The following is a 71152-nucleotide window of genomic DNA, read 5'->3' as shown; positions in this document are numbered from 1 at the left end:
CTGAATGGATTGAAAAATAAGACCCAGTGATCTGCTAGGTAAAGGAAACACACTTCTCCTATAAAGACACACAGAGGCTGAAAATAAAGGGATGGAAAAAGATATTCCATGCCAATGGAAACCAGAAAAGAATAAGAGTAGCTATATTTATATTGGACAAAATAAATTTCAAGACAAAAACTATAAAAAGAAACAAAGAAGGTCATTATAAAATGATAAAAGAGTCAATTCAGCAAGAAGATATAACAATTGTAAGTATACATGCACCCAATACTGGAGCATTCAGATATATAAAGTAAATATTATTAAAAGTAAAGAGAGAGATAGACCCCAATACAATAAGAGATGGAGACTTCAACACTCCACTTTCAGCATTGGACAGATCCTCCAAACAGAAAATCAACAAAGAAACATCAGGCTTAATCTGCTCTATAGACCAAATGGTCCTAATAGATAGTTACAGAACATTTCATACAATGGCTGCAGAATACACATTTTTCTCCCCAGTACATGGCTCATTCTCAAGGATAGACCATATGTTAGGCCACAAAACAAATCTTTAAAAATCTGAAACATTGAAATCATATCAAGTATCTTCTCTGACCACAGTTGAATCAAACTAAAAAATCAATAACAAGAGGAACTTTGAGAACTATATAAACACATGGAAATTAAACAACATGCTCCTGAATGACCAGTGAATCAATGAAGAAATTAAGAAGAAAATTTAAAAATTTATTGAAACAAATAAAAATGGAAACACAACATACCAAAATCTATGGGACACAGCCAAAGCAGTACTAAGAAGAAAGTTTATAACAATAAGCATCTATATCAAAAAAGTAGAAAAACTTCAAATAAAGAACCTAATAATACATGTTAAAGAACTAGAAAAGTAAGAGCACACCAAACCCAAAATTAGTTGAAAAAAAGAAATTATAAAGATCAGAGCAGACACAAATGTAGTTAAAACAAAAATAAAATATAAAAGATAACTGAAATGAATAGTTGGTTTTTTGAAAAGATAAAATTGACAAATCTTTAGTGATTCTAACTAAGAAGAAAAGAGAGAAGACCCAAATAAATATAATAAGAGATGAAAATGATACATTACAACTGATACTGCAGAAATTCAGAGGATCATTACAGACTACTATGAGCAACTATATGCCAATAAATTGGGAAAGCTAGAATAAATGAATACATTCCTAGACCTGTACAACCTACCAAGATTGAACCATGAAGAAATCCAAAACCTGAATAGACCAGTAAGAAGTAATGAGATTGAAATCATAATAAAAAGTCTCTCAGCAAAGAAAAGCCCAGGACCTAATGGCTTCATTGCTAAATTTTATCAAACATTTAAACAAGAACTAATATCAACCCTACTTAAACTATTCCAAAAAATAGAAGACAAGGAAACACTTCCAAACTCATTCTACCAGGCCAGTATTACTGTGATACCAAAACCAGACAAAGACACATCAAAAAAAGAAAACTACAGAACAACATCCCTGATAAACATTAATGTAAAAATCCTCAACAAAATACTAGCAAACCAAATTCAACAACACATTAAAGAAATCATTCATCATGACCAAGTGGGATTTCCTCCAGGAATGCAAGGATGGTTCAGCATATGCAAATCAATCAATGTGATACATTGTATCAACAGAATGAAGAATGAAAACCAGATGATAATTTCACCTGATGCTGAAAAAAACATTTGATTAAATTCAATATCCCTTTGTGATAAAAACTCAAAAAACTGAGGATAGTAGGAATATATCTTCACACAATAAAAGCCATGTGTGGTATACAACTAGTATCATACTGAATGGGGAAAAACTGAAAGCCTTTCCCCTAAGACCTGGAACACAACAAGGATGCCCACTTTCACCACTGTTATTCACTACAATACTGGAACTTCTAGCTAGAGCAAACAGACGAACAAAAGAAAGAAAGGGGATCCAAATTAAAGAAGAAAAAGTCCAATTTTTCTTGTTTGCAGATGATATGATTTTATATTTGGAAAAACCTAAAGACTCTACCAAAAAAACTATTTGAATTGATAAACAAAATTCAGTAAAGTTGCAGGATACAAAATCAACACACAAAACTCAGCATTTCTATATACCAAGAGAAAGCAATCTGTAAAAGAAATTTTTAAAAATTCCATTTATAATAGCTACAAATATTAATAAAATAAGATACCTATGAGTAAACTTATAGTGAAAGATCTCTACAATAAAAACAATAAGACATTGATGCAAGAAATTGAAGAGAACAGGAAAAAATGAACAGATATTCCATGTTCATGAGTTGGAAGAACCAATCTTGCTAAAATGTCCATACTACCCAAGCAATCTACAGACCAAATGCAATCCCTATTGAAATATCAATTGCATTCTTCACAGAAATAGAAAAATAAATTATAAAATCTATTTGGGACCACAGAAGACCCAGAATAGCCAAAGCCATCCTGAGCAAAAAGAACAAACCTGGAGGAATCACATTACTTGACTTCAAATTATACTACAGGGTCAAAGCACCCAAATAGCATGGTACTAGCATAAAAACAGACACGTAGACCAATGGAACAGAATAGGGAACCCAGAAATAGATCCATACATCTATAGTGAACTCATTTTCAACAAAGATGCCAAGAATATACACGGGGGAAAAGACAGCCATCTCAATAAATGGTGCTGGGAAAACTGGATACCATATGCAGAAGAACGAAATTAGACTCCTGTCTCTCACCATATACAAAAATCAAATTAAAATGGATTAAAGACTTAAATCTAAGACTCAAACTATGATACTACTAAAAGAAAACATTGGGGAAAATCTCCAGGACGTTGGTCTGGGCAAAGATTTATTGAGTGATACCCCAAAAGTACAGGCAACCAAGGCAAAAATGAACAAATGAGATCACATCAAGTTAAAAAGCTCTGCACAGCAAAGGGAACAATCAACAAAGCAAAGAGACACCCCACAGAATGAGAGAAAATACGTGCAAACTATCCATCAGACAAGAGATTAATAACAAGACTATATAAGGAGCTCAAAAATTCAATAGGAAAAAATACAATAATCCTATTTTAAAAAGGGCAAAGATCTGAGTAGACATTTCTCAAAAGAAGACCTACACTTTGAGAGGCCAAGGTGGGTGGATCACGAGGTCAGGAGTTCAAGACTAGCCTGACCAACATAGCGAAACCCTGTCTCTAACAAAAATACAAAAATTAACCTGGTGTGGTGGTGCTCACCTGTAATCCCAGCTACTCAGGAGGCTGAGGCAGGAGAATCACTTGAACTTGGGAGGCAGAGGTTGCAGTGAGCCAAGATCGTACCACTGCACTCCAGCCTGGGTGACAGAGTGAGACTCCATCTCAAAAAAAAAAAAAAAAAAACTAAGAAGACCTACAAATGGCAAACAGGTATAGGAAAAGGTGGTCAACATAACATCATCAGAGAAAAGCAAATCAAAATACAATAAGATATCATCTCACCCTAGTTAAAATGCTTTTATCCAAAAGACAGGCAATAACAAATGCTGGTGAAAATATGGAGAAAAGGGAACCCTCATATGCTGTTGGTGGGAATATAAATTAGTACAACCACTATGTAGAACAATCTGGAGGTTCCTCAAAAAAACTAAAAATTGAATTACCATATTATTCAGCAATCCCACTGTTAGATATATACCTAAAAGAAAGGAAATCAATATATCAAAGAGATATCTGCACTCCCATGTTTGTTGTAGCACTATTCACAATAGCCAAGATTTGGAAGCAACCTAAGTGTCCATCAACAGATAAATATATAAAGAAAATGTGGTACATATACACAATGGAGTACTATTCAACCATACAAAAGAGTAAGATCCAGTCATTTGCAACAACATGGATGGAACTGGATGACATCATGTTAAGTGAAATAAGCCAGGCACAGAAAGACAAACCTCACACCTTCTCACTCATTTGTAGGAGCTAAAAATTAAAACAGTTGAACTCATGGAGGTAGAGAATAGAACGATGCTGGGAAGGGTATGGGGTAGAGGGATGAATTGGAGATGGTTAATGGAAATAAAAATATAATTAGATAGAATGAGTAAGAGCAAGGGTTTGATAGCACAAGATGACTACAGTCGACAATAACTTATTGTACATTTTATAATAACTGAAAGAGTATAATTGAAATGTTTATAATGCAGAGAAAGGATAAATGCTTAAGGTGATAGATACCCAATTTACCCTGATGTGATTATTACACATTGCATGTCTATATTAAAATACCTCATGTACCCCATAAATGTATACACCTATGTACCCATAAAAATAAATAAATAAAATTATTTTTAAAAATACACATTCCTAGAGCAACCAAAGGTAAATCTCTTGATATCTGTTAAGATGTCCAAATTCACAACATCATAATGACACACAATTTTCCTTCTTAAAAAATATGACCATCCCTGGGCACGGTGGCTCATGCCTGTAATCCCAGCCACTCAGGAGGTTGAGGCAGGAGAATAGCTTGAACCCAGAGTTGGAGGTTGCAGTGAGCTGAGATTGCACCACTGCACTCCAGCCTGGGTGACAGAGTGAGTGAGACTCCATCTCAGGAAAAAAAAAAAAAAAAAGGTGACCTATGCATGAGCTTGTTCAGGAATATTCCATGAGTTTAAGAATTTTTATAAATACCATGAAACAGGCCAGGTGCAGTGGTTCCTACCTGTAATCCCAGCACTTTGGGAAGCCAAGGCAGGTGGATCACCTGAGGTCAGGAGTTCAAGACCAGCCTGGCTAACATGGCGAAACCCTGTCTCTACTGAAAATGCAAAAATTAGCCAGGCATAGTGGCCGGTAATCCCAGCTACTCAGGAGGCTGAGGCAGGAGAATTGCTTGAACCAGGGAGGCAGAGGTTTCAATGAGCCGAGGTCGCACCATTGCACTTCAGCCTGGGCAACAAGACCAAAACTCATCTCAAAAAAATAATAATAATAAATAAATACCACAAAACAATAGAAAAAAATTATGTTTATATGTTTTTTTCCCTGGAAGAAGTTCCATAACTTTTAAAATATTCCCGAAAGGGTCCATTTTCCATCAAAAGGTTATGAACAATTGAATTTAGTGGTGACTCAGATATATAATAGGAACAAGCCCAGAATATACGCACAAGGAAAAAAAACGTGGAGCCGGATTCATGAAAACTTGCCAGTGAGTGAAACAGTGTGACACTCCAAAACCTCCATTTTCTTATTTTCTTATGAAGAACTAGACATTTCTTAGACCTGTCTTAGATAAAAATGGGGCAGCAGCTCAGCAGACAATTATTTTTCCAGAAATCATGTCTGTAGGCTTCTCCCCTTCTTCCATAAAAGACTCCTCCCCATTGACATTTGATGTAAGGTGAACAAGTCAAAATAGTTCCCCGAGACTTTTCAGGCTGAAGCTGAGAGAAATGATACGCTTTTTTCTATTCGATCACTCTCCCAAGTAGCTAGGAATACAGGCGCGTGCCACCACGCCCAGTTAATTTTTGTATTTTTAGTAGAGATGGAGTTTCACCATGTTGGCCAGGCTGGTCTTGAACTCCTGACCTCAGGTGATCCACCTGCATTGGTCTCCCAAAGTGCTGGGATTACAGGCATGAGCCACCATGCCTGGCCTTTTAATGTTGTTTTGTTTTGTTTTTTAATTATCAAAGGAAAGCCTATGAGAATGGCAATACCATGGTTGGAAAGAATGTACATAACAATGTACATAAGTCAGAATTTTGGCCTAAAAATACAGAAGGCACATATGACTCATCATTTGTATTTGGCACTAGGAGACATGACTTCAAATATGCTGATAATGACAATGTTCTTTAGAAAAATTCAAAGATTACACACAATATTTTATGAATCTGCCAACAGATAGAAATCTTGATGAAAGATTCAAATTTGACCTTACAATTGCTTTTGAAAACATGACTGTTACAGACCACATGTTTGTGTCCCACAGAATTCATATGTTGAAACCCTAACCCCCAATGGAGTGCTATTAGGAGGTGAGGACTTTAGGAGGTAGGTAGGTCATTTGGGTGAGGCTCTCATGATGAAATTAGTGCTCTTCTAAGAAGAGACTCAAAAGAGCTTGCTTCCTCTCTCTATTTCATACCCTATAATGGTACCACAAGATGACCATCTGCAAACCAGGAAGCAGGCCCTCACTAGACACTGAATCTTGGACTTCCCAGCCTCCAGAACTGTGAGAAATAAATCTCTGTTGTTTAAGCAACTAGCTTATGGTAATTTGTTATGGCAGTCCAGACTGACTAAGATAGATGGGAATGCCAACAAACACTATTAAAGCAATTAAGATTTAACTTAAATAAGCTATAGAATGCATTAGCAAAGATAAGTAAAACAACAGAAGATCCTCAAAGAACAAATTGTAGTCTTTGTCAGAAAATGAAATGACTTCTGTATTAGTTCTAGCTCTAGTTATTTGATATGAATTGTTACCATTTACTATTACAAAAAGAAACAAATCTAAATGTGAATATTTTATTTTAAAAAGAAATTTAATTTTTATTTTAGAGCGAATGAGTTTTCTGCATAAAAAATACATGTTAAAAACTGAAACTAAAGTAGCATTTCAACAAAACATAAAGAAATTAGAACAAAACACAAAACCATTTGCAAGGATATGAAGGAAAAGATTCACCTATAAATAATCCTGAAACTAATTTCTCTAGAGACTATTTTCTGGTTGTTTGAGATAAAGGCACAATCTCAATTGAGACTAACAACTACAACGAAAAAAGAAAACTTGTTTAATTTATAATAGTATTAAGTCAATAATGCACAAATTATATGGAAAAATCCTGATTAGACTGTGTTATTTATACTGAAATAAAGGCAAGAAAAATAAATTTTATGGGCCAGGCACAGTGGCTCATGCCTGTAATCTCAGCACTTTGGGAGGCCGAGGCGGGCAGGTGGATCACCTGAGGTCAGGAGTTCAAGACCAGCCTGGTCAACACAGCAAAACCCTGTCTTTACTAAAAAAATACAAAACTAGATGGGCATGGTGGCAAGTGCCTGTAATCCTAGCTATTCCGGAGGCTGAGGCAGGATAATTGCTAGAACCTGAAAGGCAGAGATTGCAGGGACCCGAGATCATGCCACTGCACTCCAGCCTGGTCAACAAGAGTGAAATTCTGTCTCAAGGCTGAGTGTGGTGGCTCACACTTGTAATCTCAGCACTTTGGGAGGCCGAGGCAGGTGGATCACGAGGTCAGGAGATCGAGATCATCCTAGCTAACATGGTGAAACCTTGTTTCTACTGAAAATACAAAAAAATTAGCCACGCATGGTAGCGGGCACCTATAGTCCCAGCTACTCGGGAGGCTGAGGCAGGAGAATGGCATGAACCCGGGAGACGGAGCTTGCAGTGAGCCGAGATCACGCCACTGCACTCCAGGCTGGGCAACAGAGCGAGACTCCATCTCAAAAAAAAAAAAAAAAAAAGAAAGAAAGAAATTCTGTCTCAAAAAAATAGATAAATAAATAAGTAAATGTTATGACATAAATATTTGATAAATCCTTTAAATCTTCTGCTATGAAATAGTAAATACAGAAAAGTACACAAGTCATACATATACAGCTCAGAAAATTTGCAGAGTGAATAGTAATCAGCACCCAGTTCAAGAAACTGAATATTGTATCTGTCTTAATTTTATTGCTCATACAATCATCTCAACCCATTAACAGAAGACCCGGACGTGTGTGATAATAACTATGTGTGATAATAACTAAATTCAATTGTCATTGATATTTTGCCAACTTTCAGTTTTACTTTACGTGTAGTTTTTTATTTGTCATCATAAAGACATATTTGTCAAAATAGGGGGATAGAACATATGGAATCACACTTAGCTCTCTTGATTGATGATGTCTAGATATTTAGTGGGTCTCCGTTGATTGGACTTTATCCTAAGCTCCACAAAGATTATGGCTGGTCCTGACCATGACCTCCACTTCAAAATGTCCTCTGCACATGGCTTCTTTAACCCTTCTGCACCTGGCAGATCTAGGTATAAAGAAACTTTGCCTGCCCATCTATTTCCCTCCCAGGCCCCAGTCTAAATTTGGTGCATGCTGTTATTCTTTCACATAAGCCTATATTCTTTTTTGTAGCACCTACCACAGTCCATAATTGCATATGTATTTGTGAGTTTCTGTGTTAATGTCTGTCTCCTCTGCCAGCTTAAAAGCTCCATGAGGTGAGGAAATTTATTTCTTCTCTCATCATTTTATACCCAGCATGTAGCTCATAGATGGTATTCAATAAATATTTATTAAATGAATGAGAAAATGAATAAACTATACATTGAGGACTGGCTCATAGATCTATCTCTCTAGCCTCTGCTCACTCCTGAGTGCCACAACTCTATTAGTTGTACAGCTGCATCATAAGGCATCTCCACCTGGATTCTCACAAACATGTCAAATTCAACGTGTCCAAAGTGAAATTCACCATCATGCCCCCTACTAAAATTAATTTCTCCTCCTGCATCTCTAGCTTAGAGAGTGTAAGTACCACCTGCACCAGTCTAAAACCAGGGAGTGGCTGGCTACAGTGGTTCACGCCTGTTATCCCAGCACTTTGGGAGGCTGAGGCAGGTGGATCACCTGAGGTCAGGAGTTCAAGACCAGCCCAGCCAACATGGTGAAACCCATCTTTACTAAAAATACAAAAATTAGCTGGACATGGTGACATCCACCTGTAATCCCAGTTACTTAGGAGGCTGAGGCAGGAGAATTGCTTTAACCCAGGAGGTGGAGGTTGCAGTGAGCTGAGATTGTGCCACTGCACTCCAGCCTGGGTGACAGAGCAAGATTCCATCTCCAAAAAATAAATAAATAAATAAAACCAAGGAGTGACCTTCTCCTTCCCCCTATCTTCTAGTCTGCCAGTGGTCCTCACCTTTCTGTCCTCTAAGTACCTTCCACTAATGCATCCCTCCAACTCATGTTCTTCTTTGATTTACTGCAACAGCTGTTGAACCACTCCTCACATTGCTAGCAAAATAATCTTTCCAAAATGCAAATTTAATCAGGTCCCTCTTGTGCTTAAAACCTTCCAAAAAATTGGAAGGGTAGAAGTTAGTAGAAGTGAGCTGAATTCTTCATCTTCATAGTGGAGAGTCTGTAAATACTGTTCGGTTTGACAAATCAAGAAACAGGGATATAAACATATTGAGAGTTATGGAGGTAAATGGAAACTGTTAAAAATGGTAACCTCTGAAAAATAGAAATGTGGGACAGGGGACAAAGAGGAGGAAGACATTTAGTTTTCATTTTGTAGCTTTCTGCAATGTAAAATTATTGGTTATATATTACAAATAATAATTTTAAAGCAAATTTTTAAAATTATATATTGTATTAGCTTCCCCTTGCCCTTGGGATAAGCCCCAACTTCTTCGGAATAAAGAGTTTGTCTTAATACAGGTGGTCTCATCTCTTATATTCTCTTGTACTTAACCTACTCTCCAGCCATCCGGAATTCACACATTGAACTCCTCAAAGGCATCGTGCTTGTGCTTTTGCACAAGTTAGTCTCTCTACCTGAAACGTAATTCCCTTCTTCATCACTTGCCTAAGACTCCCTTGTTCTTTAAGATTCAGCTGCTCTCATCTACAAATACTTTCCTGAGCCTCCCCAACTCCTTGCACAGTTAGGTGATGCCCCCACCTTTGAGCCACAATAATTCACTATGTAGAGCTCTATCATAGACCTGAAAACCATGTGAAAAGCTTTGTCTCCCATAGCCTGGGAGCTTAGCTTCTTGAGGACAGGATCTATATCTAACTCCTGTGACAAGTGCAGTGCCTGGCATGGAATGGATACTTAATAAATGCTGATGAATAAACAAAGAAACAATAAGCTTACATCTTACATCTATTCATCTCTAAAATGAAGGAGTTACAAGCAAAGGAATAGTTTCTTTGAAGTGATTCTACATTAAAAAGCTGACAATACAACTGGAAAAAAACAGATAGAGGATATGAGTAGACAGTTCACAGAAAAAAATAAAAATGACTCTTATGAGAAATGAAAATATGATGAATTTGATTCATAAAAATGAAATGCAAATCAACTCAATGATAAAATATCATTTCAAACTATCAAATTGGCAAAGATCAAACACGTTGATTACACTGTGTTAATGAGAATAAATAGGGTAAAAGGCTGTCTCATACGTGACTGGTGGGAGTGTGTATCATTGTAACCTCTGTGCAAAGCAAATTGGCAGTATTTCTAAAAATTAAAAATGCAAGTACTTGTTCTCAAAGCTATTCTATTTCCCACAAGTTTGAAAAGCTGTGTATTGCTTTTCAGGGCCAGATTGGAATTCCAGTCCACAATAGTCTTTCACCTCTGAACTGGAATTGTGTATCACTTAGTTAGATCTTCGTATATACTACCTTTACGATCAGTTATTTCCCCAACCACGTAGTAAATCGCTAAGGTCAAAACTATGTCAAATCTCCTTCTGTCCTTCTCAGTGCCCATTACTAGACTGAACACATGTGTGGCCAATTTGTGTCCTTTTTATAGGACACAAGCAGGAAATCCCCAAGCCATTCTAGAAGCTAATGTGTTATCCCAGGACCCCCAGAGAAGATCAATGTTGCCTGAGGTGCCACTGCCAAAATCAAGGAGAGACTGAAAGGATGAAGATCCAGGTCCAGTACATCTACTTTGGTCTTATGATAACATTTCATTAGAAGAAAATTTTAAATATAAGTATACTTTGAATTTTTTTTTTTTCTTTTTTTTTTTTTGAGACGGAGTCTCGCTCTGTCGCCCAGGCTGGAGTGCGGTGGCGCGATCTCGGCTCACTGCAAGCTCCGCCTCCCGGGTTCACGCCATTCTCCTGCCTCAGCCTCCCGAGTAGCTGGGACTACAGGTGCCCGCCACCATGCCCGGCTAATATTTTTGTATTTTTAGTAGAGACGGGGCTTCACTGTGTTATCCAGGATGGTCTCGATCTCCTGACGTCGTGATCTGCCCGCCTTGGCCTCCCAAAGTGCTGGGATTACAAACGTGAGCCACCACACCCGGCCTAAACATGACATATTTAAAAAAAAAAAAAAATTTTTTTTTTGAAACAGAGCCTCCCTTTGTCTCCAGATTGGAGTGCAGTGGTGCGATCTCGGCTCACTGCAATCTCCGCCTCTGCCTGCCTGCCTCAGCCTCCCAAGTAGCTGGGTTTACAGGCATGTACCACCACGCCTAGCTAATTTTTGTATTTTTAGTAGAGAAGGGGTTTCACCGTTTTGGCCTCCATCTCCTGACCTCGTGATCTGCCCACCTCGGCCCCCCAAAGTGCTGGGATTACAGGCATGAGCCACCACACCAGGCCTAAAATATTATTTTACATCTACAAAAACCAGTCTCCTCCACAGGCCCCTGGAGTTTAGGCCAGCATTAGGTAACGCAGGGGTAGAAAGAGATCACTGAACTAGGAGAATCATGGAAGATTTTACTAATATGTTGTATTTTATATTATCAGGAAGTAAGCCAGTGTTTTCATTTTTCACATACATACTTTAATTCAAAATACAAATATTGACCAGGCTTGGTGGCTCATGCCTGTAAACTCAACACTTTGGAAGGCTGAGGTGGGCAGATCACTTGAGGTCAGGAGTTCAAGGCCAGCCTGGCCACATGGTGAAACCCCGTCTCTACTGAAAACATAAAAAAATTAGCTGGGCATGGTGGCGGGCACCTGCAATCCCAGCTACTCAGGAGGCTAACACAGAAGAATTGCTTGAACCTGGGAGGCAGAGGTTGCAGTGAGCTGCTGTACCACTGCACTCTAGCCTGGGTGACAGAGTGAGACCGGGTCTCAAAACTAAAAACAAACAAACAAAAAATACAAATAATTTGGTTCCTTCCTGGAGGTGCTCCTTCTCAGCAATGCCGATGACAAAAAGAAGGGAAGGAGAAAATCTTAATGATCTCTTGTGGGGGTCTTTGTGTCCTCTGCTGTTCTGTGACTTATAATGCTTCCCAAGGAAGCAACTTGCCCAAATTTCGTATGTCAGTGGACGTGGATATTGTCCTAAATGTGGTAATAACATTTAGTTATTCAGGGCTATCAGTGATTAAAAATTGAACATGTCAATAGAACAAGATACTATTGAGTCAAGTTCCTTGTATTCCCAAATAATAGAATCTATTAGTATTTATACACATCAATAAACATGAAGTTATCAGAATGCTTTAAACTTCACGCAATAGAAAATCCAACCCAAAAGGGCTTAAACAATAAAGTTATTTATTGTCTCGCATGACAAGAACTGGAAGGAAGGATAGTTTCAAGTCGGATCAATCTGCAGCTCAGTAATGTCACCAAGATCCAGGTTCCTCCCCTCTTTCTGCTCTACCTGCCTCAGCATGTTCTCAGGTCAGTTCCTCTCCTGGTCCCAAAGAGGCTATATCAGATGCTGCTTGCAGACACAACATTCTATAGCAGAAAGGAAACTGTTTATTTCCAAACATCTCTTTTTAAAGAGCAAGGAGAGGGTGAGCACGGTGGCTCACACCTGTAATCCCAGCACTTTGGGAGGCCGAGGCAAGTGGATCACTTGAGGTCAGGAGTTAGGGACCAGCCTGACCAACATGGTGAAACCCTGTCTCTACTAAAAATACAAAAATTAGCCAGGCATGGTGGTGCATGCCTGTAGTCCCAGCTACTCAAGAGGCTGAGGCAGAAGGATTGCTTGAACCCAGGAAGCTGGAGGTTGCAGTGAGCCAAGATGGCACCACTGCACTCCAGCCTGGGTAACAGAGTGAGACTGTCTCAAAAAAAAAAAAAAAAAAAAAGCCAAAAGAAACTTTGTCAAAGGCCCATTAGGCTACTGGTCAGAATTTAATCATGTGTCCATGCCTAAACCAATCACTGATGAGAAGGCTAGGACTACCATTCTGGCTTAAACTAATCCTTATCCTCTCCCTGGAACTCCCCAGAAGCACACGGAGGGTAGATAACTGAATACTATTAGAGTTCTGTTTGTTGCCAAGGAAGGATAAATAGTTTTTGCTTCTGAATGTCTAAACAATGTCTTAAAATGCATATTAATGAATACATTTCAACAATTTTAAAAAATACGAATTTCCCAAGTCTTTTCATAGTATCTAAACTAATTTGTCCTCAATTTTCCCAAGTCTTTTCATAATACCTGTTTCATCTAATTTGCAAAAACCAAAATAGCTTGCAGATATTTATCAAAGAAAGATAGTCATTCATTTATCCATCCATCCATTGATTCACTCATTAAGATATTCTGAGCACCCATCACATCCAAGATGTAGTTTACTATGAAGACTTCAATAATGTATAAAAAATTTATTTGAAAACTGTCAAGCTTTAAAAAATGATGTAATAATTTAAAATTCATTATTTTAACTTTAAACTAAACTTTAGAATTCATTATTTTCTCAAGAAAAAGTGATGGAAACAATTTTGGTAAATTAGTAAACTTAACAGTTGTAGAGAATTATAGATTTATTCAAATAATCCTGATTGACAAATCTCAAACATAAAATGTTTATACGTGTAAGACTTAGAAATGTGATAGTGGAGAAACCCAAAACAATGGTATTCATGATGGGAAGATAATTCTAGGAGAGTTATAATAAGGAGTATAAAAACAATTATAGGAATGAGCTCTGAGGTTCTTTAGTCTGGCCCCCTCATGTACTGATAACTAGGAAATAAGAGTAGACTACATTAACTGAAGGGTTCTAGGTACATCCCCAAAATTAACCCCAAGCCCAGTGTCTTAGTCCATTTGCATTGCTATAAAGGAATACCTGAGACTGGGTAATTTATAACAAAAAGAGGTTTATTTGGAACATAGTTCTGCAGGCTGTACAAGAAGTATAGCACTCTATTCTGCTTCTGTCACGGACTTCAGGAAGCTTCCAGTCATGGCAGAAGGGGGAGGGGGAGCTGGTGTGTAAAGATCACATGGCAGGAAGTGAGACAGAGAAAGAGAGAGTGAGAAAGGGAGAGAATAGTCAGGGGAGAAGGGAGGCACTGAATAAGATGCCAGACTCTTTTTGACAACCAGATCTCCCGGAAACTAACAGCAAGAACTCACTGAATCCCATAAGAATGGCACCAAGTCATTCATGAGGGATCCGCCCCAATGACCCAAACACCTCCCACTAGACCCCATCTCCAACACTGGGGATCAAATTTCAAAATGAGATTTGGAGAGGACAAATATCCAAGCCATATCACCTGGTATTCTTCAGGTCACAAAAACATTTTTTGTTTTTCTTCTAAGAGCCTAACTAGGACATGAACTAGGAAGTTTCTTCTCCTCATTACTCCCCAAAGACAAACCCAACCAATGTAAGTCAAGAAAAACCAACCAACTAAATTAAAGCATGCAGAGCTAAGATGAAGGAAAGACTAAAGAAGGGACCGAGGAGATAAATTTTTGTGATATTTAGAACCATTCCATTTTGTGGGGGAAGGGGTAGTTTTATTTTGTTTTAACTATTACTCATCCTAGAAAATTCCTGCTTTGAGAATGGGGATATAGCTTCTACAAAGCTCAGTAACCAAGTGGCAGAAAGGTTAGCATTCTAGCAGGGCCTCAACAGCCTATACATGAGGGCATTAGAGAAGGCACCCTCTCTTCATTAAGCAGGTGCAAAGCTTGATAAGGGGAGCTTGACTAGATTTCAGCCCCCTCCATTCCCTTCACTAGGGGCCTTTGTGCAAGGCACACAATGCATAAATGTACGTAGTAGTACTATTTTCTGGAGTAGAAAAATCTTGGGATTTCCCGAAGCTGTTCACCCCAACTTGGAACTGGAACACCATGTGTAAAGTCAGGAGAATTCATTCTGCCAGAAGTTTTTTTCATTACTGACATCCTAGACTGTTGGCACAATAATCTTAATCATCCGACCTTTTAGAGGCAATTTCCTGATCTCGGCTGGACAGACCAGGCTAAATGCTCCCTTTGGCCCTATTTTTAAATTGCCCAGATGGTGTGAATAGGTGTATGACTTAGAGTGCCCCCATATTCTGGGCTGCTTCCAGGAACGATTTGTACCTTGGGTATAACAAGACCAGAGTGAGGAATGGGGGCAAGGGATGGTAAGGGTTAGGTCGGTGCCTTTCTGATCTGAGTAATACTGATTTCATCAGCTGCTTGTGAAATGCTGAGCCTTAATGTAGATTCATGAGGTGTTACTTTTGGCCACCCACAAATGGCGGCCAAGTACAGATTGAGAAAATGAGATAGGTAGAAAGTAGGAGGCCAATTCAGAGAGAGCTGCTTCTGATCTCTTCTCTACCCATCCCGAGTTGGATTTGGTTATACTATGTAGGGAAGAATTAGCAGGGAAGTCAAGCCGGTTCATCACATCCGACACAGACCATTTCCTGCCCCTTCCCTTCTGTGCATAGAAATTTTTTTCCTGGCCAGGCACAGTGGCTCATGCCTGTAATCCCAGCACTTTGGGAGGCCGAGGCAGGTGGATCATGAGGTCAGGAGATCGAGACCATCCTGGCTAACACGGTGAAACCCTGTCTCTATTAAAAATACAGAAAATTCGCCAGGTGTGGTGGTGGGCGCCTGTAGTCCCAGCTACTTGGAAGGCTGAGGCAGGAGAATGGCGTGAACCCGAGAGGCAGAGCTTGCAGTGAGTCGAGATCGCACCACTGCACTTCAGCCTGGGCAACAGAGCAAGACTCTTGTCTAAAAAAACAAAGAAGAAAAGAAAAAGAAAAAGAAAAAAAAAATTGTTTCCTTGGAGATTATAAGGATGTGATGCCTAGAAAAGAAGGAAAAGAGTAGAAAGGACTTGAGAAAAGAGTAACAACAGTTCCCAAGACGTTTAGGCTTTCATCAATAATATAGGCTGGGCACAGTGGCTCATGCCTGTAATCCCAGCACTTTGGGGGGCCGAGGTGGGCGGATCACTTGAGGCCAGGAGTTTGAGACCAACCTGGCCAACATGGTGAAACCTCATCTCTACTAAAAAATAAAAATAAAAATAAAAAATAAAAGAATTAGCCGGGAGTGGTGGCATGGGCCTGTTGTCCCAGCTACTCGGGAGACTGAGGCATGAGAATCGCTTGAACCCGAGAGGCAGAGGATGCAGTGAGCTGAGATCATGCTACTGTATTCCAGCCTGGGTGACAGAGCAAGACTCTGTCAAAATTAATAATAATAATAATATAGAGAAGACTCTGTCATCCTGAAACAGCTTCTCATTCCCTTTGCTTATAACTTCCCATTTCTTCTACCTCAAATAGCTTCCCTTAGATGAAAGCTCTTCCTTCTTCTTTATTGATCCATGTCCTTCTTTCAAAAGAGATACTTGACTCTCATCACTCCCAAGAAGCCTTTACACACATTCAAACTGATTCCTTCTGGCCCTAAAAATGTAGAACTCAAAAATAAGCTTATAGCTAAGGTTGTGGCTTAGATCTAAGTCAAGGATCAGCAAACCGTAGCCCATAAGCTGTGTCCAGCCCACCACCTGCCTTTGTACAGCCCATGAGCTAAAAATTGATTTTCCAAGTATAAATGGTTAGGGGAAAAAACCAAAAGAAAAGTAATATTGCATGACATGAAAATCACACGAACTTCACATATCAATATCCATAAATAAAGGTTTATTGGAATGCAGCCATGCTTATTTGTTTATATATTGTTTATGGCTGCTTTCACACTACAATGGCAAAACTGATTATTTATAGGAGATAGTATAGTCACAAAGCCTAATATATTTACTATCTGGCCCTTAACAGAAAAAAAATTTGCCAATTCCTGGTCTATGACGTTGAAAGAGTTAGAGATGTTAAACAGGAACATGTCAAAGAAATCAATTTCAGGCAAACCAACAAAGGCTATCAAGTAGCCACATTAAGATCTAAGTCCCAAAATCAAGACTAAGTGGTTACCCCTAGAGGCAGGATATATGGGACAGGAAAAGAAGAAAAAAAACTGAAGAAATATACAAAGCAGACATTCTACACTTCGGAAGTGTGGAGGTAGTATCTGTGCTGCTCAATGCTACATCCCTGTAACTAGCCCACATCTTAGTGCTGGGCAGGTGCCCATTAACTAGTTCTAGAATGAATGAAGTAGAAGAGAGGAAGGAGAAACATAAAGCAAATGAAAGAAGCATTGCATAGGGTTGGGGATAAAAGAGGGTCCCCAACAAAAACCTAAAGTTTGTCTGCCCTATGTAATATGTCACAGGTTCTCAAAAGTTAGCAGGAACCCCCACTTGGGAAGCTAAGTATGTGCCCAAGAGACTGAAGAAATGACTAAATAACTATGGTAACTACCCTGATGCCCATTCAAGGTCACCTTTTCCACCCCTTCCTCAGTCACCAGATGCAAATATATTTAGTACAGAGACTAAATTCAGACATGGAGATTAGCAAGGAAGGAAATCAAATATAAAGCTCATGAAATAAACAGCACCACTTGTCACTGTTGATCTTTGATTAACTGGCTCTTCTTTCCGAAACAGGGCCTCCTTTTCTTCTTTCTCTCTCTCTCTCTCTCTCTCTTTGTTTTCAGGTGACACCCACACATATCCTTCAGTGTTGGCAGAGATGCTCACTCAGATAACAACTGGAGTTCATGCTGCACATTTTCATCTTCGTGTGTCATCATCACCATGTAAAACCACAACTATAGGAAAACAAAGCTGTTTGCTGCTCTTCTTCTCAACTGACATTTCCACCCAGCTCATGATTTGTTCTTTGGAGCCAGAGAAGAGTTTCAATCTATCATTGAGATAGCTCTGCCTGATGAAGTGAGAGTAAAATCCAGTCCACTCCCACCCTGAAATCCATTCACCTTTCTTCAACTTTTTGTCCCTTCAAATTCCTAGCATTCAAGGGTCTTTCATAGAGTTTCAACAGGCAAACCAGATAGGAAAATGAGCTTCGGGAAGCACACATTCTGGTCCTGAGAGTTGCACCAAGAATGAGGTCAGCTTGGAAGAGCTGATATATTCTTTGATCACCTCAAGCAATTGATCATCTCAAGCAATTTTCAAGTGTTGGGCCCAGTGTCAACACACTGAAATGAACGAAAGTCACTCTGAGAAAGTGTGTGACTTTCTGCTCTGGACAGTGGCCTTGGTTTCTAAGTGCTAGGATCCTGTGAATCTTCAAAGAGAAAGCACATATTTCTTCTAGGATGCCAAATCAGGGAAAGCCGAGAGGCCCCACCATTCACATGTGTTCTTGAAGGGGTGTGATCCCAGTTCACTGCAGCCTCAGCCTCCTAAGTAGCTGGGACTACAGGCCTGCACCATCATGTCTGGCTAATTTTTTTTTTTTTTTTTTAATAGAGACAGGATCTCCCTATGTTGCTCAAGCTGGTCTTGAACTCCTAGACTCAAGTGATCCTCCTGCATTAGCCTCTCAAATTGCTGACATTACAGGCATGAGTGACCATGCCCAGCCCCAAACTTTCCTATGAGCACTACTGTCAAAAAGGCAAGAGTTAAGCTTCAGTTTAGGAAACACAAACAGACATTAGAAGCAAAGTTACCAGACAAGGTTCTGGTCTACTTTCCAGACCATCCCATTTGCTGCTGCACAGTGTGATGGTTAGGTCCCCATTACAATGGATCCAGAAGTTTCTTTAATTTTTTCTCACCTATCCATTATCTCTGATCCCGACAAGATGGGAGAGAAGAAAGGGTATTGCTTTAAAAAAGGAATCAATCTGTTTTATCATACTGGAGGGAAAAAGTGAATTCAGGGTTGTGGCCAATTACAATATTCACCCAGTTGAGTAGCTAGAATGTGGTGGGAGGTGTTAGATGAAGCAAAGTTTGCATTTTATTTTGTTTTGAACTTGAGTTTCAAGGTACTAGAATCTTTTTACAGAAGTGGGTTACACTGTTTTTTACTAGCACAGTAAAGGAGTGCAAATTGAGCAGATTCATTTAATAGCTGACTTTTTTTTTTTTTTAACCCATCTTGATCCTTTCCAATTGATTTGATTTGTCTTATTGAACTATCCATGAGTAACCAGCTGAGTTCAGTCTTTCTTGGAGTAGTAAGAGACATATAAGCTCATCTTTTTCAAGTTTAATTACCTTTATTAAGTTTAATAAGCTTCATTTCACCAAAGAAAAGAATCAGTTTAGAGATGAACTCATTGCACACCGATTTAATTGACTCTGAGTCACTTTCAGAGCAAAATTTCAACGAAGGAAACAGAAGGTGCTGCATGAATTATTAGACCAGCTCTTGTGTCTGTTGTTCAACCACCTTTCCCTTCCCCTACCCACAAGATGATAGGTGTGTGTGTGTGTGTGCACGCTATTAGAGTGTTCAGCTATGATATGAGTATGACAGGTGAAGAAGTTGAAATTTTCTGTCCCCAGCATTTCCATTTGTGAGCACTTTTTGAATCAGAGTCAGAGAAGGCATTTATAGAATTTGTTGGGGGTAAAATCACCCCAGAAAAAAGAGCAGCAGGTCACTAGTGGGATGGGATTTTAACTACAAAGACAACATTTTCAGAAGTCTTAAACGAAAGATATGTTTAAGACATAACCAATACTCCATTAAGAGGGAATTTGGGGGCTTCAATGGAAAATCAATTTACTCCTGACAGTGGCTTAGTTGGCATGAATTTTCTAACAGTATTGGTTTTCCTCACTGCACAAAAATTTCTAAAACACAAATGAACTTATACTCATCAGATTTTCTTTCACCAGATTTGGCTGTGTATATATTTTACCTCCTGTTTTTTTAATAAAATGAATTTTTGGACTTCTTAACAGGAAAGTAGAAAATAGAACTGGCTTTCTCCCTCTCAAAGTATGGTTATAACATTTAGACTGACCGTTACATAAGGCCATGTAAAACTTATTCACTCAGTCAATAAATATTTATTATATACCAGGCACTGCTCTGGGCACTGGAGATACAGCAAGAAACAAAGCAAAGTTATTTGCCTCATGAAGCTTATAAACCATAAATAAATAAGAAAAATGTCTAATGTAAGATATGGTAAAATGCTATGGAGAAAAATAAGCAAGGAAAGCAGACAGCGTATGGGGGAGTTTAACTAGGGGAGAAGATGACACTTGAGCAACGACCTGAAGGGTGACGAGGCAAGCCAGGTCATCTATAGAAGGACATTCCAGACAGAGTAAATAGGACATGTAAAGGCCCTGAGGTAGGAACATGCCTGTGCTGGTTGAGTATTCCTGACACATTCCTATATGTCAGAAAGTATGCATCTATCTATAGGAAAGAGAGACTTCCTGAGCTTCAAATGGCCTTGCAGATAACACAGACTCCCTCACCCCGGGTCTGAGAGAATCTATGTCACTGTCTTTGACCTGGATTAGTAATAAGTCTATGCAATCAAGATCCTGGTTCTGGGTCCATTATTGGCACCATCTCTAATCTCCAGGATGTAGTTTACTTTAGCACTTTGGGATCAGTATCCAGGTCGGGTATAGTTCCCATCTGGCAGTGCAAATGGCTGGGATAAGGGATGAGACATCCATTTAACCACCAATATCCTCATTAAAATAGCCCTGAGGACTGGTGGCTCAGTTTGTTAACCTGAGGGACTGATGGGGTGAAGGCTGAAGTTGGATCTCTCTCAAATTTCTGAGCACTCATATGACACAGAACACATAGGTAAGCCTAACCTGACAGCTCAAAGAGGTCAGCCATTGGTCTAATAAGAAATTGTGACTGAAGTCAAGCAAACAAACCAGAAATGTAACCTGCTTGAAGTGAAATTAGTATTTGAAACTCTAGCTTTTTCAAAAAAGGCTAAACTGGAGATTGACACAAGGATTTACCCCACACCTCTTTTAAATAGCAAGTTCTCTCCAGATTCATTGCAAAAGCGAAGCATATCTATTCTGAAAGCATATTTTTCTTAATACTAAAAGACAATATTAAAGTACAAATTTAAAGCAGACATATAGTAGTTTAGTAATTTTATCACTGAATATATAGAACATAATGTACACTTGGTCTCTTTAAATTGGCATGCTTAACCCAAATAGGTGAGCTCACAATCAAAAATTACAGGAGTACCATTAATTATAAGACCCTTACAATAATAGCAGCAAATGACATTGTTTTCTTCATAACTACCATATCTGAAACTATAAAAGCATTGCTCCAACCACTGTTTTTGAACCATTTCTTGGTTCATACTAATAGTGAAAACGGATTTCCCTATATAACATTTCTTCTTTGTTTCTGTGCAGAGTGAGTAAGAAACATCTCAAGTGTGATTCATCTTTAGTAGGCCTACTTTTCCAGTCAGAAAACAAAATCATTTATTACCATAGATCAAGTCTTTCCATTTAAAAAAAAAGTATTTATTTATTTGCCACTGCCATTTCAAAAAACTCTCCAGCTCTGTCATTTTCAAATACAATCTGATAAGTTGGATAACTGTGTGCCCAAGAAGCTGGCAAGTGGCATAGGTGCAGGGCAAATCCAACAGTTCTTCAGCACCCAAGTACTGCTGAGTTTGATCTTCTTGGGACTGATTAAATTCATGGAATGGAAGCCCATTTTAAAGTCAACCAAAGTACAGTATTTTCTATGTGGAATCTCAAGATTCCTACTCCTCTCCTCCTCACATTAAAAAAAAAAATTAAAATACCTCTTTCTATACGTAAAAGTGGGAGGTGCCCTATATTCCATTACAAGATAAACCATTTCAAGAAACAGTAAAATGATGGAAGTTAAAAGGTCCTCATATTATAGCACCTCATCCCTGCGTAGTGGGTTTAAATTTGTGTTACAATATTCCCCCCTTCTTAGGCTATTGCCCAGTTTAATTTTTATACATAATTTATCTAAATGGCAATAATACCAACAGCTAAATATGTCAGGCATACTACTAAATGTCAGGGATAGGCAGAGACAAAGACAGACTTGGGACATGCCCTCATGGAGATTATACTATAGGAATATAGTGACCATTATCTCCATTTTATAGTTGAAGAACCATCATCTTAGGTGGACAGTGACTTGCCTGAGGCTATTCAACTACTAACAAGACTTGAACCAAGTCTATGTGCCTCTAAAACCTAAGCTCCTTCAACACCTGAATTAACTGAAGCATGAACAAATGGTGAGGGCTGCTGAAGGGCCATTCTTCAAGGTCCCCAGGCATATTTTAGTTGACTCAAACTGTAGGCAGAAAAATATCCATAGTCATTTCAGAGTCAGGCCCTACCCAGTCCCTTAAGAACTTTGATGTTCTCTTAAAAGACACATTCCAAAATACTTTCCCATGTGAATGGACCTCCAAGGTACAGGAGCAGCTGAGCCCAGAGTTTTGGAGTTCTAAGCCCTAAACCATATAAAGTCCCTGTAAAGGAGCTCTCACCACGGCTCCTTCTGCCTGACACCTTCTGGAAGATTGTCACCTAATGCTGGCCACCTCCTCAGCACATGGCAAGAATTTCATCATTCCATTCTATTCATCTTCCTTCCGAAGAAGCTTCTTGGGACTCATCCTCATACTTTAAAGAATGCTAACATCCCTTTTTCACAGTATTCTCACTTCTCCTATGGACACTCTTTCCACAACCCACTTTAGATCTCCACACCGACAATAAAGAGACCAACTGTGCAACCCTGAAACATATGAAACAGGAAAGCTCCTACCTGGTCTGATTGGAATGAACTGTTAAACAAATAATCCTTCATAGTACTCAAAAAAATTTTGTGGTTTTGTTGTTGTTGTTGTTTGAGGCAGAGTTTCACTCTGTCACCCAGGCTGGAGAGCTGTGGCACAATCTTGGCTCACTGCAACCTTCACCTCCCAGGTTCAAGTGATTCTCATGCCTCAGCCTCCTGGGTAGCTGGGATTATAGGTGCCTGCCACCAGGCCCAGCTGGATTTTGTATTTTTAGTACAGATGGGGTTTCACCATCTTGACCACGCTGGTCCTGACCTCAAATGATCTGCCCACCTCGGCCTCCCAAAGTGCTGGGATTACAAACATGAGCCACTGCGCCAGGTCCCATAGTACTCAAATAATTTCAACATAAAGTGACCTTATTTCCTGACATATTCTTTCTTGGTGTAGGAGAACTATTTTATTCTTTTGAAAGTATATTGTGAACATTAACACTGAAGTCTCATGACAGGGAGTGAGGAAAGCAAGTTGGTTTACCTGATACTGCTTTGAGGGAATCTCTCATTTGACCAAATCCCTCATTTGGTCAAAATGACTAAATATGATCAGAATTCATAAAAGACAATGTCTATATATTTCTAAACTAAAAGGAAAACAGCATTAAATAGGAACTAAGTGGCTCATTTCATGAGTGGGAGACAGTGTTTTAATGGTTTTTAAATATGTCTTCCTATCCCTCCCCCTACTCTAACTTACCCCATTTAATTCACTAACCAAAAGATTAAACACCCATTTAACCAAAAGGAATGATTTCCTAGCCTTTCATCTGCAACTAAAATGTCTGTGGATACCACACTTTGCTTGACTGAGATGTTCTGATGAGTGAGAAAGGAAAGAGGCTCCCAGAATCCACTCCCTTTTTGTTTTCTACCCTAACTTCTCAGTCAAGTCAATAAATACGTGGTAAGTTGGAATATGGGTCATGGCACTGTAAGACTTGGCCTGCCACAAGAGATGTCTTTTACTTCATTTCAGAGTCTCAAAATGATCTTGATATTTGGTCTAGTCGCTCGAGAAAAATTGGCATTGGTGGCCCAACGGGGGCCTGAGGTGGCCGGCTGGAGATGAGGCGGTCATTTCCTATCCAGAGCAGTGATATTGAGCAGATGGGGGCTGCCAGCCGGCTGGCTTCTGGATAGGCGTCCGTGTCAGGAGCGATAGGCTGCGAAGTCGCGTGGTGGGGCATAGGGCTGATAATGCTTGCGGGTGGGCCCGGGGCGGCGAGGAGTCATGTTCATGTAGTCGCTGTGCAGAAGCCTGCTCCTCTTACTCCTCATCTGCAGAAAAGAGAAGTGTCAGTATGGAGGGACAATGTCATGGAAGGAGTTCTAAGACTTTGGACACAACTGTTGATATTATTAACTGTCAAATGACAGAGACACTAAAACACTAACCTTTTTTGAGCACCCTGGACTTCAGTAATGACTAATCACACCCAACTACTGACTCTTCACATTGAACTCGAAAAAATCTCAAAGAAAGTATTTTAGAGAAATGCGTCCCTGTTACTCTCAATGCTGTCATTTGACCTGAATTCAAAATGCATACTAATCAACATATCCACTATTGATATGTAAATACACTTGAAGGCCCTTTCTCCTTTGACTAGGTTAAGCCTGCCCACATTGGATCTTCTTACATTAGCATTTGCTTAACAAGCTGTTTTTCCATAATTAACCAAAGAGGACCTTCAGCTCCTGCAGAGTCTGGAATAATCACAAATTTGTAAAGATGGAGTCCAAACTAATGGCAATTTACAGTTCTAGACAACTACTACATTCCTATTTCTTTATGAGTATGTATTTCTATAAAGACAATACTGTCACTCATCTCTCTTTCATAGGCTTGGCTCCCTCAGGATGAATTTCCACCAGAAGTGAGGGAAATAAGGGCAATCGTTTTGCCCACCATGAATCTTAGCAAAATTTTTGACTAAGGGTTAGGAGCATCATTTCTGGATCAACGTGACAGTAAAATTTTACATTTCTTACAAATGACCCAGAAAACATCTAAAAACAGAAAGCCATCAGATTTCTGGATTCAGAATTCTCTATTATGAAAAAGGTGCCTAGTTCCTGGCATACAGGCCGATACCTAAGTAGATATGCTGTACATAAATGACATGATACCTGAATGAATAAATAAGTGAATGATTTCAGCCCTGGTTTTGTTTCCATACACTCCTGCCTGAGCACTTCACACCTTCCTCGTCAAAGGGGCATGAGTAAGTGCTAAAGAAAGGTTTGAAAAACGCTGACCTCCAGGTTACTAAACATAGCTAACATGTTTTAAGTCCTCACCTTCTTCAACTCTCAGCAGCATTTTATACTATTGATAACTCTCTTCTTTTTGTGATACTATTTCTCTTTGCATGTATGACATCCCAGTTTTTATCCTACCTGTCTTGTCACTCCTTCCCTGCCTCCTTTGCAAGCTCATCCTTCTCTAACCAGCTGTTAGAATTTTTCACTGCTTGGTCCTAGGCCTTCTTCTCTACTGTATCCTCTTTCCCTAGGCAATCTCATCCACATTCACAGCTTCAATTACCACCTACTCACCCAAATTTATATTTCTGGACTAAACCTCAAAGCCACTGTAAACTCAACATGTCTAAAATAAATTCAAGATTTCCCCAAAATGCTGGGTTTTTTTACTAGTGTTTCTCATCTGAGTGAATGACACTACCATATATACAGTTGCCCAAGACAGCCCTCCTAACCTCATCCTTGACACCTCAAGCTCCCTTAATCCCTGTCCCAGGGGACATTTAGTGAAGTCTAAAAACATTTTGGATCATCACAACGGGGAGGGATGCTACTGGCATCTACTAGGTAGAGGTCAGAGATGCTGCTAAACATCCTACAATGCACAGGGTAGCCCTCTGCAACGAAGAATTGTTTTGGTTCTACATCTTTTCTGTAAATGAAAGACTAGAGCTGTCTTGAGCACAGGATCACAGCAGGGCAGGGGTAAGACCAAGGAAATGTCTGTCCCCAGATAAGTGTAGAAAATAGCTGATAACCTGGGAAGCATTTTTAGTACTTACTCCAACCCTGCGGACTCCCTTTGCCAAACCTCCAAATGTCAGCCTCTGCCTCTGGACATCCAAACCAAATCACAGCTGGTAGAGAGGCCATAGTAATAAAGGTGTCTTGATTCTCAGGTTCTTCACATTGCACGTGAAGATAATGAAAGGTCTGTTGCAGTCAACTCCCATGCTTATCCTCAAGCGATTGTCAGATGGTGGACTTACTTACTATCACCCTAACTCTAAACACAGCAGTGGGATGAAAATGACAAATGTATGGCTGGGAACAAATACCATGAAGAACCTACAGTGCCCATGTGTATCGAGTATGTGTGATATGTGTGCAAGAAGTACCTACCCTATGTGTCTATGTCATCTCTACCCCTTCAACAGTGAATGTCAGCTAATGGTATGTGATTTCTGGACCATTCCTCCTTTGCCCTTCTCCCCATGCCAGCCTTACCCCCTTGTTTCCTGGGAACAGCAGCAACACACAGGGCATACGCAAGGTAATCTACTTACGTACATTGTCTTTAAGAATCTACTGGATTATTATACAAAGCAGACACTACCTGTACACACACTATCTACATTCCTCACATTGTGATCTGCAGTGGGGAACATAATGTTTTCTTAAAAGATTTCTTTAGACTAGGAAAACGGGCAGCTTTACCAGCACAGCTGTGTGAATGGAGAATCGAAAGACAGTGACAGGTGCTGGCCTGTGACAGCTTGACCGAAGGGAGCTCTTTATTTACTCAAATGTCAACATCAGGTCAAGAACTGAGATAGAATCTGCAGCTGCTCCCAGAAACCCGCTCAGCCTAGAAACCCACTCTACCCAGAACTGCCTACAGTAGCATATCATAGGCCCTCAGGAAGTTCCGGAAAACAGCAACTTACATCAAGGCACACTGCAGACCAGCCAAAAATAGGATCTCAGAAAATTACCCAGGAAATAGCTAAACTCCAGGGATCCATAATGGCCTAGATGCCCAGCTCAGCAAGGTACTTGTTGCTTAAACAGCAACAGCAGGAAAAGATAAGCCCAGAGTAAAAATACTATGTTATTCTACGAAATATAGACAAACTTGTATTTATACTCTTTTGGTAAGAGAGTACAAAGACACAGGTTTGAGATGCGGATAAGTGGTAGTTTTTATTGGGTAACCGAATTGACTATAAGAGGCCACAAATGACAGGCCTGCCCAATTCACAGGGAGTCTGTAAGACAAAGTAAAACAAAAATAATTTTTTTAAAAACAAAGCAAGATGAATCTCGCTAGGAATTAGTAGTGCTGCCAAGGAAAAACCCAGCTTATGTGTGATGTGTCTGAGTTGAAAGCAAACAGTTTAAATTCATTGAAAGTGAGAAACTGTTTTTGTCCCTTTGGGTGACTCAAGTCACTCAGCAAATTGATGTCTCATTATAGTAACTGACATTCTAATGCATATTTATAATAAGTTTTCAATAATGAGCAGTGTCCTCTGCCACTGAAGGTTAAAGTAGTTCCCAAAACTACTTTCCGCAGAGCTAGTAAATTACTTTGACCTAGGTCAGCATATCACAGGGGAATGCCTTTCCTGGAGGGGTACCCAAAGGGCCACTGCACCTGGCCTTTAAGTTAGAAAGTTGAGATTCCCAGTGAGAGGATTGAAAAGCCATATGGTAGGCATAAAAGCCAATGTCCAGAGATTAAGAAGAAACAAGAACTAAGAATTCTAAAAACTCTAAAATTATCAGCAAACACCACAGAGGATCAAAGCTAGAAGTTAAGTTGGATGAAGACACCAAGATCTGGAAAGATGAAAGTAGTCAACTAACATCAGAGGCAGAATTCAGGCAATATTTTACAATACCAAAGCCCCACCTTCAGGGTTGGGCAACTTGCAGAAGGCAAGCCAGGCAAATTCTTAAGATGATACCTAGTATAAAGAATTTCCAGGAACAAGCGACCACTTTCTTTCCTACCCTGCAGCAGTACAGAGTAAGCAACAGGCAGCCTGACAAATGTCCATCTGAGCCCTAGGGTCTTCTGAATTGCAAGGAGCATGTGGGGAACAATTGAAAGGTAAGCTTTGGCAATAGGCCAAGAAGAGTCTAAAAGAATCTAAGACTGGATAATAGGAAGGCATGACTGTGGATCCAGGTCTGTACCTGCAGTCATCAAGCTGATAGTAAACAGAATGACTTCACATGATAAGGCTTTCAGAAATCACTGAACCATCTACGAATTAGGTAAATATATGGATTATGCCTTAAAGATGAGTATCATACTTCAGGCAGACTCATTTAAATCCTTAATTTGACCTCTCTGGAGGTTATCAATTCATCAATTCAATACGCGTTCATTAAGCACCAAATGTACTTAATATCAAGATAAATAGTCTTTTGGAGACTATCAAGAGAAATAGTCTTTTATCGGCCGGGCGCAGTGGCTCAAGCCTGTAATCCCAGCACTTTGGGAGACCGAGACGGGCAGATCACGAGGTCAGGAGATCGAGACCATCCTGGCTAATACAGTGAACTAAAAAATACAGAAAACTAGCCAGGCGTGGTGGCGGGCGCCTGTAGTCCCAGCTGAGACAGGAGAATGGCGTAACCCGGGAGGCGGAGCTTGCAGTGAGTTGAGATCCGGCCACTGCACTCCAGCCTGGGTGACAGAGCAAGACTCCGTCTCAAAAAAAAAAAAAAAAAAGAAATAGTCTTTTATCTTTGAAGAGAATATATTTCTCATTGAAGAAATGACTCATCCATGCATGTAACTTCTAGAAAAAAATTCAAAGACAACATGGAGTCAATACATTCTGTACCATAACTGTGTACCTAAGAAGTTTCTGAGTAAGAATAAGTGTCACTCAGGGGTACGTTCTTAACTGTAAATGAGTTCATCAAAATGTGTTCAAACCCAGGCCAAAAATTCAATGTTGAGGAAGGTAAAGAAAGATACACCACATTTATTATGTAAACATTTGCAAAAGTTGGTACTTCAATTCAGTGGTAAGAGCTCAGAAAACTCTAACTCCCATTATAGTTTCATAATGACAGCACCATACTTGGCCTCACACAATTCAACTGCTTCAGAGGAGAAAAAAATATGACTCAGATAAACAGATCTAGTTTCTTTGCTAGGTTTGAATACACAATTTCAGTAGCCAAGTTTCTCATGATTTTTGATCAAGCCAACATTGTCCATTGGCTTCAGTTGCCTAGCTTCCCAAGTTGCCTAGGTGTTTATACATATATACACATTAAAACTGTTTTATGTGTCATAATTATATTGCAAAATGGAGAGAAAAAAGGCAACTGCTCCTAATCCCTCTACCCTAATTTGCCCATTTAGCTTCTTATTTTGCCTCACCACCTACTCAATGCCTTCTGGGAAATCTAACTCATATCAGATTTTTATCTCATATAGAGTTGAACGGGCTAAAAGAGAACCTACTCAAGTATGGGGAAAAGAAAATCATCATCATATATTAAACAGAAAATAAACCACATAGGCAAAATTCTTGAATGTGTTCAAATTGCATGTGCAGTGGAAAAGTTACATAAAAGCAGTGCTGCTTCTCTTACCCAGAAAATACTAAAGGCCACTGTTACTAGCAAGCTATAGCAAGCCAGGACTCCACCAACCACCACCAGTGCCCAAAAGGGCTTAGAAGGTCCAGGAAATAGGGGGCTTGGACAAAGGTGTTTCCCTGAAAAACAAAATAGAGTGGATTAAATGATACAGGAATAGCAATTGAGTACATTTCCTTCTTTGTGAACATCAGAGAAAAATGTGAAAGGAATAAAAATATTAAACATATTACCAGCTTAGAGTGAATAGATTTCCTGTTTGAGACTTACCCAACCCCACCACTGACCATGACCTGGTCAGTTTTCATGACTACAGTTGAAAGCCATTACGTTAGGATGGTACACTGGTAGACTTGTATTCACTTGACTTTGTGGATTCTACTGTGTGATTCAAAATGGTGACTTCCAATGGCCTTAACCTACTTTACCCCTCTCTCCCATCAGAAGGTAGTTAATCTAGATCCTAAACTGCATCCTTGGAATAAGTTAAATAATATACATGTTTTCAAGCCTTAAGAAAATCATCAGCCTAATATGGCAGTCAGAACACTGGACTGCTAATCAGAGAATAAATTTCTAGCTCTAACCCTGCCTAATAGATTATATGATGATGAAAAAGTCGCTTTATATCTTTAGGAATCAAAAGGGGATGAGAAGGAGCCTATAGAATTCTGTTCAAAATTAGAGAAAATTAGAAATAGAAAGCATACCAAAAATCCTCTAGTCCATTGATTTTCAATCCTAGCTGCACATTATCTGAGGAAATTTGAAAATATAATAATGTTCCACACCCCTTCCTCAACCCATATCAATTACATCAGAATCTCAGGGCTGGAACTAGGCATTGGTATTTCTTTTAACAGCTACTCAGATTTATAATATACAGACAGGACTGAAAATTACTAAGTACAGGAGCATTGGTGTCCTTCTCAGTTCTACTATAAATGATATGTGTATATGTGTGTATACATATATATAAAATACTATCCTAAAGTAGTATATCATTCATATAGGAAAAAATATTTCACTCTTAACTACAAGTAAGATAGCATAATTTTTAAACCTTTGACTTGATACAAGTGAAATATTCTGTTTGGACATTATAGATACTAGAAATCTAAATGGGACTCAGCAAACAAAATATTCACACATTAATTGTCTCTATTTTGCCAGAACACAAAATCTAATCTGCCACATTAAGTTAACGGTTCTTTCCTTATTTAGTATCCTATTTTTCATCAGCATAGTTCTGTTCCAGCATAGAAGAAAAACTATTTATTGGCATTATGCTAGGATTCAATACAAAACCGAACATATACATTTCTTATTATCATTCCACAAAAAGGAAAACCTATGATATATCCACAAAGTATACCAAAAAATCAAATTTTACTTGTTGCTACCAATAAACTGTATTCTTCTGAGTTGAGGAATCATGATTTTTTTCCCTAACATTTAGGCAGAACATAACATCAACAAAAGCTCAGCAGACTTATTTTCACAAATTCACAAATACCGCTTAATAGTTGTACTGAGTTTTTGACTATGAAAAAGTTAGGTGACTTATCCAAGATCGCAGAGTTGATTAATAGCAAATTTTATGTCCCCTGGTTTCTAGTTCAGCATTCTTTGTATATTTTAGAAAATGGAAAGGTACAGGCTGGCCGCGGTGGCTCACGCCTCTTATCTCAGCGCTTTGGGAGGCCGAGGCGGGCGGCTCACGAGGTCAGGAGATGGAGACCATCCTTGCTAACATGGTGAAACCCCACCTCTACTAAAAATACAAAAAATTAGCCGGGCGTAGTGGCGGGCTCCTATAGTCCCAGCTACTTGGGAGGCTGAGGCAGGAGAATGGCATGAACCTGGGAGGCGGAGCTTACAGTGACCCAAGATCGCGCCACTGCACTCCAGCCTGGGTGACAGAGTGAGAGTCCGCCTCAAAAAAAAAAAAAAAAAGAAAAGAAAGAAAAAGAAAAGAAAATGGAAAGGTACTTTTACAGAGGAAGATTATGGAGCACAAAAAAAGAATTAATTAGAAACAGAACTGAGTCTTCCTGAGCCTTAACCCATTAGACCCAGTTGTTACTTGAGGGCACCTGGGCTTACATTTTAATGGTAACCTCTTTTCTGTCATGATCCACTCGAATGGAGAAAAATGATCTATTCCCACATGCGGTAACTTCATCACTTACTCTCTCACTCAATGTCAGCAAAGGAAAATAAAGATATTCAAAATATAACCTTGAATCTCCTCTACAGTAAAAGGAAAAAATTTTCTGAAAACGTTGTTTGTCTTTGTTTGTATCAAATCACTTAGGCCTTACTCAACCCCACCACTGACCATGACTTAGTTTTCAGGACTGCATTTGAAAACCGTTATTTTAGGGTGGTACACTGGTAAAGTTTTATGTTACCTTTCACATGGATAATGGTTCCATTGCTCTTCTCATTGTCTAGGTAAGGAGGAGGATACATGACTTCAATTTTGCAGAAGTAAATATCTGTTTGGTTAACATACAAATTCTGGAGATAGAATGTCACTGATTCATTGCCCAATTTCCCATCACAGTTGAATCCCGTCTTTGAGTAAACCTGAAGCTGCTGGGAGTAATTCCCATACACAACACAGACTTCCACAGCACTATCCAGTCCTTTATGAAGGGATGCCCGGAACTCCCTTGAGAAGAGATTGTAGGAATACTTGCAGCTAAGGTTGACTGCATTGTCGTACGCTACAAGCATGGGCGACTGCTTCACCAAAATCTTGTTTCCTGGGGGAAAAAAAATCATTTGCTTAGAACAAGAATATAAGGATAATTTTTCTTCCTGAAAGAAAAATGTATTAATTAACTAAATGAACAGATCTCCAGCAAAGGTTTTCTCTTGGCAGAAGATGTAGGACCTCTTCGAGGGATAATTATACTGAGAGTTCAAAAGTTAACATTTTGATATTATTTGCATCCTCTTTTGAATGGAGCAATGGAGCATGTTTACACCTAGAAGGCAGTACATGGCTTTCTGTTGGCATTGAGCACCACAGCTATACACTCAAAATTTTTAAATCTATATTCCTAAGACATTAATATTAATCATACATTGGGCCAATTTCCTGATTGAGTGATATATTTGGAGGTGGCTTTACTGCCTGACAGACACACAAATAGATTTGTTTCTTTGTTTCTTTGTTTTTGAGACAGAGTCTTGCTCTGTCGCCCAGGCTGAAGTGCAGTGGTGCAATCTCAGCTCACTGCAACCTTCACCCACTGAGTTCAAACAATTCTCCTGCCTCAGCCTCCTAAGTAGCTGGGATTACAGGCATGCACCACCACGCCCAGCTAATTTTTGTGGTTTTTTTAGTATAGATGGTGTTTCACCATGTTGACTAGGCTGGTCTCAAACTCCTGGCCTCAAGTGATCTGCCTGCCTTGGCCTCCCAAAGTGTGAGGATTACAAGCATAAGCCACCAAGCCCAACCTACAAATAGATTTGTTTTTAAGTTGTGATACAGGCTTTTGTAAAGGAATTAAAATATTTTGAAACATTTTTACTTTGTTTATTGCCCATTCCAGGAGTGGGATGAAGAAATAAGAAAAAATATACCCAAGAGTTTGCTTTAATTTGTTTTCCACACCAAATTCAGAGAATAGCCTCCTCAAGAAATTCATAGATTTATTCCCTTAAATCATAAAGGGTGAAAGGCTCCAGAGGGGAGTTCCCTCTCTGGTCCGTCATCTAACTTTACTGCTATCCCAATAAAAGATCAAAGAATCTGGAGACCATTTAGTTCAATCTTTAAAAACAAAGAAACTGAAATTACGTTATCAACTCCGTAAGAGAAGAGAACACATAGATCTCATTTCCCATGGTATCCTCATCGTTGGCACATGACAATATTACTTTTTTCTTCTTTTCTAATGACTGTATAAGGCCTAGAAACATTAGCTGGTTTGTCTGAAGTCACCAAACAAATGGTAAACAAAGCCAGAACTAAAAACCAAGTTATCTACGACCACCTGAGAAATAGACCACTGAAGCACTGAGAAACTGAGAATCAACTTTGCAACCAAGAGACCTTCCAAAATTTTTCTTTTTTTTTTTTTTTTTTTTTTTTTTCTGGAGATGGAGTTTCGCTCTTGTTGCCCAGGCTGGAGTGCAATGGCGCGATCTCAACTGACTGCAACCTCCACCTCCTGGGTTCAGGTGATTCTCCTGCCTCAGCCTCCCGAGTAGCTGGGATTACAGTCATGCACCACCATGCCAAGCTAATTTTCTATTTTTAGTAGAGATGGGGTTTCTCCATGTTGGTCAGGTTGGTCTCGAACTCCCAACCTCAGGTGATCCACCCGCCTCAGCCTCCCAAAGTGCTGGGACTACAGGTGTGAGCCGCTGCGTCCAGGCCTCAAGAATTTTTCTAAAACAACAAACCACTTTGTGTCTTTGATTCAAATTTCAATGCAAACAAAAGCATTTTTTTGTTCTTGTTTTGGGGTGTGTTAACAATTATTTACCTACTTGCATTTCTTTTAAGTTTATTTGAAGCAACATCCGTATACCCACACTGAAGAACCAAACAAAATCAGATTCATTTTTAAATGAAATTTACAATTTAACTAAATTTGAATTCATACACACAGGTGTTTTGTTTTGGTTTTGGTAAGAAGGGAATGGCATAGAACTAAATTAATAGTAACTTTTTGTCTCCTATATAATCAACAATGCTGGCCAGGCATGGTGGCTCTCACCTTTGTGATCCTAGCAATTTGGGAGGCCAAAGCGGGAACACTGCTTGAACCCAGGAGTTCAGACTAGCCTGGGCAACATAGAAAGAACCATCTCTACAAAATTCCTTTTAAAAAATCGTTGCTGGCTTTATATTAAGAACTTTAAAATGAAAAAACATCTGTGCCCAGGTCCTCCTGCTTCCAGAAATTCTGATTTAATTGGTCTAGGATGGGGGAAAGGATTGATACTAAGTTTTTTTCTTTATTTTAGATAATAACTTTATTGAGATATAATTCAGGTACTATAACATTTGCTGTTTTAAAGTGTAAAATTCGGAGACTTTTTAGTATATTCACAAAGTTATGAATGAATCACCACTATCTGATTCCAGAATATTTTCATTACTCCATAAAGAAAGACCATACCCATTTACCGTCACCCCGCTTCCTCCCTCCCTTAAATCCCTGGAAACCATGAATCTACTTTGGCCCTATGAATTTGCCTATTTGGGACTGTTTTTATAAGTAGAATCATACAATATGTGGCTTTTTGTGTCTGACTTCTTTCACTTAGCATAATGTTTTCAAGGTTCATCCATGTTGTAATGTGCATCAGAACTTCATCTCTTTATGACCAAATAATATTCCATTGTATGGATATACAACATTTTGTTTTTCTATTCCTCACCCTTTGGTTATATGAATAATGCTGCTATGAGCATTTGCATACACATTTTTATGTGGACATATGTTTTCAACTCTCTTAGGTATTTGCCAGCAGTAAAATTGCGGAATCATATGGTAACTCTGTGTTTAACTTTTTGAGGAATTGTCAAACTGTTTCCAAAGCACCTGCACCATTGTACATTCTCACCAGCAGTGAATGAGGGCTCCAATTTATCCTCATCCTTGCTGACATGTGGTATTGTCCATCTTTTCTATTGTAGCCATCCTACTGGGCATGAAGTGATATCTCATCATGGTTTGATTTGCTATTTCTCTAATAAGTAATGATGTTAAGCATGTTTTCATGTGCTTATTAGTCATTGGTCTATTCTTTTTAGAGAACTCTCTATTCAGATCGTTTGCCCATTTATTAACTGGTTAGGTTGTTTCTCTTTTTATTGTTGAATTATTAGAGTTCTTTATACATTTTTTACTTTTTTTTTTTTTTTTCTTGACAGTCTTAATCTGTCACCCAGGCTAGAGTGCAGTGGCACAATCTTGGCTCACTGCAAGCTCTGCCACCTGGGATCAAGCAATTCTCCTGCCTCAGCCTCCCGAGTAGCTGGAATTGGAGGTGACCACCACCACTCCCAGCTAATTTTTATATTTTCAGTAGAGATGGAGTTTTTCCATGTGGGCCAGGCTGGTCTAAAACTCCTGACCTCAGGTAATCTGCCTGCCTCAGCCTTGATACAAGTTTCCTATCAGATATGTGATTTGCAAATATTTTCTCTCATTCTGTGGACTGTCTTTCATATTGGCTTAAAAGTTCCCCTACCTAATTCTAATATTCAATCGGGTTGAAAGCCACTATGGCCTAGTGGAATTCACCTGACAACATATTTAGAATCACCTGGAAAAATCTAAAAGCCTTTGGTTTTCTAAGGCCAATTAAATCAGAATCTCTAGGTATAGGACCCAGACATCCATTCATATTTTTTAAGTTTCTCCAGTAATTCTAGATGGCAGTCAAGTTTGAGAACCAGTGGCCTAACAGAGGAAACCTAATTTCTTATCCTCAGAGAGGCCTCCACAGGCTTTTCCAACCTCATTTCCTTAAATCGAAACCCTCCTAATTAAGACAGACCATTTAAGCCAACATCCCAGGAACACACTGTGAGCATTCCTACCTCCGTGCTTTGTCTACTAACTCCTTGGAACGGAGCACCACTCCCTTCTCAGGTATCAAAATGATTACTATCTGTATCACTTACTTGACATTTGGTCGAGTTCTACCTTTTGAACAACTCTTGTTTCACATGCTTCAATTTGCTTAGCTTTGGATTCACATATAATTCCCCTAGGCCCCTGGTTTCCAAGTCTCTTGACAGAAAGGACCACATATTATGCTTCTTTACATAACACAGTATGACTAATAGATTCTCATTAAATAATTGTTGAGTGAAAGATGGTGATCCTGCTAGTAAGTACTGTTGTTATCAGCAGCTAGGTTTGACTATTATCTCATTAAATCCTCCTTCAAAACCTGTGTCAACAACTTTAACTTCACTTATTATTTGTTCCACAAATATTTTGCAAAAGCACTGAAAAGTAAACATGCAAAGAATCAAAAGGTTCAACCTGTCTTAATACAAACATCCAATTTGCTTTTTTGTTGTTGTTGTTTTTGATTTATTTTGTTTGTTTCCTTTTTTCACTTTGAAGGAGACATTAGGTCAGTTCTGATTGGAAGAGCAACCAACTCCAGCAAGCAATGCCTGCATCTCCCCTCCTTTTCAGAGAATGCAGGTTAGGCATTTGTATTCTGCTTGCTCACCCCCCTGGGAATTTTGTTTCTATTGCTAATTATTTGGATTTTGTTTTAATGCACATTCAAATTCTTGCTGATCTGCCTTTGTTAGCTGATTTAAGGAAAAAGATGAGAATGACAATAGGACTTCTTCATGGGGATAAAAAAGGGAGTGCGGGTGGGCTGGAGAGAAACCTCAGATGGCTCCGCAGTTTGACTCTCTCCCAGCACCCACAGTGAGGTGGAGAGAGGGAAGGGAGAGGGAGGAAAGAACAAAAACTATGGCATCTAGAGTCCAGTGGTTTGCTGAATATGTCCTGTCTAACTCAGGGTGTGACGTGTTCCTAAGATGCACATGGGAGAGAAGAATTGATTTCCCAAAAATGAATGGCTTTCAATTCCTGTCCTTGGGCAGCTCATGATCTGATGGGGAAGAAAGATGTAAATAGACCCTACTTTAAACATAGTGACACAGTGATCTGCACAAAACTTCTGAGGGGAACTGGGAAACCAGCTAAGGATCTACAGAGATGACTGCTGACCTGAGTCCTGAAGGATTATGCATACATGGATTTGACCAACTTTTACTAAGTAAAAGTTAACCTGGCTAAGATGTGTCTTTGTGTTGGGGACTGGGGTGAGGTGGGAGAGTGTGTTTGGCCTAGGGGTGAGTTAGGGGACTGTGAGGAGGATAAGACAAAGAGAGAAAAAGAGCAGTCTGGGCAAGGGAGATGAGGAGGGTAAGAGTGTGGCAGACTTGGGGAATTACAGCTACCTTCTTTTTGCTGGGCCATGAGTTATGAAAGGGAAGATTGTCAAAGTAAGCATAGTTCACTCCATTAGAGAGCCTGGGCTCTCTTCTGAAGGTGATGAAGATCTACTGAAGGCTTTTATGCAGAAAAGTGCTAAGATTTTGCTGGAAAAGAGCTTGAAAACTATTTGTTTTGAATAAGGCCATTTGATGAAAAGCCATCCAATTTATTGTTCATGTTTACTTTCCTCCCTCTTCTTTGTCAATATAGATCATTTTTAAATTAGTTAGCTCTCAAGCACAGATACTATACTTGAAATAGTTTGCTTACTATGTGTTAATATGTGACAAACAGCCTCCTAGTTTAGAGTTCAAGCTGAGTTCGAGGTTGGCTGATAAAATCTCTTGTTTCTCAATATTTATATCCTCATAACATTTGGTCCCAGTTTGGTTCATGTCAATAATTCAGGGAAGCCTAAATGGGAAACTATCTCATAAGACCTCAGAATCTCTATCTGCTTTGCAAGACACTAAAATGAAAGAAATTTACTTTTGGTGCTAGAAAAAGATAACCAGTGACTCTAAGTGATATTGAATATGTGTGATCATTGTGACTTTGAGTAAACACAGTAATTCTGATTTCTCTTATTTTCTTTTAAAATGGGGCATGTGTAAAAATGCACACCCCTTGCTCTATGACAGTGAAGTAAAAACATGGAGAAATCAAAGTAGCTGATAATCAGAATATCAGGTGACATTTGGCTTTGGTATGTATTTTGGTCCTCTGAGTTTCTGAAAATCCACAGTAGTTCAAATAATGTAAGAACATACTACAAATGTAAGGACATATCTAGACTCAGAAGAAACCCAAATATTTAGCTCCCTTGTCCTAACTTCTGTTTGATTTCTTTTTGCTTTCCAGTTCATGCTAGGAGTAGAAGGCATTCTTCTTAGGCTACTTGGGTATTAGCAGACCCAGCCCTTTCCCTATGAATATTTGATTTTCCTTCTTGTGGGTGTTCAGATAAGGTCTACCTAGGTCAAACCTACTAGGTTAAAAGAAACATTGTCAACCCATCCATTTTCTTTGCTTACGTTATCAAAAGATTGGCCTGACTGACATTTCTCTAACTGAATTGACAAGTTGTTTTGATGATGAATTTAGTGCTTTGCTTTTCAAAGCCTTTCCTAGCAGCTAAACCAGCTAAAGGTGTGGAGACAGGAAGCACTAACCTCAAACCTCTTTCCCTCACAGCTCCTGCTTAACAACAGGCAACATGAAGAGTGAGATCGGAGGTGAGAAGGTACTTATCTGCTGCTTGTGAGCAAGGTACTGAGAGCTAAAAGATTTCCCACAGATAATCTGTGAATCTTGTGATATAGTCGACTTCAGGAAAATTGAAGTTGCTTGAACTTCCATGAGAATGGCAGTGGGTGGTGGGGAAGCTTGGTTACAAAAAAAAAAAAAAAAAACAACTTGCCGTTTATACCTATTATAAACAGGACAATTACCATATTTAGTAACGAGGTCAACCCTCTGCACAGGTGGGGTGGTAACCACCTCTAAGGTGTGGCTCCCAGCATCAAAGAACTCTGACCTTAAAAGGACCCTCCCACCAGCTCAGTTAATGTTTAGATTTCCAAAGAAAATGAAGCCTAAAATGCAATATGGGAAACACATTGGCTTAATTTAGTATCTATGGCTTACATTCATAGGGCTATAAAATGCTCTTTCTTATTTTATCTCATCTGAACTCTATATTATCTCATCTGAACTCAGATATATATATCTGAACTGTGAAGTAAATAGGCAGGACAGTCATCTTTATGCCCATCTTACAGACGGGGAAACTGAGGTCAAAGAGGTAGATGAGTTGTCCAAGGTTACAGGAAACATAAGTGATCCTTGAAATTTAAGCTCATACCTCATGACTTCTAATCTACTGTTCATTTCCCTCTGCCATGTTGCATCACAATTTCAATACAATTTCAGTGATTGGTTCTAGATCCTCTCAAAGCTGGACTTGATAGGGAGGATGGTACTAGATGTCTGGAGTGAGGGTTAGGGAGGAGATTAACATTAAGTAGGGAAGTGAATGGAATGGGAAGAGGATCAGACCAAAATAAATTTCATTTTCCCCATCATTTTATTAGAGTCTTATCCTGCAAAAAAAACCACTCAACTGGAAGGAAACTTGGAGATGATCTACGTCAACTCCTTATTTTAAAAAAGAGGCCATTGGGGCAAAAAAAGAAGAAGAAGTAAATGATTTTTCAAACAAGGTCACACAAATAAGGGGAGAGCTAAGATATAATTTATTTATTTAGACATCTAGAAGTAATGTTTTAAATCATGAATGGACAGAAAAACAACTTTGTTCATTCAGCAAGACTGAATTTATTTCATGCTCCTGTCTAGAAAAAATTTGTTTCCAAATTTTTTGCCTCTAATGCACATATACAAAACATTTTGCTTACAATTTTGAAGCCTTCCTAAAGGTCATAGATGGATCCCAAATAAGGCCTACAGACAGTATGATCACATCAAATGATCTTATAAATTATTTCTGATGCACAAGTAATAATTATACCATTGAGATCTCCCATTCTAGCTTACCCAAGTGTACAAAGGATTGAACATAGACATGAGTCAACACATAAAGTCACATTTCAGTCTGAACTTCACTAGGAAAATCCTTAACTTCGGGGCTTTTGTGAATTACATTTGTTTGTCATTTTTTTCCTTTTCTTTCTCGTAGCACCATAGAGAAATAAAATGGCACATAGACACTGGTGAACCAGACAGTAAAGTCAGCAGCACTCAAGAGTGGAACATGTACTGGGAAGCTAAAGAAGCAGTTAGAGAGCTGGAATACATGATTAATTAGCAATGTGATTTTCCTCCAGAATCTAAGAACTTTATCAGGTTCCATTTATGCACATCATAGTCTGACTTTCTCTTGCAGTTGAAAAATCAGGTTGTAAGATTCTAATTATCTGGTTTCCTTTTAAAAATTCGGACTGAACAGAATTTCACGTGTTAGGTAGAAACCAAAAACAATGAAAGCTTCTACTTTCAGCCGTCTTGCCCTGTGATATTTGTGAGCATACTGTGAAGGTGACGCTGATTTCCCTGGCATAGAAGAGCACCTCCCTCCTGACCACAGAGCTGGTTAAATTACTGTAACTTTCCTCTGAGTACATTTCCTGTTCAGGCCCAGGATGCCCTTCAACACGTGACCATCTGTCCACTGGCTCCTTTTCAGGCTCTGTAAGGGGTGGGTTCCCCCACAAGACAACCTGGTGGTTGCTCAGAAACCTGTGAGACAAACTGTGCTCCCTGAGAAGAAAGGGGGACTCAACAGTCTATGGCTCTGATAACCTTAGCTGGTGGCCTGGCTTCCTTCTGCTAAGAGAAAGAGAAGTACAAAACATTCACCAGACTGTAGCACCTTTCCCCATCCTCTCTGAGCTTCAATGAAGATAAAAACAAAGCTATTCATGACCTACCATGCTTCGAATGGACCCACTTTTTCTCCCAGAAATTCATGTTAAAATGAAAAAATGGTAATAATAATGCAGGTTATGGTTTAAAATAATTCTGTGGTCATTTCATCTAGTTTTCTGTTGACTGTTATCTTGGAACTCTTCCCATTTTCACAAGAAATGAAGGTTTAAGGAAAATCTCTTCACAAAAAAAAGGGGGGGGGGCTTTGAATAAGCTTGATAACCATGCATATATAGTTGTCCTCTGGATCCATGGGGGATTGGCTCCAGGACTCCTGCAGATACCAAAATCCATGGAAGCTCAAGTCATGCAATTGTTGGTCTTCTGTATCCATAGTTTCTGCATCCCACAAATACTGTTTTTGATCCATGGTTGATTGAATCCACAGATGCATAACCTATGGATATGGAGGGCCAACTATATGTTGTCTCATTCCAGATCCCAAATGAAAACAGATGGCACACACAAAAGTGGGCAAGAGTAGGAGGATTATTTATGAAAGGACTGTTGGCAAAGGTGTGGCGACAGCAGAACCACAAGGGGTAGTGCCAGAGCCTGTGACTTGCAGCAGCAGAATTATGACCACCCTTAGGTCTAAAGAGACCAGGGGACAGCGAAGTTACCAGAACCAGAAGGAAAGAGAGTAGTGTAGAGGAGGCCACCATGACAGAAGCAATGACTTCCATCAAGAGAAGCAGACCAAGCAACCAGCCTTGGCCAAGATTGTGTATGTCACAACTATCAGTTATACCAAGCACATTAACTGTTCTTGACAGAAAGTACGGTTTTAAAACAAAATCTAAAGAGGTTTTAGTTCAAACAAGGACAAATGATTATAGGTAACAATAGAAATAGAAATAGAATCCTGATTAATAAATTTACTAATTTATCACACCTGTAATCCTAGCATTTTGGGAGGCTGATGTAGGTGGATCACTTGAACCCAGGAGATGGAAACCAGCCAAGGCAACATGGTGAGATCCCATTTCTACAAAAATTACAAAAAATAGCTGGGTGTGGTGGTACCTGGCTGTGGTGGCATGTGCCTGTAGTCCCAGCTCCTTGGGAGGCTAAAGTGGGAGGATCACTTGAGCCTAGGAGGTCAAGGCTGCAGTGAGTGGTGATCGCACCACTGCACTCCAGCCTGAGCAACAAAGTGAGACCCATCTCAAATAAATAAATAATTTACTAAAGAAGTTGCTTTTGGTCAGCACTAATCCAAGCCCCACCTTTAACCTTTATTTGTGTTCCTACACAGGCAGACACTATAATATAAAGGGCACTTGTTCTTGTCCTCTTAAAAAAGTTATTGTGCTACATATAACTGTCAGAAAGTAACTCAAAGGTCAGATAGTTCAGTAGCAAAAAGTCCCATCTGAGCACCAAGACCTAAGACATTCATTTTTGAGAGGGAAAAGTTATCAAAAACAATCAATGAGTACTTTCTGAGAAGAAATTTTGATGTGTCAGAGAATTGTCCTTTGGTATTCTGACTTCTGCTGTGACAGTGTCATTCATTCATTTATTCATCGAGTACCTAATGTACTTGATTCTTAGGAGATGGGAAGATGTAAAAGACAGAGCTGTTTCATCCTAGGAGAAATCCTAAGGCAGGTACACAATCAGCTACTCTCTGAAGCTATCTGTGGTACATGAACCCTATAAGGCGTCATTGATAGTCACGTGAAAGAGGCCTTGTTTCCAGACAGGATGATTCTGGAGGCTTTTGCAGAGGCTTCGCATTTAGCTGAGCCATAAGGTCTGGGGCAAATTTAGACAGGCTAAGATCGTGGAAATGACCGTAGTGTGAAGGTTTATTGGGAACTGGCAGAGCATTCCATTTATGTAGGAGGGAAACAGATGAAGATGGCCGGTACCAGTCATGGGGAGCCTTAAATGCCAAGAAAAGGCACATGGATCTTACCAGAAAGACCACGGGAGATGCTGAAGATGTCTGAGTTGAGAATGTGGTACATGCTGCTTTGGGAAGGTTAGCATAACCTTGAGGAGTGCAGCAAGCAATCTTGGCTGCCCTTGGCTTGGAGCAAGGGAAGAGCTGAGGCAGAGACCAATCAGGAGGCTGATGCAAGAGCACTGATGTGAGTTCATCAGGCCTGAGTTGCGGAGGTGGCAGCTGGTATGAAAGGGTCGAACAAGACATTGGTGCTCAGTTTTACAAACTGATAGTGAACAGGAATGGAAACTGACCCAGAGTTCATGCACTCGGTAAGGGTGTGAGTGGAGGTACCATTGACAAAATCAGGTAAGTTAAGAGGAAATTTGTTCATCCTGGGGGAAAGATCCAGAAGTTGTTAGAAGCACAGGACTAGAGTTCGAGGAAGCCAGTTGGGGACAGAAATGTACATTAGGAAGTTCATATGTATTAGGATGACAGTTAATATTAAAACCGCTAAAAACCATCACCTGTGCTGTAATCCATCCCTATCACTCAGAGATGCCACCCAGCAACGCAGGATGTGAGTGCTCTGGGACCAAAACTTCCTAAACCCAAAGCAACATAAACTCAGGTGCAGTGTGACCCAGTCCCTACCGTTCACAGGTCAAGTCTGCTATTTTCCTCTGATCTCCTAATGTTAGAAAGACAATCTAAGGGGACAACGTAGCAAGAGTACCTTAACTTACATGAAAGTGGAACCCGTACCAAAAGCCACCAAACAACTCCCCAAAATCAAATCTTACTATCCTAAAAGTTTGCCTGTAGTCCAAATAGAAGGTAACCAGGGAATTATAGCTTTCTGTACATATATATTATTATAGTAATTCAGTTAACAGATAAAAAGAAAACCCATAGGTATAAAGAGACCTCCTCTATTAATTTATTATTTTCTAAATATATGTTTTAATCTAGTAACCAAATTTGAGAGCCATATTTTCCTCCTGAGCCACGATTATCCTGATCCCTCATTCAAAACAACTCTGTAATGAAGACAACAGTACATTTTTCCTGTCTGTTCCATTCTGCCTAAATCACATACCTCTGAAGAATCTGCTCAGGATCACCTTGTCATATACAGAACCCCCAGGTAAATACCATGGCCCAGAAGTTTACATAATTACTGTGTTGGACCTCAACATTGCATAGGAAAATAGGAGACAGCAAAGGCAGCATTGCCTCCTCAAATCCAGCAGTCATTTCTAAGCACATTAGCAGCATCTAGGATCCCAGTTAGCAATCCCTGCAAGAGATTTCAGAAATGGCTGGTTTGTAATTTCTTCTATTTGCTCTATCAGGTCATAAGAGCATCCACAAGGGGTGGGGTAGTTGAGCTGCCTTGTTAGACCTGACAAAAGCTAGCTTTTTAAAAAATTCCACCTCAGAAGCACTTTTAAGCCAGAAAGTAGGCCTGAGATATCCTCTAGCCCAAACTCTTCATGTATCAGATGAAGAAACCAAGGCCTAGAAAAGTTCTGTCACAGCATGACAGACTAATACTCCTAATCACATCCCCCACCTTGAGAAATCCTTGGGATTAGCTTTTGAGTTTGAAAAAAGAGAGGGCAAAAAAATAGCGGACTGGCCTCCCTAAGCCAAGGTCAAGCAACCATATCCTTGTTCCAAAACACACAGGGAAATGCTAAGATTAACATCCCTGACTGGAAACTGGAGCCCCGCCCATAATGTTGGGCAGGGTTGGTTTGAACCCTGTGACCCTGTGATCTCAGCCATGAGCTGAGGTCAAGCCTAGCCATAGTGTGCATTGTTGAGGGCTCAAGCAAGAATTTAAAGTATAAATGGGCTAAGTCTTCAGAGAGAAGGCGTGTATTACCCAGTAGCCCTTGTTGATGTAGGTTTAACACTATGACCTACTCTGAGAGATTTGTTTGTTTTTAACCTCAGGTTCCCCAGTATAGAATCACTCATCTACCATAGCATCATCTAACTTATCTCTACCCCCGTAAGTCTCTTCTCTTGCTCCCCATCTTCTTAGAGGTTTGTCCTCCTCTCTCTAATACACCCATCTCCTATGCAACCCTCCCCATCTCCTTGAGAAAACTGCCCCCACCCTCTTTTTTTCCTCTCTCTCCTCCTCCTTTCTTTCCTAATAATAGCCTTCTCTACCCTCCAGCCCTGCAATGCTACACATACACATACTCTCTCTGCCCCCCTCCCCTCGGGTCCAGCACTTGGCTCCTTCCACATGTCAAATATACTTAAGTCACTCAGCCATTTGCAAACATTTATTGTTACATGCACAAAATACCATGGTAGATATTTTAGATAATATACGTTCCTAACTGTCTTTACCTTATCTATTTCCTCTCCTTTCCACTGTCTCTGTTTTGTCCCCCTCCACTTTTTCTTAATCCTGTGAAGTCTTATCCTCCTTCTCCATGTCTCTGCCTAAACTCAAAAGTCCCAGCTGGCGTTTCAGCCAAATCCCAAACCATTTTTCACACCTTTCCCTCCTATGTTTAACGCCATTAACCACTACCTTTTTGAAACTCTTTCCCTCGTTGGCTTTAGTGGCATTCCACTAGCCTCACTGTCCCCTTGCCTCTCTCACCACTTTCTCTGTCTCCTTCACTAGCTAACGATCCTTTTCAGCTGACTCCCATCAGAGCCAGTTTCCAAATTCAGCTCCACTTTCTGCTTTTCTACAGTTATGCCCTCTCCTTTCGACTAGCCATCCATTCCCATAACTTCAGCTTCATTCCAAAGATAAGGATTCTGAAATATTTTCTTCTTACCCAGGCCATTACTTCAAAATGACTTGAAAATAAAGTTTGAATTTCTGTTATCAGTATTCAATCCTTTGCCTAACTGGATTCTCCCCTGCTTCTCCATGACCTCACGCATTCAGATTTGCCATCTGTTCTGAGAACATGAAACAGTACTCCTGGTTTAATTTCTTTATTAATCCACCTTCTCCTTCCTGAGACAACACAGCATGGGTAAGAGCATGAACCCCAGAGCAAGCAATCCGGATTTACACACTTAGTAGCTTTGTGACCATAAGCAAGATGCTCTACCCACTCTGTGCTTCAGTTTCCCCATCTATGAAATAGTATAATCATAGCAATCATAGTAACTACCTCATAGGACTTGGGGGAAGGTTAAACGACTTAATACAGGGAAAGCCAGGCAGAATACTACCTGGCACATTATAAGTAAAAATAAATGTTAGCTAGCAATTATTATTAATAACATTCATTCAAATCTTGTCTACTGTCCAGTCTAATTCCCAACTCTCCATAAAGGCTTACCTTTCTACATAAATCTTACCAGAGTATTTGTTTTATGCTTCCTCATTTTGTTACTAATTCATTCATTTCCTTCCTCAACAAATATTTATTGAGTAACTACATGCTTACAGCATTGTGCTTAATACAGATGTCAGAAGGATGAATAAGACATGATTCTGCCTTCAAGGAGTTCATAGTCTAGTGGAAAAGAAAATAGATGTGTCAATACACAATAATAATTTAGGGAAACTTGAGAAGGAAAGAAGTCCCTCTCTTTGCCGTTTGGGGTCTCAGAGAAGGCTTCTTCAGGTGAGAGGTATAGAGGACATGTCAGATTATAAAAATAATGTATGCAAACCAAAGTCCTTAAGTCATCAAATAGCATGGTGAGGTAGTGACTGCCAAGTGGTATTTATCTGTTTCCAGATGTTATATCCTCCTGTTATATATAATCTACTCAACTAAAACATAGAGGCTGTAAAAGCAGAGAGAACTCAGTTAACTACCTAATTATTTGTACTACACAATACTTGTGTACTGATTTTACATATATATATACTTTTTTTTTTTTTTTTTTTTTTTTTTGAGACGAGTCTTGCTCTGTCACCCAGGCTGGAGTGCATCGACACAATCTCTGCTCACTGCAACCTCTGCCTCCTAGGTTCAAGCAATTCTCCTACCTCAGCCTCCCCAGTAGCTGGGACTACAGGTGTGCACCACCACGCCTGGCTAATTTTTGTATTTTTAGTAGAGATGGGGTTTCACCAGGTTGGCCAGGCTGGTCTCAAACTCCTGACCTCAGGTGATCTGCCCGCCTTGGCCTCCCAAAGTGCTGGGATTACAAGTGTGAGGCACCACACCCAGCCTATATTTCTTTTTATATTCTCTGAGAGTCCAATGGAGATTAAAATATGAGAAATTTAATAAATATTTGTTAAGTTGAGCTACACTTCCATCAGAACTCCTCTTCCAAGACCACAACAAAGGCTGAAGTACCCAGAAGCTTCTTCAAGGAGGTGGATCTTTCACCAGAAGTCTAACATGAAAGACAAATAGATTACATGGTGGACTGTGAGCCAATAAGGTGATTCAGATGTTGCAGAAAGGGGCTCACAATTAGATCAGAGGCCAAAATGAACTATGAATGAGTAGTTCTGAATGACAGCATCAGGAACCATTAACCTGGTTACACTGTCAGCCAGAGTACCCAAGATAACGAAGATGATGACAAAGAAAAAGATGACGACAATGGTGATGCAGAGATAAGGGAGCAGCTCAAAGTTAAGTAAATTCTCCACCACCTTGCAGGTTCTCTTCCAGCAATGAAAACAGAAGCACGTGTAACCTGCATGGTGACACCAGACTAAATAAACATGCCTTTGAAATTAACATTGAAATAGTGAGAAGTCTAAACTCTTTTTTCCAAGCCTTTACCAAATGACTGAGTAGTTCTTGATCCTATCCAGTGCACTTCTCTTCTAGTGTTTGGAGTCATCAAAATGAGATTAACAAGGAAAAAATTAGACACTTGCATGCAGCCACCTCTCTGTGGGGCCTGGGTTACCTTCCCCCCAGCTTCAGGCACCAATTCTCATGCTATAATTATCAGGTTCAAAGCTCTGAGTGAATTGTCTTGGTTTTTGGTTTGGGGTTTTTGGTGCTAACACCCTGTCATTGGCCAAAACCGGCCAAAGAAATCACCGTAAAAGAGACACAGATATCTTAACACAGCTTAACCAGAGACCTGTTCAGTCAGTCACAAAACCACCCAGATGTAATTTTTCCAGATGCTCAGCTCAACTATCTACTGAGGAGAAAAGTTCCAACCTCTGTGAAGTTCCATAAATAATAAATTTCTTGAAGAAAAAGGCAAACAAAAATTTAACCAACATGAAAAAGAGAAGAAGATTCTATCCCTTGCCATAACCTGCTGGGAAACAAGTGTGCTTTGAAGGAGTGTCTGTCCTCTGATTTTTAGACAACAAAGTCTGAAATGAATTGTGTATCCTTATCAATGCTACACTAGTTAATAAAGGGCTTTTGTGTTAGAGATGATAAACCACAACAAAATTTTCTTCTGGGATGTTGGTGGCATAAAAATTTTCTTTTTGTAAATGTCAGCACACTGCATGCAGGAAATACTTGGAGGAAGATATCCACACAAGATAAAAGCCAAATGGTAATCATATGGCATTTCTCCACCCTTGAAAAAAAGAATAAAGACGTTAAAAAGGAGGAGGGTCTATGTCTTAAAGAAGGGGAGGCAGCGAGATCCTCTCCCCACCCATAGTAAAAGTTTGAATGTGAGAGCTTTGAAGTTACAATCACAGATTCATTTCTATTTCTAATCTATCTGTGGCAATGACTCATTCCATTTCCTGGTATTGATATATTGATATTAATTTTACAGTCCTTGCTGTAAACGTCCTTGCTGGATGGTTGCCTTAAAAAACACAATGTGGGCCGGTGGCGCAAGCCTGTAATCCCAGCACTTTGGGAGGCCGAGACAGGCGGATCACGAGTTCAGGAGATCGAGACCATCCTGGCTAACACGGTAAAACCCCGTCTCTACTAAAAAATACAAAAAAAAAAAAAAACTAGCCGGGCGAGGTGGCGGGCGCCTGTAGTCCCAGCTACTCGGGAGGCTGAGGCAGGAGAATGGCGTAAACCCGGGAGGTGGAGCTTGCAGTGAGCTGAGATCTGGCCACTGCACTCCAGCCTGGGCGACAGAGCGAGACTCCGTCTCAAAAAAAAAACAAAAAACAAAAAAACCACAATGTGTTAACTAGGACATGGTAGTAGAATAAAACAAATCCTTAAGCAATGCCTATACTTCTGAAATCAAATTTACTTGAAATGACAAAATATCCAGTCAATTTCTTTTAACAGAAAAACTGGCCACCACATTTTGGAAGTCATGTAAATGTGGCAACCTGTTGATTTTTCGACATCCATCTTTTCACCTTACTTTCCAAAGCCCAGTCTCAGAGCAACCCTTAACTGTGAGAAACGAATTACTTCTTTCCATATACAACTAGCTCAGGAGAGTCGTTGGCTGAAGACTAGAGTAAAAATAAAATTTTTAATTACTTTGCTTTGCTGATGACTTTTTATAAAATGTCAGTTATTTTCCTGCCTTCCGTGCCTCTCTCAGAAAAATAAGTGCTGAGGGGAAGGCACTGGAGAAATTAGCTCTGTCCAAACTGGCCATTTTGACAGTTTTTTGCCCAAGTTTTGGAGAAGTGAAAAGGAATGGCCTTATGGAAAAATAAGTGGTATTATGGTGATTTTTCTCTTCATACTGCATGATTAGGCTTCCTAAGAAAAATAGCCAATATGGCCTGAAACATGTGACCAATGTCATGTATTTTGTGCATACCATCCTTCTATCATCAATCCCAGAGCATTTCCCTTTTAAGGCTCTGTAGTTCTGGGCTGGACTCCTATCCCAAAGTCCAGCAAAATCCTCTCTGTGGATCTCAGTTGTGCAATTATCCAAGTCTGGTAGAAAAGATGCAAAGAGTTTATCTAAGTTATGGTTTCCTCACTCTTCCTACATCACACTTCTTTAACTTAGCCATAAATATCTCTCTACACTGTCATCCAACTCATAGGGAATCAGGTTGGACTTAACCTTTATAGAATAAATATTTTAAGCTATGCTATGAACAAATAAGTTACATTTACATTATTAAGTTAATGGAAAAAAGAACTATTCTTCATATACATACATACACATACATTATTAACGGAAAGAACGACTATTCTTCATACACATGCATACACACATATGCGTGCACACAGATACACATCTCAACACAGGCATAACGGTGGTTTCTCAGACCTAGCTAGGACAATTACACTTTGACCAGAGAATTTCCTTATCTGTAATTTCTTAATGGAAGGTGTATACAGAGAAAGGGAAAGCACACAAGAAGCTTTGCACTATTTGATTAGAATGCATCATAATTTTTGTGTGTGTGTGTGAGACTGTTGCCCAGGCTGGAGTGCAGGGGTGCGATCTCAGCTCACAGCAACCTCCGCGTCCCAGGTTTAAGCAATTCTCCTGCCTCAGCCTCACAAGTAGCTGGGATTACAGGCGCATGCCACCACACCCTGCTAATTTTTTTGTATTTTTAGTAGAGATGGGATTTCACCATGTTAGCCTGGCTGGTCTCCAACCCCTGACCTCAAGTGACCCACCCGCTTCAGCCTCCCAGAGTGCTGGGATTACAGGTGTGAGCCACCGCACCCAGCCAAATCATACATTTTTTATGTTGTCATTCTTTTCTTGCTCCTAAGTTTTCTTATAGGAAAAGACTGGAAAAGTGTCCCCTTCACTCCCATCCCTTTCCTTCTTCATTAGATAGTCACTCAGTATCAAATGCTAAAAGTTATCAGAAAAGTGAATTGCAATTGAAAAGTAAATATATCTCAAAGCAGAAAACAAAGGCCCTACGTGTGTAAACTCTCCAACCACTTATCCAGCTTGCCCCCTTTTAATAAACATTCTAAAGAAAACATGCAAAGTTTTGAGTCTTACCAAAAACTCTTCAAAAGAGAGTGAATAAGTTGATGACAGATAGGTGTCCACAAAGCACATCAGAAAAGTATTTAGTGTACAATTAACAATTTTAAATAGTTTTCAGTCAGGGTAGGCTTCCCTTGACTGTCTAACAAATTAAGAAATTTTAAATATTCTTTAAAATAAGTTTTAGACCTTTCTAAAATAAAATTTAAAGATTCTTGTAGAATATATTTGGTAGCTATAAATGCTTGGTACCAGATCTCATTGCCAACTCATGTCTTTCATTATATCAACACGTTTTATAAATATACACAATTTGTGCTCACTGGTACATCAGCCCATAATATAAACGGGTATATATGCAACTACTGTACCTCTGAAAATTGGAAAATTATACTCTTTGGGCTACATACACTTAATGTTTAAGAATAACAACAAATAATGCAGTCTCTGTACTGCCAAAATAAGAAAGAAAATTGAAGATACTGGCTTTTCAATGTATCTTTCAGGGAAAATAACTGTCCTTATTTAAGCATGACTGTTGACCCCTATCAGTCCAGTTTTTGAACCAAGCGGGGGCCTTTTTCTAATTCTGAGAACAAGTTGAATGAGCATCTTACTCCAGCCCACCCAAGTAACAAGTTCTTTCCGTTAGGAATTGTGCTTGTGATTTTCCGAAGTTAATTTAACCCTGGATTTACCTGGGTCCATGAAATTACAAATCACACTATGTTAGATGGAACAGGATAATAATCAACAACACTGGCTCTGAAGTCAGACTAAGGTGGTTCAGACCCTGCCTCCAATAGCTGCCACCTATACATCCCTGGGCAAATCCCTTAATGTGCCTACCCCTCAGTCTCTTCATCTGAAATGAAGTTAGCTCTAATACCTTCCTTCTAGTTACGAGAACTGTGCGCTGCTCAAAGTGCTAGATGTATTATCCTCCTTATCATCGTCATTGGGAACTTAAAGAATTTTAAATCTAAGAAAATACATTTTGGCCGATTGTAAAAGGAAACTAATCTATTAATATTGGTATTGCAGCAGCTTCTATGGTGACTCCAGTATTCATGTTGGAACTCATTCAATTCAGGTAGATAGAGTAATTACAATTCACATTTATCTTGCAAGCCAAGCATGGACTGAGCTAAGCCCTTCACATGGATTATTTCATTTTACCTCACAATGACCTTGAGGTGAGGTTTCTTATTATTCCCACTTTACAGATAAGGAAACTGAGATTTAAAGAGTTTAAATTGTAGCCTAAGCTTAGCTAGTGAGAACTGGCCCTGTGATAGGAACACAGGCGGCCTAAATTCAGAGCTTCCAGAACCAATCTTCTTACAGCAGCTTTCTTAAATTAAAAAAAAAAAAAAGAAAAGAAAGAAACTATATATAAGTTAAAAATTCTTGCCGGGCATGGTGGCTCATGCCTGTAATCCCAGCACTTTGGGAGGCAGAGGCAGGTGGATTGCTTGAGCTCAGGAGTTCAAGACCAGCCTGGGCAACATAGTGAAACCCCATCTCAATTTAAAAAAATAATAATAATAACAGTAATAATAATAATAATAAATTATTGAGACACTGTCAACTAATAGCTAGAGAAACATCACTTGTTTCCAAGGGACTTTTGTTAAGATACTATATTGTAGTCTGAGAATCATTGATTTTCAAAATAACACATTGCCCTATTATAGCAAAACTACACTTCAAATGTTCAAATTTCACATTGTTAGAAACTTAAAATAAACTAAACCAGTTGAAAGACCTCAAAAAATATTTAGAGAAAGTAAGAAATTAAAATTGTTTACCTGTTACTTGAATTGAGGGGAGTAAGTTGAGAGCCAAGAGCAGCCTGAGCATCTTTGTCCTGACGATGGGCTAGGGTTCCAGCCCCTCCTCCCCGAGGAACCCGAAGTGTGAGGGGAACTGAAAGACGCACCTGCCAAGGCCTGAGAGTCTCCGTCATCCACGGCTACCACCACCGCCACCATCCCCTTAAGGCACATGATCAAGGCACTCAAACCACAAGGCATCCTGACTGCAGCATTTCACACAGGATATAACATTGTTTTGATGACTTTAGACTTTTACTTCTATTTTTAAAGACATTTTTGTCACTGAAAAATAGTCGGTCACTACATGATGGGCTTATGGGAATTATTCTTCACTGATGTATATCAAGAGTTGTGGAAAAGGGGTGCTTGAAATCCAGCAGAGATTAAAGGGGAGACAAAGTGTTCTTAAGAAAGAACAGGCCAGGTGCAGTGGCTCAGACCTGTAATCCCAGCAATTTGGGAGGCCAAAGCAGGTGGATCACTTGAGGCCAGGAGGTCAAGACGAGCCTGGCCAACATGGTGAAACCCCATCTCCACTGAAAATACGAAAAATTAGCCAGGCATGGTGGCGGGCACCTGTAATCCCAGCTACCAGGGAGGCTAAGGCAGGAGAATCGCTCGAACCCAGGAGGTAGAGGCTGCTATGAGCCAAGATCGTGCCACTGCACTATAGCCAGGGCAACAGAATAAGAAAAGAAAGACAGAAAGAGAGAAAAAAAAGAAAAAAGAAAAGAGGAAGGAAGAAAGGAAGGAAGAGAGGAAGGGATGGAGGGAGGGAGGGAGGAAGGAAGGAAGGAAGATGGAAAGAACGAACGAAAGAGAGAGAGGGAGGGAGGGAGGGAAAGAGGGAAAGAAGGAAGGAAGGAAGGAAGGAAGGAAGGAAGGAAGGAAGGAAGGAAGGAAGGAAGGAAGGAAGGAAGGAAGGAAGGAAGGAAAGAAGGAAAGGGAGAGAGAGAAAGAATAAAGTCTCTGGCAGAGGAGAGATTTTCATAGGATGGGGACAGGCTGTGTCAAAAAGACAATGGTAAAAATTCTATTGAGGAATTGGGAAACATCCACATAAATGTTTAAAGGACTTACAAATATTAGAAATGTAACATTTGTGTGGAACATAAGGTAGCCCTCTGGAGCATTTAGCACACAGTGCTTGATTTATGTCAAGCCTCCTCCAACTCACTTCTAAGAACTTTGCAAAACCCATTCTACTTGCAAGCAGCCAGCCAGCTGAATATCTGGGGGAGGTTCCCTAAGCAAAGGGAAAGTCAAAACAACATTCTTTGTTCTTAGCGGGATGGTAAGACAACCAAAAGCCCCTTGGTGTCTCATGCTCTCTATGTCCCTCAAGGTTAAGTAATAGGGCACAAAAGGAGGCTCTGTAGCAGGATTTCTGAGACCCATAACCACCCCTCTGCACCCTTCTTCCCAGGCCCTTTGCAGAGAGGGTTATTCCACCAGCACAGCCAACTGCTCTCTTCTTCCGGCACCTACGTCAGTATCTTGTACTCAATGACTTCTTCAAAACTTTTCCAGTAATTTTTTTCTTCTTTTTGATAATTTAAGCTTTGTCTAATTATTCTAGTTGGGGATTTTGTGTTTGTGGGTTGTTTTAAAAGATAACTTGTATCACTTTTTATTCTAACTATAAAAGTAAGACATATTTCATAGAGAATGTTTAGAAAAATTATAAGCATTAAAACAAGATTCATCCATAATCTTACCACCCTAATATAAACACTGCTAACATTCTGGTCCACTGCCTTGCATCTGTTTGTCTATTAAGATTTTTACATCTTTAATATCATGTTTTACTTACAGTTTTCATCAGATATGTACTATTATTTGTTATATCTTGAACATTTTCCCACGTCATTTAAGTATCTTTATAAACATTATTTGTAACTGATGCATAATATTCCATTCTATAACTATATCATAAATTGTTTAACAAACCCCTAGTGTTGTTACCTTTTTTTTCTTTGCTATTTTAAAATGCTAGAGTCAAACTCTTTGATGACCTAGCTGTAAGAGGAGGCAGGCTTCATGTCCCTCCCTCCTGATCTGATAAATGACAGATCAAAAGTGTTTCCTCTCCTGGTAGACCTTCTTTGTTCACACTTCAATTTTGCCACAAACACAGTCTTTGTGAACCCCCCTTACTAACACATCTTTTGGTCCTTTGGAGAAATTTGTCCTTGGAAATGATTCACTCACACTTCTGAACTGTAGGTAAGTGACAAAGCCATGCCCTGAGTCCTGGAGAAGATTCACTTCTGGAATTTGACTCAGCCTTCCTGGCTCTGATCCTCTATCCAGTTAGGGGAACCCATGCCTTACCCAGGGCCTGAAGTCTATCTGGGGAAAATTTACAGATGGCAAGGTGACCTTTCCTAAAAGGTCATCCCTATTCTAGAGCCACCAGACTACCCAGATCTTAGAACAAGAGGCTCTGAGACTCGTTATACATACCGAGAATATATACAGTAGAAACATAGATACCCAGTAGTTTTCCATAATCAACAACAAAAGGCTAAGGAGTGAGTTAATAACTGTCTTCAAGCATGTTAAAGATGACTACATAGCATCTAGTTAATACTATGTAAATAGTAGTAATCAGGTCAAACTTAGCTGAAAAAGAAACAGTTCACTCATCTGGTCTAACTCCTTTATCTTGCAGAGAAGGAAGCTGCAGCCCACAGAGGTCAGCTGACTTATACGAATTCACAAAGCAATAATTAAATATTATTGGCCTTATTATTTGACCAGCCATATTTGATTTTCATTCCATAGAATAAAAAGAAACACAAACTTTGACATTTGCCTTCCTTTGTTTTAACATGTATGACACTAAAGAAGCAAACCATTTCATTAGAATCCTTTCACATTTGCTTTTGAAATCCAATGGCATTCACATATACCAAGAGGTAGAAATTACAGAAATAACATAAGGACCTTAAATCCAGCAATACACAGGACACTGAGACCCTACAACATTTTTGGTAAAAATAATAGCATTTCCATACCAAGAACTTTACATTCCAGATCTCATTTAATACACAACCTGTGAGAAAGATCATTATTATCCCCATTTTACAGATGAGCAAACTGATCTGAGGGGGGTTAAGAATTATCAGAACAAAAGAATGTCATTTTTCACAGAATTTGCAAAAGCAATCCTAAAACTCGTATAGAATCCAAAAAGAGCTGAATAGCCAAAGCAATCCTAAGCAAAAAGAACAAAGCTTTGAGGTGTCACATTACCTAACTTCAAATTATATGATAAGATTATAGTAACCAAAACAGCGTGGTACTAGTATAAAAACAAATACATAGAACAATGGAACAGAATAGAGAACCCAGAGATAAAGCCACTTTACCTACAACCAACTGATCTTCAACAAAGTTAACAAAAACATATGCTAGGGAAAGGACTCCCTATTCAATAAATGGTGCTGGGAAAATTGGCTAACTATATACAGAAGAATGAAATGGGGCCCATACCTCTCACCATATACAAAAATTGACTCAATATGCATTAAAGCCCTCAATGTAAGACCTGAAACTATAGAAACTCCAGAAGAAAACCAAGAAAAAACTCTTCTTTACATCTGCCAAGGCAAAGAATTTATGAACAAGTCCTCATAAGCAAAGGCAACAAAATAGACACATGAGACTTAAATAAACTAAAAAGCTTCTGCACAGCACAAGAAACAATCAACAGAGTAAGCAGACAACCTGTAGAATGGGGAAAATATTTGCAAACTATATTTTCTGACAAAAGGCTGATAACCAGAATCTACAAGGAACTGAAACAACTCAACAAGAAAAAAACAACCCCATTAAAAAGTAGGAAGAGGACATGAACAGACATTTTTCTTTCTTTTTGTTTTTTTAAATTTACTTCAAGTTCTGGGATACCTGTGCAGAACATGCAAGTTTGTTACATAGGTATATATGTGCCATAGTGGTTTGCTGCACCTATCAACCCATCATCTAGGTTTTAAGCCCCATATGTATTAAGTATTTGTGCTAATGCTCTCCCTCCCCTTGTCCCCCACCCCCTGACAGGTCCCAGTGTGTGATGTTCTCCTCCCTGTGTCCATGTGTTCTCATTGTTCAACTCCCACTTATGAGTGAGAACATGCGGTGTTTGGTTTTCTGCTCCTGTGTTAGTTTGCTGAGAATGATGGCTTCCAGCTTCATCCATGTCCCTGCAAAGGACATGAACTCATTCTTTTTAATGGCTGCATAGTATTCCATAGTATATATTTGCCATATTTTCTTTATCTAGTCTATCATTGATGGACATTTGGGTTGGTTCCATGTCTTTGCTATAGTAAATAGTGCTGCAGTAAACATACGTGTGCATGTCTTTATAGTAGAATGATTTATAACCCTTTGGGTATATACCCAGTAATGAGTTTGCTGGGTCAAATGGTATTTCTGGTTCTCGATCCTTGAGGAATCGACACACTGTCTTCCACAATGGTTGAACTAATTTACATTCCCACCAACAGTGTAAAAGAGTTCCTATTTCTCCACAGCCTCGCCAGCATCTGTTGTTTCCTGACATTTTAATAATCTCCATTCTAACCGGCATGAGATGGTATCTCATTGTGGTTTTGATTTGCATTTCTCTAATGATCAGTGATGATGAGCTTTGTTTCAGGTTTGTTGGCTGCATAAATGTCTTCTTTTGAGAAGTGTCTGTTCATATCCTTTGCCCACTTTTTATGGGGTTGTTTGTTCTTTTCTTGTAAATTTGTTTAAGTTCCTTGTAGATTCTGGATATTAGACCTTTGTCAGATGGATAGATGGCAAAAATTTCTCCCATTCTGTAGTTTGTTTGTTCACTCATAGTAGTTTCTTTTGCCGTGCAGAAGCCGTTTAATTAGATTCCATTTGTCAATTTTGGCTTTGTTGCCATTGCTTTTGGTGTTTTAGTCATGAAGTCTTTGCCCATGCCTGTGTCCTGAATGGTACTGCCTTGGTTTTCTTCTAGGATTTTTATGGTTTTAGATTTTACATTTAAATCTTTAATCCATCTTAAGTTAATATTTGTATAAGCTGTAAGGAAGGGGACCAGTTTCAGTTTTCTGCATATGGCTAGCCAGTTTTCCCAGCACCATTTATTAAATAGGGAATCCTTTCCCCATTGCTTGTTTTTGTCAGGTTTGTCAAAGATCAGATAGTTGTAGATGTGTGGTGTTATTTCTGAGGTCTCTGTTTTGTTCCATTGGTCTATATATATGTTTTGGTACCAGTACCATGCTGTTTTGGTTACTATAGCCTTATGGAATAGTTTGAAGTCAGGTAGCAGGATGCCTCCAGCTTTGTCGTTTTTGCTTAGGATCCTCTTGGCTATATAGGCTCTTTTTTGGTTCCATATGAAATTTAAAGTAGTTTTTTCTAATTCTGCAAAGAAAGTCAATGGTAGCTTGATGGTAATAGCATTGAATCTATACATTACTTTGGACCATATGGCCACTTTCATGGTACTGATTCTTCCTATTCATGAGCATGGAATGTTTTTCCATTTGTTTGTGTCCTCTCTTATTTCCTTGAGCAGCAGTTTGTAGTTCTCCTTGAAGAGGTCCTTCACGTCCCTTGTATGCTGTATTCCTAAGTATCTTATTCTCTTTGTAGCAATTGTGAATGGGAGTTCACTCATGATTTGGCTCTCTACTTGTCTATTAGTGGTGTATAGGAATGCTTGTGATATTTGCCTATTGATTTTGTATCCTGAGACTTGGTTAAAGTTGCTTATCAGAAGGAGTTTTTGGGCTGAGACGATGGACATGAACTCATTCTTTTTTATGGCTGCATAGTATTCTATAGTATATACGTGCGATCTCAGCTCACTGCAACTTCCACCTCCCGGGTTCAAGCAATTCTCCTGCCTCAGCCTCCCAGGTAGCTGGGATTACAGGCATGCACCACCACACCCAGCTAATTTTTGTATTTTTAGTAGAGATGGGCTTTCTCCATGTTGGTCTGGCTTGTCTCGAACTCCCAACCTCAGGTGATCTGCCTGCCTCAGCCTCCCAAAGTGCTGGGATTACAGGCATGAGCCACCACACCCAGCCCATACACGTGCCATAGTTTCTTTATCCAGTCTATCATTGATGAGCATTTGAGTTGGTTCCAAGTCTTTGCTGTTGTAAACAATGCTGTAATAAACATACGTGTGCATGTCTTTATAGTAGAATGATTTATAATCCTTTGGGTATATACCCGGTAATGGGTTTGCTGGATCAAATGGTATTTCTGGTTTTAGATCCTTGAGGAATTGCCACACAGTCTTCTACAATGGTTGAACTAATTTACATTCCCACCAACAGTGTAAAAGACTTCCTATTTCTCCACAGCCTCGCCAGCATTTGTTTCCTGACTTTTTAATAATCACCATTCTAACTGGCGTGAGATGGTTTTCTAAATATACAGTCTAAATATACAGTTTTCTAAGTATACAGATAGGTTTTCTAAATATACGGTCATGTCATCTGCAAACAGAGACAATTTGACTTCCTCTCTTGCTATTTGAATACCCTTTGTTTCTTTCTCTTGCCTGATTGCCCTGGCCAGAAGTTCCAGTACTATGTTGAATGGGAGTGGTGAAAGAGGGCATCCTTGTCTTGTTCTGATTTTCAAAGGGAATGCTTCCAGCTTTTGCCCATTCAGTATGATATTGGCTATAGGTTTGTCATAAATAGCTCTTATTATTTTGAGATATGTTCCATCAAGACCTAGTTTATTGAGAGTTTTTAGCATGAAGGAGTGTCGAATTTTATCAAAGGCTTTTTCTGCATCTATTGAGATAATCATGTGGTTTATGTCATTGGTTCTGTTTATGTGATGGATTACATTTACTGATTTACGTATGTTGAACCAGCCTTGCATCCCAAGGATGAAGTCGACTTGATCATGGTGGATAAGCTTTTTGATGTGCTGCTGGATTCGGTTTGCCAGTATTTTATTGAGGATTTTGGCATCAATGTTCATCAAGGAAATTTGCTTGAAATTTTCTTTTTTTGTTGTGTCTCTGCCAGGTTTTGGTATCAGGATGATGCTGGCCTCATAAAATGAGTTAGGGAGGAATCCCTCCTTTTCTATTGTTTGGAATAGTTTCAGAAGAAATGGTACCGGCCCCTCTTTTTACCTCTGGTAGAATTCAGCTGTGACTCTGTCTGGTCCTGGGCTTTTTTTGGTTGGTAGGCTATTAATTACTGCCTCCATTTCAGAACTTGTTATTTGTCTATTCAGGGATTCAACTTCTTCCTAGTTTAGTCTTGGGAGGGTGTATGTGTCCAGGAATTTATCCATTTCTTCTAGACTTTCTAGTTATTTGCATAGAGGTGCTTTTTGTTGTTGTTGTTGTTTTGTTTTTTTGTGTTTTTTTAAAGACAGAGTCTCCCTTTGTTGCCCAGGCTGGAGTGCAGTGGCACAATCTCAGCTCACTGCAAACTCTGCCTCCTGGGTTCACACCATTCTCCTGCCACCACGCCCGGCTAATTTTTTGTGTTTTTAGTAGAGACAGGGTTTCACTGTGTTACCCAGTACCCTATTTTTTCGACTGTTAAGTCCTCCAGAAATCTGGGTACTTTCAGTTTCTCCCAGGAGCAGCCCTATATTAAAATTCTGGAAAATTAAAAATCTTAAGAAATACTTCTTGTTATTAAGCCACTGTTAGAGTTTTGGAGAGGGCCCAATAAATAGAACATACTGGGGAATGATCCAAATGACTGGCAGATGAAAGCCAAAATACAATGTTTGTGATTGGTCAGGTTAGGTTGGAGGAATGGCTTAGTGTGAGGACCTGTAAATCTACTAGCTGAGCCCAGAATTCATCAGTCTTTCCTACCCAGTCTCAGATGGCATGAAACCATGTCAGGGAGAGTCTATTCCCGGAGGAAAGTAGGGAGTGTTTACTTTTTTTTTTTCTTGAGATGGAGTCTTGCTCTGTTGCCCAGGCTAGAGTGCAGTGATGCAATCTTGGCTCACTGAAACCTGCAGCTCCCGAGTTCAAGCGATTCTCCTGCCTCAGCCTCCCAAGTAGCTGGGATTATAGGCGTCTGCCACAGCACCCAGCTAATTTTTGTATTTTTAGTAGAGATGGGGTTTTGCCATGTTGGCCAGGCTGGTCTCAAACTCCTGGCCTCAAGTGATCTGCCTGCCTCGGCCTCCCAAAGTGCTTGGATTACAGATGTGAACCACTGTGCCGGCCTAGAGTGTTTGCTTTTTGTGGGCAATTACTCACCAGGGCAAAGCTAGAAGGGTAGAGTCTGGCAAGGGCCCCATGAAGGCAGCTTATGTTCAAGAGGAAGCCAGGTGGGGCTGGGCCACTCATACCTAGTTATTTCTTCAAAACTTAACAGGCTTTTCTGCTGCTTTGGAGCAGAGTGAATTAAGGGCGTTGGAGGGGAATGCCTTTTCTCCACATTTTCTCATTCTTTAATTCATTCAACTTACAGACTTTCAGGAGTTAGCCACACTATTAAACAGATAATTAGTAACTTTTACAGATGGAGACACTGAGGCTTGGAAAAGTTAAGGGACTTGCTTAAAGTTACAGAAATTAGTTAATGGCAGAGCTAGGATTCAAATCCAGGCAATGTGGCTCCAGGGCTAGTATTCTTAACTCTTTCCCATGTCACAGACCAGTGCTGGAGACAGGCCTGTGAGCAAATAATTACAGTGTAAAGAATGAGGTAAGTGCTAATGGAGGGACATACACTGCGCTAAGGGAATGAAGGAAGGAGTGACTAAGGTTTTGTGTAGGACATTTGTGCAATTTCCCTTGCCCACTGCCAGAAATGAACAAAGCAGAGTCTTTTGGGGGTATGCTTTGTTTTACTATACGTGGATGCAGATACAGAGCTCAATTCATGTTGCCTTGCTGCCCCTCCCAAACATAACAACACTTAAAATAATTTCTTCCTGACATCCTGGACCCCCTCCAAGAGTTTGTCCCAGCTTTTGGACAAGGCAGAAACAGGAAAAGGATGTCCTAATGTTCCCTGACCAGAGACCTAAATTGGAATTTGGAATAGTTTTGTAATTTAAATCATTGTTAAGATTTTATTGTCCTTTACTCTGTAGTATGTGTGTGTGTGTGTGTGTGTGTGTGTGTGAACATTATATATCAGCCACCACACATGTACTATATACAGTCACTAAAATCGACTGTGAGATTGCTTAAATTTTCTATAGTTTGTAGATCTATGTTTAAAAGATATTTTGTTTTTTCATAAAGGAGAATTAATATTTCTCAACTCAAATACTTTTTTTGCTATGACTTAATCATAATTTGGTAGTAATATGTCACAATTTCTGCTAATAACACAAAAACAAACTCACTTCTATGTTTCATTCTCCCTCACTAGAAATTGTTTCAATTTGGCCCCCTATACTGATTCATTTCTCAGCTTATCTTTGAGATATTGAACATCCATACCTTTGGTATTTTTATATTACTTGATATTAGAGCATCATTGAGTTCATTTGAATAGACTAGACACCATAAACAGGTGCTGTCTGCCGTCGCCAAGTGATGGCCTATTCATGCCAGGATATTAAGCATATCCTGCAGTTTGGTAAACAGCAGGTGGGATTCTAATCCATTCAGCATGGAGCCCCTCGTTCTTTCCTCTGTAGTGAAGGAAAATCTCTGGGAAGTCCCTGCTCAGGAATTCTCTATAGCTTTAGCAGCCAGTGAGTCTCATTCCAAAACGACCCAAGAAGAGGACTGGATCAATTACCCCCAAGCTTCCTCTCCACATAACCTATTTCTTGAAGTGACCTCAGAAATCCCACAAAAGTTCCAAGTTGCCATGTAGCGCCTTTCTTTTACTTTACTCCTTTGGGGTTTCAGGGTTGGAGAAATCCTCTCTCCTTTCCAAAGCTGAAACTGCCTGGGAGCTTTGAGTCTCTGACTCACTACTAGATTGCTCTCCTATTAGGGCCATAGAGAAGACAGAGTGAGACAAGGCCATTCTCACACCATGGAATAACCTCTGGGGCTTATGGTCATCAAAGCAGATTCTTTGGTCTACAGAAAAAAGGTAACACTCTTAGACCCAGCAGAGGCATCATCAAGGGAGTTTTGCAGGAGGAGGGACAGCCCTGCTTACTCAACTGGTCAGGGGTTACCACACACAGTAGCTCTACCCTCACAGCCTTTCCTTGCTTAGGCATACCAGTGTGTCATAATGGTGCAGCTAGTCTGAAAAATGGAGCAGTTTTGGAGGGAGGCACACTGCAATAGCTTTGCAACAAAAGAGGCTATGTCTTGTCCATCATTCAAAGGAGTTATCTGAAAATCAACGACTGTAGCAAACCACCAGCTGTCTTCCAGCATCAATTCTTTTTTTTTTTTTTTTTTTTTTTTCCCTATAGTAACAGAATTCGCAACATGTAGCTGGGAACAGCCATGGCCATATAGGTCTGAGGTCAACAGAGTTACATGATAGAAGGCACCTGGGTTCCAGACCCTTGGCCTGCCATACCAGTCCTGGACTGCTTAGTTCCAGATTGTTAGATGAGACAGAGGAAACCATCTAATATGCTTAAACTGCTATTATTTTGGGTCTCTGTCAAGGAAGTCAAGGTTTATCCTAATTCAGTGACTTTGGATTTCAGCAGAATAGAGTCAATGTTAGTTGAGAACATGGCCTCATTACCCCAAGTCACCTGTTTTCAACAGGTAGCCCTCCTTCTCTCAGAGATGGGTTCCTGGGACACTCTGCAGTTTCCATTAAGGGTGCAGCCTTTTGGGGACTACTATAGAGATGATTTCTCCTGTCTCATCTAAAAATCTGGACCTAAGCAGCCCAGGACTGGTATGGCAGCTCAAGGATCCGGAACCCAGGTGTCTTCTATCATGTAAATCTGCCAACCCATATGGCCTGCCTCTTCCCTTTAAGGGTACAACCCAGAAATGGCATCACTTATGCTTACATAGAGAAAGAAAGGGCTATGATATTAGGCCTCAGAAAAGGGAGTGGAGATCCAGACTTTTCACTTCAACTCAAAAATCCTGCCCAGGACTGACACTTACTCCTTTAAACATTGCCATATTTCTCCGGCACACCCAATGATTGACGTCTGAAAGAGCAGCAGCACTTTCTCAGACATGACTACAGTGTTTAAATGTGTTGCTAGGGCATCTATGGAATTTTCATATTCTATCTTGGGAAAGAAATCTGATATTTCTTTGATGCTACATTCTTCTTTAGCCAGAAATACAAGGAAACCACTGTTTGCTGTGGCATTTTGGCAGAACTCTGAAGTGTGGTCTGGATCTGGGAACCCACAATCCAAGAATAAGGCACCATTTACGTACAAAATTGTTGAATTTGGATGGAAACTAGGTTCAGCCATACTTGTGAAGCCACTGTCTTGCAGGGTCAAAAAGAGCTTATTTTTCAAGTAAGTGTGTTTCACTGTTTACTGGTGACTACCAAAATAATTATTTCCTGTGTGGGTCAGTAGGAGTGAGGTAATCTCAAGGAAAATGTTCCATTGTGCTTACTGGGCTGGGCAGTGCAGCAGCTCCAGACGTTCTCTTAAAGCAACAGTAATTGCATTGAATGGTAAAGTCTGGTTCATATGCCCCTGGGAGGGAGATTCATTTTTCTCTGATACTTTGAGGATCTTGTCAGAGACAACAGATGTGAATATATACATACATATACACATGACTATATCTGTGGATGTGCTTAGCAGGTTGGTTCATTTAAATAGTTTTATAGATGTTTTAGAAAGATAGTTCTGGCTGGGCGCAGTGGCTCATGCCTGTAATCCTAGCACTTTGGGAGGCCGAGGCAGGTGGATCACGAGGTCAAGAGATCGAGACCATCCTGGCCAACATGGTGAAACCCTGTCTCTACTAAAAATACAAAAATTAGCTGGGTGTGGTGGCACGTGCCTGTAATCCCAGCTACACGGGAGGCTGAGGCAGGAGACTCGCTTGAACCCAGGAGGCAGAGGTTGCAGTAAGCCGAGATCGCACCACTGCACTCCAGCCTGGCAACAGAGCGAGAATCCGTCTCAAAAAAAAAAAAAAAAAAAAGAAAAAGAAAAAAAAAGAAAGGTAGTTCTTTATGAGCTACGATAATGTGCTCTGCTTCTCTCAATGTGAAAGTAGAACCTCACCTTGTGCAAGTTGTCATTGGTTTACTTGTCTGTTACAAGCCACTTGAGGGCATGCTTTATTTGTCTTTGTCTTCCCAGCCCATACTAATGGGTCTATCACTGAGTAAAATTCTGATTAATCATTTGTTGGATGAATGAATGACTTGCAGAGGAAGTGAATTGCAGGAAGGTGACTACCACCCAAAAGTTGACTTGTACCATGACACTGACATGAGAGAGTTTGCCAGAAGGAGTGCTTAGCCAGCCAGGATTGGAACATCTTTGAGGTGCCAGACTCCATGGTTCCAGAGATTAAACAGCTCTGTGCTTCATATCACCATCTTTCCTGGAGTCAGAATTATCCACCCGTTGTTAGATTCTGGCACAACAAGTAGGGTGAATTGTGGCAGCTGGATCAACATGTGACAGACAAACTGGGCCAAATGGGATATCACTTCTGGTCCATGAAATAGAGGGATGCTTTTGAATATTCGATACTTCACCCCACTCACTCCCTTCCACGACCGCTCTCATATAGGAGCCAAGAGCGTACATTGTATATTATAGAAAATATTCCCCTATTATAAGAGGGAATACTCACTATTGATTAATCCACTTACCAAATTTTTTTTGTGTGCCTGCTATGTGCCAAGCGTTGTACTGCTGCTAGAGTACACAGGTGGACAAACAAGATGTGGTTCTTGCCCTTAAGAAGTTCACCCTTTGGCCTGGTGCGATGGCTCATTCCTGTTATCCCAGCACTGTGGGAGGCCGAGGCAGGTGGATCACATAAGGCCGGGAGCTTGAGACCAGCCTGGTCAACATACTGAAACCACATCTCTACTAAAAAACACAAAAATTAACCGGGTGTGGTGGCACACGCCTGTAATCCCAGATACTCAGGAGGCTGAGGCATGAGAATCACTTGAACCAAGGAGGCAGAGGTTGCAATGAGCTGGGATTGCACCACTGCACTCCAGACTGGGCAACAGAGTAAGACTCTGTCTCAAAAAAAAAAAAAAAGAAAAAAAAAAAGTTCAGCCTTTAGTGGAAGAGTCAAACAAAATACATAAAACAATTATGTTTTATGTGGCCAGTTATGAAAAATAAACTAGATATTGAGGTAGGGATGAAATGGAAGTACATAGAGGGGTGAGAAATAACTGTCAGGAGGAAGGGAAAGGCCTGAGATGAGTAAAGGGGAAGAACACTTTAGAGGAAAAAAACACATGTTAAAGACCCCAGGCCTAAAGTAAATTGGCGTTTCGGAGGATAAAAAACAATGCCCATGAGTCTATAGCAGAGTGAGTGAGGGGGTGAGTGTGTCCTCACTGGCAGAAGTCCTCTAAGGATTTTTGGATCTATTGTCAAGGACATGATACCAAATGGTGGATGCTGACTGTTTGCAGAGCGCTCAGGAAGCTTTACATCATTACCCACAGCAAGAGGTCTGAGCTTGAGTCTGGTCCTCCCACTGCACGTGTAATCTCAGATACTACATGTTCCACCTTGCTAAGTAATAGTGAGTAGAACGGAATGTTGGACTTTATCTAAAATGTGGGAGTAAAAAAGTACATGTGAAACTGTAGAGCTTATCATTCTGGTCCAGGTATCATGAGGAAAGGAGAAAACCATGGTTGCGAGCGGCCATCCACACCCAACTAGTATTTAGAACTGAAGGCTATAGAGAATTCTGCTACTGAGGTCTACAGTATTATTTGCACTTTCTGCTCCTTGATCTTTCACTGCATAAACCATCTGGGAAGTGTCCTTTATGGTTGTCATTAAAATGCTGCCAGATTCCAGTATTGAGACCATAGGGAATACAGTGGTGTGCATGTGTGTGTTTCTGAGTGTATATGTATGTGTGTCATCCACGTGTGGGTAGATGAGATGCTAACAGGAACAGGATATACTGACATATTCAGGGGTTCTTAACTAGGTGTCCAATGTAAACTCAGTTGAGAAAAAAATTACACATTCATTTTCATTATCATCTCTAACTGAAATTTAACATTTCAATGATATATTTAAGTAACAAACTACATTATTTTTTGCAGTACTTGTCACTTTGTCATCAATAGAATCACAGATATTTTCATGTCACATTATAGTTGTTGCAGGTATCTCAAAATATGACTTATGCTTACCACACTTCAAAACTATGGTAGTTATCGACTGGATGCAGAGGCTCACTCCTGTAATCCCAGCACTTTGGGAGGCCGAGGCGGGTGGATCACGAGGTCAGGAGATTGAGACCATCCTGGCTATGGTGAAACCCCATCTCTACTAAAAATAAAAAAAATTAGCCGGGCGTGGTGGCAGGCGCCTGTAGTCCCAGCTACTCGGGAGGCTGAGGCAGGAGAATGGCATGAACCTGGGAGGTGGAGCTTGCAGTGAGCCAAGATCGTGCTACTGCACTCCAGCCTGGGAGACAGAGCGAGACTCTGTCTCAAAAAAAAAAAAAAACTATGGTAGTTATCATACCATAGTTAGATTTAATATGTTAATGAAGCATATTTATTACTATATCATGAACATTTGTTTTTAAAAAATTTTGAAAACTACATTTCAAAACTTTCAGTTTTCTTTGCAATCCTATGTATTTTATTTTATGCATTTCAAAACATAATTGTGAGAAGGGGTCTTCAGGTTTCCAGACCACCAAAGTGGTCCCTGACACAAAAAATGGTTAAGAGCTGTCAGACTTATTGGACACAGTCTTGCCAGTTGGATATAAGAGGAATGTTGGGGACAAAATGCCCACACATCCTCTTTCATATGAGACACTTTTTTGCATTCTGACTGAGTGGAAAAAGGGAAGAGGCAATAAGTACTTAATCTCATGCTTGCACAGAAACACATACATAACTTTGTCCAGCTTGCAGACTAATTCAGAGACTGAATTTCTGAGAAATAAAAAGAGAGTAATGGATATAGAGAGCTTAGAGAGAGATAGAGAGAATAAATCCACAATCTTGAGTACATATTGTGCATTTCCATAAACCTTCCCTAAGTAGAGATCTGGGAAAAGAAGGGACATAATTTTCTTGAAACTCTGACCCCTAGGACCTGGAGAAAGTCCATTCAGCCAGCCAGAGCCCTCCCTATTCTCTTGGGTGGTAGCCTCAGAGTCCTCAGGGACAACATCTGCAAGCGGAATGCAAATCACTAGCCTGTCTGCCACCCGTCATTGCTCAGCACCTTATCAATGCTATTTATAGGAAGTCTGAATTTCTCAATAGAGACACAGCAAGCCCTGAGAAGTTAGCCTGGTTTCCCAAATGTCTGAGGGTGGACCCAGAGTAAACACTTCACCTTTACTTCCCTCTGCTGAAATTAAAATGCTTCTATTTCTGCAGCTTGAAGGGAAGAAAGAGAGAGGGAAGAAGAAATGTTTGTTCATTTCTTCAGAGATTTTAGAAATTGAACTTGCAAGGAGGGTCTGTCTCCAGTTAATCAAATAAAAATTCTTCATAGTAGCACAAGACAATTTAAAACTAGAAAAACTCAGAAACTGCATCTGACAAAGGTCTAATGCCCAAAATCTACAAGGAACTTAAATAATTCAACAAGCAAAAAACAAACAACCCCATTACAAATTGGGCAAAGGACAGACTTCTCCAAAGAAGACATACATGCAACAAACAAGCATATAAAAAATCCTCAACATCCTTAATCATTAGAGAAACACAAATCAAACCACTACGAGATGCCATCTCACATCAGTCAGAATGGCTATTATTAACAAGTCAAAAAATAACAGATAATGGCAAAGTGGCAGAGAAAAGGAAACACATACACTGCTGGAAAATGAGGCCAATCACTCACCCCCATCCTCCGCTTCCCACCCTCCACCACACAAACCGAACGATGGTTTCTGATAATGCCCCTTTCACTCATTCACACAGTCTAGTGGAAGCTCATTCTGAAGTGATGGTTTAATGGCAAAGAGCAAGAAGCCAGAGTCAAAGAATCCATCAGCTTTCCCAAGATTACAATCTTAGACAGGAAGGATTGTGTTTGAATCCTTTTCTGCTACTTACTAGATCTTTCCATCTATAAAATGGAATAATACTGACTCCTATACAGTATTTCTATGAGATAACATGTGTGAATTGAAAAGTGCCTGATCAACGCTAGTTCATCTATAACTGCTATAACTTCTGTTTTCCTAGACAAATGTGACAGTCTCAAAGGAAGCTTGCTCCTGTTTAATGAATGCTAAAGTATTAGCTGGCATCCTAGGGCCATTTCTCATTGCCTCGTTTTTTTCTCCTGCAGATTATCCTCTACTGCTTATATCTTCAGTCTTTCTCCCTCTGCCTCCTGCTGCCACCTGCTCCCACCTTGGGGACCTGCCTCCCTGCAGAAAGCAAGCGTCCTGCTCTGGACCATGTAGTAGCTTAGTGGTAAAGACTCTCTCCCTTGAGGTGGTACCTGTGGTTTCTGAGAAAGAACTGTGATGGGTGGGTAGGTCTGCCTAATAATTCTGGGGTGCTTGTTTTGACTGCATAGCTCAGCCACGTTCTCGGGTAGTCCTCTATCAGTGGCATTTTCCTCTGTGTCTGCCTGACTCCTTTTTCTTTCTTGGTCTGTCTTACAGGATTTAGAACTGAATTAGCAAGTAGGAAGGAGTAATTTATTAGCCACCTCAAACTCCAACAATGGAAAAATGCCAAGATTTAAGGGACAGGTGGGGAACAGCAGCCTGCAATCTGATCTGGGTTCATGGCTTTATTCTCACCCTGTCCCGGGAGTCCCAGGAATACTATTTCCTATGCACCTCCTCCCCTTCCTATGCTCCCATTGAACTGATATGAAGTTTCAGAAATCCTGTACAACACAGTAAGTCAGAGAGCTGATTTCAATCTGTTGGCGCTGCTGTAAGAGATTCAACCTATTTGAAATCCTGGCTTTCGTATGCTGCTACCTCCTAAATCTGTCCCGGCAACCCAGACCTGTGTGCTGACCCATATCATGTCTTGGGCTGTAGCCTCTTTACTTTTGCTCTTTACCTTACTATTGGGTATCTTGCAACATCTCAGATTCAGGTGTTTCTTTCTCCCCGAGTTCCTTTATTTTTCCTCCAATATTTCTAGGTGAAAGCACACAGTCTTCAGTTTTATCACCTGTGCCTATGAGGGTTCCTCATTGCTCTCAGAACAAAGAGCAAACTGCTTAGCAAGGCATAAAAGGCCCTTTGTCACCGACCTCAACTACCTGTCACCTCCTGGGCCCTTCCTCAGTGTCCTTTCTGTTCCAGCCACACTGAGCTCCTTGTGGTTCCCTTAGTAAGCCATACACTTTAAAACTTTTCCAAGTAGTGTATACTTTGCTTGGAAGGGAAGGCCCTCTCTTCGCCATGCTGATCTGGCCAGTTTTGGTTATCCTCCAACTCATAGCACCTCTGGCCAGAGAAACCTTTTCAGGCAAGTTAGGGCCTTCTTCCTCAGTATTTCTTCCAGACTTGAGCTCCCTGGAGGCAAGAGGACTGCCTTAGTCTCTCCTGGCCCCACAGTGTAGGGCAACACTTTCTGTGTCGTAGTCACAGAACACAGGGTTTGGGGTAAGCAAGTGCAGTTTCAAGGTCATTATAAGCCTTCCTACCCTCCTTTTTTCTGCTTAGAGGCCAGTTACATAATTCCGATTTTCCAGAAGTCCTATAACAATTTGGCATAGCAAAGCTGGGTGAATTTCATACAATGAACAACCTAGCATGAGAGGTCAACCTAGATCAGACTCCTGAAAGGGATGAGATTTCCTCGTGTTTCCACTATTGACTCTGGCCTCTCAATGAAGAGAATGATGAGCCAAGTACCAGTCATTCCAAATCTGAGCCATCTGTAACATAATGGAAGGTAAATTCTGTAAGAACAAGTTTAGCCTGGAATTTTCCTCAAGACAATGTATACATGACATCATATGCACTGTGATGTTAATGGGTGTTTCTGGATGGATAATCAGACAAATACTAGATTTGTCTGGACCTTGTCTTGGGCTGTAGCCTCTTTACTTTTGCTCTTTACCTTACTATTGGGTATCTTGCAACATCTCAGATTCAGGTATTTTTTCCTCCCTGAGTTCCTTTATTTTTCCTCCAGTATTTCTAGGAGAAAGCACACAGTCTTCAGTTTTATTACCTGTACCTATGAGAGGTTAATAAAGGCTTTGTGTGTGTGTATATATTAAGATGTGGAAGTATAGTCACTTAGGGAGAAAGAAAATTACTGCCTTTTCTAAAACTTAAAGGAAAAATTAAGGCTTAAAAACTTGGGATGCTTTTAGCTTTGTGCTATATCTAGCATCTAGCAAATGCTTGATACATTTTGGCCATAATTGTTATTATAATCATTAATATTATTAATAGCAATGATAGGATTTGGTACATGAAAACAGGTTGTATTTTTATTCCAATGCCAAAAAGCAAGTGTGGGGAGTATACTCTGCTGGCCTTAAGTTCCCCATAGGAAGTAGAGATTGCATATATTAGCTGGAACTCACCCAAGCTACTTTTGGGACAAACAGGATAATGTGTTCGGAACAGAGGTCAACAGCTGTTACTCCTCTGTGACATTCTGGAGATGTGGACAGATGTATTCAGATTGACCTT

General features: G+C 39.9%; 1 protein-coding gene across 2 annotated transcripts; it reads right to left on the bottom strand.

The window, feature by feature from the left end:
• Window positions 1-20425: 20425 nt before the first annotated feature.
• Window positions 20426-52613, bottom strand: CD28 (CD28 molecule). 2 transcript variants are annotated; one of them, XM_007965942.3, is made up of 4 exons: window positions 52515-52613; window positions 31795-32151; window positions 29375-29499; window positions 20426-24046 (listed from the first exon to the last, which is right to left on the bottom strand). In XM_007965942.3, the coding sequence occupies exons 1-4, from the start codon at window positions 52606-52608 to the stop codon at window positions 23918-23920; spliced, it is 705 nt and encodes a 234-aa protein (XP_007964133.1). In that variant the 5' UTR covers window positions 52609-52613; the 3' UTR covers window positions 20426-23917. The 2 variants fall into 2 exon arrangements, with proteins under 2 accessions (XP_007964133.1, XP_007964132.1); XM_007965941.3 differs by having other exon boundaries at window positions 52384-52540.
• Window positions 52614-71152: the final 18539 nt, after the last annotated feature.

The sequence above is a fragment of the Chlorocebus sabaeus genome, chromosome 10, assembly GCF_047675955.1.
Source record: "Chlorocebus sabaeus isolate Y175 chromosome 10, mChlSab1.0.hap1, whole genome shotgun sequence".
Lineage (NCBI taxonomy): Eukaryota > Metazoa > Chordata > Mammalia > Primates > Cercopithecidae > Chlorocebus > Chlorocebus sabaeus.
Note: the sequence above shows the minus strand (reverse complement) of the source record. Positions and strands in the feature narration are given on the sequence as shown.

Coding starts and splice junctions, on each gene's coding strand:
- CD28 (XM_007965942.3), bottom strand. CDS start 52,608: ATGCCTTGTGGTTTGAGTGCCTTGATCATGTGCCTTAAGGGGATGGTG. Junction 32,152..52,514: donor AGACTCTCAGGCCTTGGCAG/GTGCGTCTTTCA, acceptor TTTTTCCCCCAG/GAAACAAGATTTTGGTGAAG. Junction 29,500..31,794: donor AACCATTATCCATGTGAAAG/GTAACATAAAAC, acceptor TTTGTTTTTCAG/GGAAACACCTTTGTCCAAGC.